The sequence below is a fragment of the Pinus tabuliformis genome, chromosome 6 (genome assembly GCF_031772625.1).
Source record: "Pinus tabuliformis cultivar Carrire ecotype Pingquan chromosome 6, CPIR1, whole genome shotgun sequence".
Taxonomy (NCBI): Eukaryota; Viridiplantae; Streptophyta; class Pinopsida; order Pinales; family Pinaceae; genus Pinus; species Pinus tabuliformis.
Genome location: NC_142292.1, coordinates 62,104,640 through 62,176,728, shown reverse-complemented (window position 1 = coordinate 62,176,728; position 72,089 = coordinate 62,104,640). Strand labels below are relative to the sequence as shown.

At 38.3% G+C, this 72,089-nt stretch overlaps 2 protein-coding genes and 2 pseudogenes across 14 annotated transcripts; 2 read left to right on the top strand and 2 right to left on the bottom strand.

Annotated features, from left to right (window-relative positions):
• Positions 1 to 29,068: 29,068 nt before the first annotated feature.
• On the top strand, positions 29,069 to 29,689 carry LOC149257230 (putative pentatricopeptide repeat-containing protein At3g23330 pseudogene; annotated as a pseudogene).
• Positions 29,690 to 30,492: 803 nt separating this feature from the next.
• Positions 30,493 to 31,164, top strand: LOC149257229 (pentatricopeptide repeat-containing protein At2g22070 pseudogene; annotated as a pseudogene).
• Positions 31,165 to 33,056: 1,892 nt separating this feature from the next.
• On the bottom strand, positions 33,057 to 44,240 carry LOC149257228 (cold-regulated 413 inner membrane protein 2, chloroplastic-like). Of its 13 annotated transcripts, none has more exons than XM_089413778.1 (15): positions 43,716 to 44,239; positions 43,496 to 43,631; positions 43,163 to 43,324; positions 42,314 to 43,004; positions 42,115 to 42,220; positions 41,471 to 41,974; positions 41,138 to 41,324; positions 40,115 to 40,210; positions 36,631 to 36,695; positions 36,436 to 36,505; positions 36,184 to 36,351; positions 34,060 to 34,155; positions 33,890 to 33,954; positions 33,695 to 33,764; positions 33,057 to 33,610 (listed from the first exon to the last, which is right to left on the bottom strand). In XM_089413778.1, exons 6-15 carry the CDS (start codon positions 41,502 to 41,504, stop codon positions 33,430 to 33,432), a joined length of 1,032 nt encoding a protein of 343 aa, XP_089269904.1. In that variant the 5' UTR covers positions 41,505 to 41,974; positions 42,115 to 42,220; positions 42,314 to 43,004; positions 43,163 to 43,324; positions 43,496 to 43,631; positions 43,716 to 44,239; the 3' UTR covers positions 33,057 to 33,429. The 13 variants fall into 13 exon arrangements, with proteins under 13 accessions (XP_089269904.1, XP_089269911.1, XP_089269908.1 ...); XM_089413785.1 differs by having other exon boundaries at positions 41,471 to 42,220; positions 42,314 to 42,555; positions 42,655 to 43,004; XM_089413782.1 differs by having other exon boundaries at positions 41,471 to 42,220; positions 42,314 to 42,519; positions 42,655 to 43,004; positions 43,716 to 44,238.
• Positions 44,241 to 61,172: 16,932 nt separating this feature from the next.
• On the bottom strand, positions 61,173 to 61,580 carry LOC149257227 (uncharacterized). Its single transcript, XM_089460959.1, has one exon. The coding sequence runs from the start codon at positions 61,578 to 61,580 to the stop codon at positions 61,173 to 61,175; it is 408 nt and encodes a 135-aa protein (XP_089317085.1).
• Positions 61,581 to 72,089: the final 10,509 nt, after the last annotated feature.

The following is a 72,089-nucleotide window of genomic DNA, read 5'->3' as shown; positions in this document are numbered from 1 at the left end:
AAAGAGTTCTATGGTCCATCCGTCCGGCCCAGGGCTTTTTTCTTTTGCCATAGATTTGATGACACTTTCAACTTCCTCCTTTGTTACTGGGCTTATCAATTCCTCCGCTTCTTCCTCCTCCACGTACCTTGGGAAACATTGCGCTGTTTTGATAACCTCGACGATGGTGACCTCTCCTTGATCTGCAAATAAGTTCTGGAAATGACTTTGCCCTAGCGCTGACAGAGATTCAAAAGTCTTTGCCTCCCTTCCTTCTTCATTTTTTAGGTTCCAGATAGTGTTTGCAGTCTTCCTCCCTTTTGCATAGTTGTGGAAAAAACTTGTGTTTTCATCCCCTGCTTTAAGCCAAATCGCTCTGCTCTTGAGCCGCCATTCCTCCTCTTTTGCCAGAAGAATTTGATTTTTGAGTTTCTCAAGGTGGAGGATCCTCTCTTTTGATTCCTGTGTTGCATATCCGTCCTCCTCTATACTTTCCAGCTTTTGAAGTTCCTCACTTATCCGGGTTATTTCCTCGTTCTGTTTTGCCTTTCTGTCCTTCGCCCATATAATTGTTGCTTTCTTCAGTCTTTTGAGGTTTTCCATGAACAGGAACCCTTTATCCTCTGAGGTGCTATTGTCAGGATGTCTCCATGTTTCTTTAAATAGTTTGGTGAAAGAAACTTCTTGCAACCAAGATGCATTGAACTTGAAGGGTGCTAGCGGCTTTGGAGGAGGTTTAGAGAGTTCTAAATAAACTGGGAAGTGATCTGAAGGCCCTCCCTCTTCAACCCATTGCCGAAACATTGGGATCGTGGAGGATAATTCTTCATTAATGAGGAACCGGTCCAGTCTTTTTGCCACTCTTGCTTCTCCTACTCTCCTGTTCCTCCAAGTCGGCTTTAACTTAATAAGATTAACATCAATTAGATTGTTGGCGTTTAAGAGATTTTGGAAGAAATCTGTCAGCGGATCTTCCCTAGCCGAGGGTCCCCAGGCCTCCGCTCTTCCTATTGAGAAGTTTAAGTCTCCGCCCAGCACCATGTATTTACTCTTCATTGTCGAATTGGACATCAGTTCGTTCCAAAAGGCCACCCTCCCCTGACAAGGCCCATAAATGTTTAAGATTGTTAATGGGAAGTCGAATTCAGGGGATTGAAATTCCATACCCATCACCTGCTTCATGCCCCATTGGTTCCTTATCTTGATTCTCCCTTCCCTATATCCTACCGCCAGTCCTCCTGAATGTCCTTCTGAGTCCATAGCCGAGAATTTCCAGCCTGGAAGGAGGGCATTTAGCACCAATTCTACTTCTGCTCCATTCCCCAAAGTCTCCTGAAGTAGAAGGATATCTGATTTTGAATTCATGACCATCTCCCTAAGAGCCAGTTTTTTGGGTTTACTGGCTAAACCCCTGCAGTTCCATGATGTAAGAATCATTTCAAAACATTCTCAGGGGCCTGCACCGCTCTAAGTGCCCCAGTGATTGACAGTTGCTTCCCATCTGCCACATCATGCTTTGCTTTAATCTGGGCCATGGAAAGATTTGATTTCCTTCCCCTTTTTTTCCTTTTCAGACTCAGAGGAGGGGACAAACCTATGCCACCCACAGTATCTAAGGGATCAGATTTATTGTCCAGGGATCTAAGATTATATGGGCATATGGGATGATGGACCGGGGGGATTGGTTCAGAAGAAACACCTTCACAATTCAGATCTAAGGAGGGGATTGCGGTCGAGATGATTTCAATACAGGTTTCCACAGTGTTTCCTTCATGACTTTCAATAAATTCATTGATATCAGAAATGAAATTTTTTGAAAGAGATTCAGGGACCAGACAATCTTCTTTTATTTCTGAATTAAGAATAGGGGAAATTTTTGGATCTAAGCACATACCCTTTGCGCCCTCGCTCTCGATGGGATTTTGTGTTGCTGTCGTTTCCACAATGGTCTCCATAATTGCTTTTTCGCTCCCGAGCTCGAGATCTTTGTCTGCCCTTCTGATCAGAGGATCTTGGTTTGCTACATACGGGGTCTGCCCCCCTGTTGAAAATCCATCTCCATTTCTTCTTCTATCTGATGTACTGAGGCCTCTTTTCTCTGGAAAGTCTGATTGTGATGGGTTGCCTTCTCCAATTGAGCTGATGTCCTCTGGAATCGTCTCCGTCGCCTACCTAAGGGGCATTCCTTGGCCAAATGACCATAGACGTGGCATCTATGGCACCTGAAGGGCAAATATTCATAGTCCAAGATCTGTTCGAAGACGAAATCTTTGTACTGGAGATTGATCTTCTCTGCTAGTCCTCCGCTTGGGTTTAGGCTGACTAGAATCCGCGCCATATCCTTATTCTGGGTTTGCAGGAAAGACATATCCTCTTCCAGAACTGTAACCAGCCTATTCCCTATTGCCTTGAAAACTGATTCGACCCACAGGATGGAAGGCAGCCCTGGTGCCCTTACCCAAACCGGAAAGACATCTGTTTTCTCATGAACAACGTCAAACAGAGGACTCCATTTTTTTAAAAGAACAGGGATGTTCCCGAAAGCCCAATTCTTTTCGACCACCCAATCTGCCGCCTCTTTGTGCTCAAAACGCACCATAAACCAGCCTTTTGCTAGAGTCGAAACCTCAAATCCTCTAATGAGATCAGACTGCCAATTTTGTTCCCCCCATGATTTGATGAAGTTGGAAGTGAATTTTTTCCCTCTCGCCCTGCCGACCAAGGTGCATTCAGCCACCTCCAGGGCCTCTTCAATCTGCACGTCCATTCCCAAAACCAAATTCCCTTCCAAATCCTGCGAGTTGATTGGTCTCTGCTTTTTCCTTTTCTCCCCTTTTTTCCTTGTCCCGACGTCCTCCTCCCTTATTTCCTTGTTTGTCTCGTTCCTTTCTTGCTGTTCCAGGCCGGGATTCAAAGGGGAAAGCCTTGGCTCGAATGGGGCTAGAAACGAATTGCTTATGGAGTAATTGAAAGGCTCTGCTAGGGATTGATTTAGTACCTGAGTCCCCAATGCTGATCCTGTAGGGTTCTTTCGTGGATCTGGAAGTCCTTCAGACTCGGCTTCCTTCCGTCCTTCAATCCTTTTGGGGCTGCCCTGACCTTTGGCTATGGATGCTCTGGTAACAGCCGAAACCCTTCCAAAACCCCCTTCAGTCCTTTGCCCTATGCTTGAACCAAAATTTACGATATCCTCTAAACCTCCAGAGAGAACCAGACCGATGGAAGGGGGTTTCCCTTTGCTGCCTTGGAGGGATTGTCGAGGGCCTGCATGCAACTCATCTCCGCCCGCCCTGCTTGACTGCTGCAGATCCTTGGAGTCCTGATGAAAATAGACGTTCCCCTCCAACTTCTTTGTCGACTGAAGAAAGGGATGGTTAATCCTTAGCGATTCCGGTGAAAGAGGGTCGGAACTTAAGTTTTCTGGCGCTCCAAAATATCGTTCAATGTTCTGGGCTGTTGGGTCTTTCCCCTAGACCGATAGGATATCCTCCATTACAGGGTCTAGGTCAACGAGTTCGCTAGGGTTAACCATGGTTACTGTGAGGGTTCACAGATTACTCGCTGATCGTTTTCGTTGCCAGCACCCATTGCCATCTTTATTGAGCACGATGTTGTCCTTAGGGCACCCCCCAAGGTATATTGGTCTAGGAAAGCAAAATTTCTAAGGTGGATGCACATAATGGCAATGGTATAGGTAGTTCCCAATGCCCGCTAGCACCTCAACAATGCAATCTCGTTTTATGGTTGATGCATTTCTAGCCCTAGGGAGTACCACTGATTGATCTTGGATTGTTTTTGTTGAAGGCCTTGTACCATGAATTTTGCAATAGAACACAAGGAATTGTTTGTTGGAATTAGAAGGGTGAAACACCAAACTTTGGGAATCTATTCATTATGCATCGTAGTTGCAACCATTGGTTTTGAGTCAAGGTATCTAGTAACTAGAGGTTAAAATGGGGAATGAAGAAATTTAACAAAATAATGAGATTTAATGTATTTTTTTGTTATGCAACCAACTCACAAAATAGAAAAAAGATAGATCACTGACTTCAAAATCAGCTTCTTCGAGGGGGCAACCTCCTTGTTGTGGAGGTAAATCCTCTCTGCGGACAGAGACGATCCCTACTAGCCCAGATCGGGTCTAGCAACAATCAACCAATGCTATCACGCAAGTTCCTAATTGCAAGTAAAAAGTGGATAGTGAGAACCCACTTGGATTCCAACGCTAATGTTCGTAGAAGAAACGTCGCTCTCGTTCCTTTACCTCGGCCGGTCACGATCCCCACGATCTCCGTGATTGGACACCTACACATGCAAAGAACAACACGAATACAAGCATAAAATCTAATAGATGCAATTATATATCAGTCAGAAAAGATATAACTCAACATCAATCATCGGACAATGAGAGTGGAACCATAATGATAGTCATCTATTATTAATAAATAACAAAGAAGAATACAACCATTGTTCTGACGTCAAATCCTCCTTTGGCTGGGTAGTCAGCTACACAAGTCTTGCAAAGCTTGTTGGGATGGGAAACAAGCCTCTCTCTCTTTGGGTGACAAGAATCTCCTCACTTAGATTTGGCCTTATGGGTGCAAAGAAGGCTCTTGCAGCTTCAAACTCTTGAACTCCTGGAATTCTCTATCACTATGCTAGAACTGGAACTAGCTTGCTCAAGGCATAGAGACAAGCTTTTATAGATAGAGAGGAAAGAGATAGGATCAACCACATTATTCATGGGATTGGCTTTATCACTTAGAAACTTCCATGAAAGGTGGCAAACCACTTCCCTTCTCAGGAGATTCGAAGCCAAACCATCCTAGATCAACATAGATTCAGTTGGTGAATGGGTTAAGGAGAACCTTCGGAAGCTTGTTGGTTAAAAACTTTACTCAATTCGGTTGGCGCGAGTGCGACTTTGAAACATAGCGCCAATGGCGCGCCCTCTTTAGAGGATTTCCCCCATTGGCGCGGGCAGTACATTGTAGACCCGTGCTAATGCAAAAAGAGCTGTTTTCATGGGTATTCTGCAGGAGATGTCTTCAGGGCATATGAAGCTCATACTTAGAGGAATATGATGCAAGTGGTTTCAGGTCATGTCACTTCTCACAGGTCCCGGAATGAGTCCTCCAGTGTGCAGGAGAGGGGTAACAGGGACGGTGACAAACGGTGACAAATTACTGTGTAACAGATGCCCCCTAAAGCATGAGGCCCGAGGGAGAGAGAGGGGTGAAATGCTTTACAAGACCATGCGTAACTGAAAACACTGCCGCCGGAGAACCTGCGTAAAGAAGTACAACTGATATCTCAAGTACATGATATATGTGGTATGGGCGCAGCCATCCATAACAGAGCACATAATAATCTAGATCCAAGGTATGGACGCAGCCATCCAGTGAGGATCGATAAATAGACTCAAGCATGGTCGTAGCCATCCAGTGAATGAGTCATGTAATGATCATAATAAGCCACAAATCGCAGCCTGGATTCTAATAGACACAATCCAGGGTCTTGCGGTCCATCTCGACCCGAACGGAGTACAAGTCCAAGCATGTGAATACATGGGTTGAAGTTGAACATGCATGAACATCGTCTGATTACCAGTCAATAGTGAAAACTGTTAACAGACGCGAGAGGTACCACCAATAATGACAATGGCCCTCAAGGTACTACAGGTACAATCTACGGCGTGCGAATGAGTGAGCTGACGTCGAACACCCGTAGAATCATTCGATCGGAGGCCAATGATGAAAACCTCTCGTCGAATACGAAGAACCTGCCATTGAGGCATGCAGGCTCCAAGGCACCGAAAGGGAGTCTCTAGATCAACTTCCTGGATAATGAGCTGAAGTCGACAGGAAGTGACCTTGATCAAAGGTGGGCCATAATGTTTCCCACATCATTGACACGAGACAGAGGAAGAATGTTGTGGTGAATCAGAATTATGTGAGGTATCAGAGGGAGGTTGAAATTCCGCAGAGGTCAACTTCTCTTGAACATATCGGTGGCACAACGGTGGACTTGGCAGTATTTGACATCAAATGAGCAGGGGTCATGGTGACAAGGCAATGAGCAGATGAGAGGTCAAATAGGATAACCCAAACCCACGGAGGTAGTGTAAAACAAGATGAGATGTCCCCACCCAGACACGAATGCAGACAAGTGCCATGTTCAAGAGCGACATACTGCCGACACGACAATAATTGTGGTTCCATTTTCCCCACCATTGCTGGCGAGTACCCCAATTATTTTTATCAACAAGCTTGACGGGGATAGCATATGCTTGTGAGCGTCATTTCGATGGAATCCGATGTCATTAGGTTTTAACGAGTCTGACAAAGGAAGAACTCGACGTCTTTTCATGTTTAGAGAGTTTGAAAAGACAGCAGAAAAGTGAACTCCAGGGGGGTCCTTTTTCGTAAAGTTGTGTCTCGCGAGCCCGAAAAAGTATAAAACAATGCTCGAAAGAACCGCTTGATCATTACGATCGAGGAGTACTTTTCATATGTAGTGACATCGACTTGAAATAGTAAAAAAGCAATCGATATCACGTCGTTTCGTAACCATTAACGAGCCTGAAACGACAAAGACTCGACGATATTTTCGTTTTTACGCGGTCGGAAAAGGGTTTAAAGACAACCGCCTCTTATTTATGTTTAATGAGGCAAGGGGAAAAACTCGGCAATATTTTCATCTTTAAACGGTCGGAAAAGAGCTCAAAGCAGACCTCCATTTTTATTCTCTTTAATGAGTCAAAAAGGGAAAATACTCGGCAATCTTTTCATATTTTACGAGTCAGAAAAGAGCTTAAAGGTGACTCATCCTAGAGGAACGAGTGGTATAAAGGGTAGCAACTGGTTCCGGCAATGGTGGAACTGCTCAAAACATGTAATGGTCAAGAGGCTGGCTAATAAAACCACTCATCGCTGCGGTTCCTCAGGAAAGGAAAAACAACCAAGTGAAAGCATATGATCGGCCAAAGAGATGGCGGCGATGGAATGAAAACAACCAAGGCTCATCTAGTAGAATTCAGCGAATAAAAATGGCAATCACGAGATGTAAATCGGGTATGGGTTCATTTTTACACAAGCTTGAACCATGGAGAACTTTGCTTGGATTCGGTTTCATGTTTACACAAGCTTGAAACGAAAAACTATGCTTGTTATGAGTTCGCATGCCCCCAGCATAATAACGCAAATCGAGGTACATGCCCCCCAAGCTTCATTGCATTCAACAAAGTGGATGGAATGAAGGTTCACTTTCGAGATCTTGGAAAGACTCGACTTGGATTTTATGAGATCTTAATCAAAGACTCGATTTGGAAAAGGGGTTGTTTCATTTTTTAATGAGGTTGACACAGTAAAAGAACTATCCTCATAACCCTTGTTTCATTTTTTAATGAGCTTGACACAAGATCAGGAACTATGCTCGACTCCTTGTTTCGTTTTTTAACGAGGTCGACACAAGATCAAAACTATCCTCGGGACACAAGCTTGAACCAGGAAGGACTCTGCTTGTTGGAAATGTGCATGCCCCCAGTGCAATGGCGCAGGATGAGGTACATGCCCCCCAAGCTTCATTGCATTCAACAAAGTGGATGGAATGAAGCTTTACGAGATCTTAATTGAAAGATGCGATTGGAAAGGGGAAATTGTTTCATTTTTTAACGAGCTTGACACAAGATCAAGAACTATGCTCGGGACACTTTGTTTCATTTTTTAACGAGCTTGACACAAGACAAGGAACTGTGCTTTGATGGAACTTCACCATAATGAATAGGAAGTTGAGGCTCCCAAGAGTGCCACTCCTGATGGATGGCCAACATCTTGGAAGTCAGGGTCCAATGCCTCCAGGACACTATGCACGACGGCGGCATCACTGGATCCAGGCACGGGATAGGTGGCCACGTAGTTGATCTGTGATGGGGCAGATGCAACTGGTGGATGAAAACCAGGAGGGGATGACAACTGCGCAGGAGGCACCCGGGGACAGACGAACGATAATTGATCTATCGTCACTATTCTTCCATCGTGTGGAAAGAAAACCACCCGGAAAAGTGAAAAGGCCAGGCCCCCCATGGCATAAACATAGTCACGGCTAAGGAGAAGACTGAAGTCTAAAGCACCTTGGGTAACCGATACGTCTATATAGACGGTCTTGCCTCCCAAAGTAACAGGGAACTGTGGAAGGATCCCTAATGGTTGACTAGTTCCTCCGTCAAAAGCTGTCAGATTCGGTGCGACTGGCACAAGTTGTGGGGAACCTAAGGCCTGCCAAGTAGTGGCAGGCATAAGACTAACCGATGCTCCCTCATCCAACACAGTGCCAGGTAGCGCCTTATTATAGGCATGTACCGTGACCCAGAAAGGCACATGGGATGGAAGGGGGGAGGTAGTCAAACGACTCCAGTCGAAGGAAACGACTGAACTACTTGGTGGGGGAATCATATGATTGCCCCCCTGCTCTAAAGGAACTGAAGCAGGACTCTCGGGAGCAGCTGGGATAGGAGAGTCATTTCTGGACTGAGGAGAATCTGAGGAGACAAGAAGAACATGGGAGTGATGCTCTTCCGAAACAGAATGATCGACGGGTAGTGAACTCGAATCGACACTCTTTCCGACCAATGGTTGGTCTGGAACAGGCTGGGCACAGCTAGGTTCGGGAAGAGGAGGCTGGACAAGAGAAGAATATGAATCAATCTCTTTGTCAGCAGGGGAACGATCTGCGGCTACAGAGAGACGTTGATAACCAACGGGAAGTTGGGGTGAAGGAGCTGTAAGACTTTCCAAGACAACGGAGGCTTTATCCATGAGTGGACAAAGGTGAAGGGGATGATTGCCTTCACAAAGTCTACAGGGGATTCGAATCTTCCCTTTTCCCTTACCATTCCCGACTGATAAGGTAGCATCGCCGTGAGCTTCAGAGGACGATGAGGGGCGGGCCGGATCGCGAGACCATACTTCTAGTACCCTGGGAATGCCAGGACAATCGCGAAGAAGATGGTCCTCCTTGCATAATCGACAAGGAAACTTGACCTTCCGCGGAGGAGCAGAAGGTGGCCCGACTTCAGGTGTACTCGGAGTAAGAGCTGTACTTCTAGCCTCTCCCTTGGGAGCCTTCTTCTTCTTCTTAGCCACCGGGTTACTCGAATCGAGACTTTCACCAGGCGAAGTAGAAGATGAGGACGTAGAAGTAGGCGTAGAAGGGGAGAGGTCCACCTTAGAATCAACATGATGTTGTTCAGGTGGAGGGACTGATTGATCAGACGGTGAGACGGCAGGGACCAAAGAGGTTGAGAACAACCAAACCGGCAACCCAACAGTTAACCCTGGGAGGGACAACGTTGCCATATAAGGAGCACCAACATTTCCAAAAGGAGCGAAATGACCAGGGTTCCCGTCAGAGGGGATCCCTGGGTTGGTGAACCCCAGAAAAGTTGCCATCGAGAACGAAAAGAAGCCTACTCAAGCTAACGCAAACAAGATCTAACCGGGTAAATGTGAACGCGGCCGAATAAATTTTAAGACAAAGGAACTGAACTTGACCTTTTCATGTTTTAAGAGTCGAGAAAAGGACAAAAAGGTGACTCTAGTCGCCTTCGAATGTTTTGTGAGCCCGAAGTGACAAGTGCTCAAGTGAGCCTTTTCTTTTAAGGAGTCCGAAAAGGATCAAAAGTGACTACTCTGGAGAAACTAGGCAAGGGTTTACCAAACAAATCCGTAAAACTGCATATACACCTTGGCAATCATATGAAAACCAAGGACTTTCCGTACGGCAATCAATCTTCCCGAATGCTGTGTTTGGTGCGTTACGGCTTGTAAGGCGGCAGACACGGCTTCCTGTGGATAAAGGATGATAACCTAGTAGGGTCTCCCCATATACTCGACGGTACGTGGGAGCTCAAGTCCGTGCTAGAACACTTGTTGCGTCACAGAAGGAGGAATCACCCAACCTTAAGTGAAACAAAAGTGACTAGGTTTAACGACGCCGGAGCACGTCTCTAGCCTAGACCTCTAAACAGTGAGCTTTATGTTCCAATGCGTTTTTAAGTTCATTTAGTTCATTTTACGGTTGATCTTTGATTAGGTTTCGATTTCCAGGTCCTACCGTATGTAATCTCTCACAATTCCTTAAATGCAAGCTATATGTCAAAAAGTATCATTTCATTCGAATGAACACTAACTACGAGAGAGTTGAGAACTTTTCAATCAAACAAAATGACTATAAACAATCAAGAACCACTCTAATGCAACTAATGGCAATAAACGAAACTTTTCTTTAAAGTCACTAATCAATGAAAAGCTCTAATTTCCATTAACTAATTCAACACAAAAGAGACTGTTCGTTTCCTTTTCAATGGCAAAGTGCACTAAACAAATTTTGATAGATAATAACACTGAGTAAAAGAGACAAACTTCACTCAATGAGAACGCAATCAAGTCCCCAAAACACCAAGGTAGTCCTTCAAACCAAAAAGAAAACACAAAGACCTCTATGAGTTATGTGATCTAAGCCCAAACGAAGCCAAGCGAAATCCAAGCAGAAAAGAAGCAAATCGCTTGAATAACAATAAAAAGCTTTGACAACCACTGAGAAAATGCAAAAGAGTAACCAAAAAGTCGACTGGAATGATAGAAGACCAAAAATTCGACACGCAAAGCCACTAGATGTCCTAGGGCTAAAACGTGAAATCGATAGAAAATGGCAAACACCCAAAGTATGCAAATGTAATCTATGCACACTTTTCATTCATATCCTGAAAATGAGAATTCTAATTGTGCAAGTGTGATCTATGCAAGAGAATTCTCAAACACAAGATGATTGTAATCTAAGAATCAATCAAGTGCAAATCAAGAAAAACGGGTGAGAGTTCCAAAGATCATAAAATAAAAACACTCAAAGGCGATTAACAAAAACAAAAGCAAAAAGATGCAAAATTGTGAAAAGACTGAGACAAACCTCCAAGTAATGATCAAAGGAAATCAAATTAATAATTTGCCAAAAAAACTCAAAACCAGTCAAACAAGACTCTGACACACTCAAGTGATTGAAAAAGGTGTAGCTAGACACAAAACCCAAGCTTGGAAGGCTGCAAACAAGAAAATTGGAAAAGTTCACAGGCCTGGCGCGGCTATCAGGCGGAAAACTAGCGCCAATTGAGGATTGGCGGCTGTACACTGGCAAGTGGCGCCAATTGGCGCGACTGTCATGCAAAAAGAGCGCCAATCAAGTTTTCTAGCTTAAAAATAAAAACAAGCAGTCCAAGGCTTGGTCGACAGTATCCAGACAGACCAGGAAGCAAGAGACGGCAAAAAATCCAACCCAGAAAGCTACCTAAGCAATCAAACAAGAGAACCCAAGAGACAAGACAACTCCAAGTTGTTTACAAATCAAACAACAAGCTAACTCCCCAGTGGAGTCGCCAAATTGTTGTGGAGGTAAATCCTCTCTGCGGACAGAGACGATCCCTACTAGCCCAGACCGAGTCTAGCAACAATCAACCAATGCTATCACGCAAGTTCCTAATTGCAAGTAAAAAGTGGATAGTGAGAACCTACTTGGATTCCAACGCTAATGTTCGTAGAAGAAATGTCGCTCGTTCCTTTACCTCAGCCGGTCACGATCCCCACGCTCTCCGTGATTGGACACCTGCACATGCAAAGAACAACACAAATACAAGCATAAAATCCAATAGATGCAATTATATATCAGTCAGAAAAGATATAACTCAACATCAATCATAGGACAATGAGAGTGGAACCATAATGATAGTCATCTATTATTAATAAATAACAAAGAAGAATACAACCATTGTTCTGACGTCAAATCGTCCTTTGGCTGGGTAGTCAGCTACACAAGTCTTGCAAAGCTTGTTGGGATGGGAAACAAGCCTCTCTCTCTTTGGGTGACAAGAATCTCCTCACTTAGATTTGGCCTTATGGGTGCAAAGAAGGCTCTTGCAGCTTCAAACTCTTGAACTCCGGGAATTCTCTATCACTATGCTAGAAATGGAACTAGCTTGCTCAAGGCATAGAGACAAGCTTTTATAGATAGAGAGGAAAGAGATAAGATCAACCACATTATTCATGGGATTGGCTTTATCACTTAGAAACTTCCATGAAAGGTGGCAAACCACTTCCCTTCTCAGGAGATTCGAAGCCAAACCATCCTAGCTCAACATAGATTCAGTTGGTGAATGGGTTAAGGAGAACCTTCGGAAGCTTGTTGGTTAAAAACTTTACTCAATTCGGTTGGCGCGAGTGCGACTCTGAGACAGAGCGCCAATGGCGCGCCCTCTTTAGAGGATTTCCCCCATTGGCGTGGGCAGTACACTGTGGACCCGCGCTAATGCAAAAAGAGCTGTTTTCATGGGTATTCTGCAGGAGATGTCTTCAGGGCATATGAAGCTCATACTTAGAGGAATATGATGCAAGTGGTTTCAGGTCATGTCACTTCTCACAGGTCCCGGAATGAGTCCTCCGTTGTGCAGGAGAGGGGTAACTGGGACGGTGACAAACGGTGACAAATTACTGTGTAACACTCCTTTACATTACACAAATGAACAATTCTTCGATGATACAAATAACAATACCTCCTTTTTATATATAGGAGTCTAAAGGGTCACAATATAATCAGAGTCGACATAACAATATTAATATAAGGGCACAACAACAACAATAGCGGGTTTCTATGGGACACAATAATAACAATATGGGGACTACATGGGCACAATAATACAATAAAGGGGTTGCACTAATAACAATAAGGGCCCACACTAGTAGTATAAGGACCTAACATGCCCCTCCTTTAAAAAGTGTTGTCCTCAACGCTTGAGTAGTTATGAATGCTTCTATATAAAATTCTCGTCCTCCCATGTGGAATATTCAGCATGTAAGTTCTTCCACTTGATGAGATACTCTGAAATTGGTCAATTTTGTAGTTTTCGGGTTCTTGTTTCCATGACTGCTTCAGGTTCTAATATGATTTTTCTTTCCTCGTCAAGTTCCGACAATATTGTTTGAACTAGGAGCTTGTCACCTATAACCTTCTTTAAGCATGGAACATGTAAAACTGGGGGCACTCAAGAAGATGCGGAAAGCTCCAATTTGTATGCCATAGTACCAATATTTTTCAACACCTTGTAATGACCATAGTACTTTGGTGATAATTTATTATCCTTCTTAGCTTGCTTGAGGGACATTTTTTTGTATGCTTGTAGTCATAAAAATACCCATTCACCTACATCAAAATTTCTTTCGTTGCAATGTTGATTGCATGTTGTTTCATTCGATTCTGCACCAAAGTGAGGTTATCCTTTAAGAGTTGGAGAACTTGTTGTTGATGCTCGATGTGATCTTCCGCTGCTTGAACCTTATAATTTTTTCTTAAAGATAATGTGATGGATGGTAGATGATATCCATAACGTGCCAATGCGTTACAAGATATGGTTGGATTCATTTCTTCTTTCTTTGGGGTTGGTTCGTGGTGTATATCCTCTTCTTTTGACATTTCTTGATCATTTTCTTTCTCCTCTTCACAATTTATGTAAATTAATTTCTTCTCAGCACACTTATGACCTTTAGTGTATTTTCTATCACAACTGTAACAAAGCCCTTTTTCTCTTTTTTCTTCTAATTGTTTTGGTGTCAACCTTGTAGGTTGTGGAAGGCTAGGAGCAACTACATTTCCATGTTTATAGTTGTGAGTGGTAGGATTCTTTGTTGACATAATTTTGCTTTCAATTTTTTTTGCCAACCTGAATGTCTTTTCCAATGAATCAGGTTCCAAAAGACAAACCTCATGTTGAATGTTATCTTACAAAGTCCCTATGAGGACATCAATCCTCTGCTTCTCTAGAATATCACTTACCTTTATATTCAATTTTTGGAAGTCCTCAATGTGCTCTGCCATTGAACCCTTTTGTTTGAGATTTATCAATTGGCTAAATAAGGTGTTTCTCTTTGTATCCTCATAATGTGATATCATTTCCTCCGTGAAAATTGACCAGGTGACAAGTGGTTTACGAGAACAAAGCCCTCTATACCATACACACTGATTTGAATATAAATCTAAAGATGCAATACGTACTTTTTGTACTAGTTGCACATCATTTAGATCAAAATATTGCTCCATTTGTAGTATCCAAGTTACCAGATCTGTAGTAGTCCTCTGAGTCCTCTTTCCAACCCCACAGGTCTGATCGAGATTGGATTCTTCAAGAAAGAGTTATGCCTAATCTCCCATGATCACCTGATTATAGACTTGTTTAGTAAAACGAACTTGTACGAAGTGCCACGTGTCACTGTGTCGACCTTCAACCTTGACAAAAATATATAACAAACTATAGTCCGTCTTCTTTCTGTCAATTTTTACAAAATCTGAATCCGATGCATAGAGAGAAAGTTATGACGATTTTCCCAAGGTCACCTGTTTGAGATGGAATTCAGGAACTTGCAAAAATCTTAACTTCCTTGGATCATATCTCCGAAAATATAGCGAGACAAGATCTGAAATTCAGACACGAGGTTCATCAAGATTTCAGCTCAAATGGGTTTTAATTTCAACTTTTGAAACTTTGTAGAAAAAAAGTTATAGTGAAAATTCCACATTGACATGTTTGAAGCAGCGAAACCCTAGAATCCAAAGCTCTGATACCAAATGTTATGCAACCAGCTCACAAAATAGAAGAAAGATAGATCAACGATTTTAAAATCAGCCTCTTCGAGGGGGCAACCTCCTTTACATTACACAAATGAACAATTCTTCAATGATACAAATGACAAGGCCTCCTTTCTATATATAGGAGCCTAAGAGGTCACAATATAATCAGATATAACAATAATAATGTAAGGGCGCAACAATAACAATAGTGGGTTTCTATGGGGCATAATAATAACAATATGGGGACTACGTGGGCACAACGATACAATAATGGGTTGCACTAATAACAATAAGGGGCTGCACTAGTAGTATAGGGACCTAACATTTTTTTTGGTGTCAAATCGTGCTAGTGTAATTGGATTTTGAGGGTTTCATTTTGCGTTTTTGACTCCCTAACCCAATAAAAAATGTGTCTCATTTTTTTGTTTGATGGAAATCTGTGAATTTCAACAATTGTAAACTACAAACTTAGACTAATTCCAAGGCTTTTTAAATACCCATATGCTCAAATTTCCAATTTGAATAATGAAAACTATCATTTGAGAAATTCCTCATCTATTTCCTTTCAGTGCATATGGGGCAATTTGAGTACCCCATACTAAACCCCATATTGTGTGCAAACCCCTTATATGGGGAACGATAACATGCCAATCATGATTAGTTTTAAAAGCTAGAAAAGTCAACCATTTCTTTAACGAATAAATATTCATGCATGCTTCCCTTCATGTTCAAATCCCATCCCCATGCAATGCTCTCTAAATTCACACGAAATTCCAACTTCCTAATGTTGGAATCCTTAATCAAATGTGGCATCCATACTTGCAAACATGGAATCCCACAATAGATGTTGGCAAAGTGATGCAAGATCGCCAAAGCTTCTAAACCATCAAGCCTTTGGAGGAAAAAGTTCCAAAGAGGGGTTTTAACATTTCGAGAAGAATTCATATTCTTCCATATAACTTTTATATTGAGTTGATTTATTCTAGGAAATCTAAATGAATGAGTTTGGAAGTTGTTTGGATAGGTAAGATTTTCTTGATAAGCTAAAAGCCAATCTCCCTTGTAAAACATGAGACATGTAAGGGCGATTTAGGGAAAGATTCAAGGGATAGATTGAGTGATTTTAGGATTTAGAAAAATCTTATTTATGGAGTGATTTATGGGTGATTTTAGGACCTAGGGAAATATGTGATGTTTCTAAATTCTATCTATTGTAAGCCTACAAGAAATAAAAAAAGATAGTAAGTGTGAGGGAGAGGAGGATGGTCAAATGAATGTGAAATCAGGCCATAGAGAGAAACAATTTTTTTGAGTATTTTGTATGTACAAGTTCAATGAAATGAAATTTTAAGTGCCTATGTGTGTGAATTAGGCAAAGAAATCTTATTGAAGATTTAGTGAAATTAAATTCACTGCATGTGTTGAATGGTGGATACCAAGAATCGTTGGTCAAGCTCTGATGGGAGATGTTGCATTGAGGTACAAAAAGCTCAACTAGAGGAAATCATGTTTCTATGTGTAGTGTTGATGCAGGAAGAGTGACAACGCTACCCACAAATGCTTGATTGAAGAAGCAACATGCATTGTTGATTGCAGATCAGGAAGACTTGTTGGAGAAATTGTGGTTCAAGCATTAAAGAGAAGAAGATATTGGTTGTGTGTTGAAGGATTTTGAGCTCTTGATTGTTTAATGTTGGTGATAATAGTTGCATTGAAATCTTTTTCTTTTTAAGGTTGAAATTGCCATAAGACCTTGTAGATGTGTGGAACACTGGCACGAAGGATTTGAGTTGGGTTTAGACTATAATGTGCAAAGATTTGTTGAGGAGATGTTAGCTACTGAAGGCTATTCATGTAAGTGTTGCAAGAACTTTAATGGAGAAGTTGAAGACGTAGGAAAAATAGGATTTTCCTGCATTAAGTGGTATCAGAGCTAGCAAGCTTTGTGGGAAAAGAAATCAGGGTAGGTTTTCCCTTTGGAAGAGAAACTTAAAGATTGCGACATCAAAGGTTTGAGAAATCTAATTGAGGTAAATTGTTTTGTTTGCAAATAATATTAATCACTGTATGAATTGAAGTTTTTTGCAGAAAACATTGAAGTTCTTTGGAAGGATATCTATTTAGATAGAAGTAGAACAAGTTGGGCCTTATAAGAAAATATGAAAGAAGAATGTTTTGAAGATGTGAAAGGACATTGCAAGAAATTGTAGTAGCATTATGCATATTCACATGAAGTTGAAAATTGAGGTAAAATTGGCCTTTTATGATTCAGGATGGATCTTGACTGAGTCTAGTCATGTTGACTATGTAATGTTTGAGACCAGTATGGTCATGAATGGCCACAGTTCCTGACATGCACAGAAATTTACAGTCTCAGATGCTCATGAAATTAGCACCAAGTCGAAGAACTCGTCGTATTAATTCCTGCAGTATAATTTACAGTCTCAGATGCTCATGAAATTAGCACCAAGTCGAAGAACTCGTCGTATTAATTCCTGCAGTATATTCGGTTTCGAAAATGATCTGTGTATGAAGGAGAAAACACACTAAAGTTTGTGGCAAACTGATTGATTCTTGCAATGTATTTGGTTTTGAAAATGATCTCTGTTTGAAGGAGAAAACACACTCTGAAGTTTGTGGCAAACTGTCTCAGTATGAGACATGACAGTGAAAGTCAACGCAGCTACAAGTCAAAGCCAACGCAAAGGTCGGATGGGCAGGGTCTGGGTTGAACCCGCAACCTCTGTTGTGTTACTACAGAAGTTTACCATAGCACCATCGGCGTACTTTTGCATTACATTGGCGAAGAATAAATAATTGTTTTATAGAGTTTGAATGGTGGGGGTAAGGGCTCGCTGAGCCCCCCAGCCTGGCAGCCCCACCAACCCCGTGGACAATATATCGACGTCCCAACGAAGCCCACATAGCACAGTTGGCGAAGGGGGCCAGCCCCAAGGGCCTAGCTCCAGGGCATATGAGAGCCAAGTGACCACAATTGCAAGGAAGCGCTAAGCTGGCGCGTAACTGGAATGGTATTATGCCACGAGCCAGGTTTGGTTAGCGCGGAATTTGTTTGAACCATGCCACACCGTTAGGAAGGATGCAATTGCCATGTCATATGCCATGGGGTTGTGCCAACTATTTGCCACACCACCGCGAGGAGTAGACACACCACCAGAGTTATGTGAACTGTTCTGCCACGAATTCACATACGACAACACCGGTATTAGTTATAACCCATGCCACAAAGATCCAACATGTATCACTGTCGGATAATGTTTGAACCAAAGTTCGGATGCCACGCATCGGATGTGGTGGAGTATTATCTTATGGTTAGACTTTGGTTATAACCAAAGTACCACAGGTCGAAGAAATATATATCACCGCTGAGTCTTGGTCACAAACTATGGTTAAGGTTTTATGTCGCATATCCGTCGGTTGATTATATTGCTATGTTTAGAACCTGTGCCGAACCTTTGGAGCGGAGTCACATTGGATAAGGGACACATGCCATGAATTTTATACATTGCATGTGCCGAGGTATGGAGATAAGGTTGTGGGCTATAATCCAAACCCAACGAGAGTGATTATATGTGGTTACAACAAAGATCCGCCACGTGGATTTCATATTTATTAATGTCGATTCAAAAGTTTCAACCACATATGATATGGTATGAGTATTGTTAAAACCATATTTAAATATGGTGCGGATTTATTAATCCGATGGATATATCTTGATATGTTATTAAAAACTTTGTATATGCTCCATGGCACTGATGCATTCCAACAATTACTAAGCTTGCAATATTGTTGCAATGAACTCTAAAGTTAGAGTTTCGAAACACTATAAGAAATTGGCCAATGCACCAAGTAGAGGCAGAGTGGTGTTGGTGTTGTGAGCTAGCTTTTGAGTAAAGTTGGTATTTGGCATTCCGGAGTCATACGAAAGCCAAATTGAGCGTTTGAAGAACCAAAATAGGGGTTTTAGTGTGCTCTAGACACAATGGAAGAGTTCGTTTGATAGTTGCAGCGATCGATACTTTAGAATTCAGTACATGGACAGTTGTCTCTCGAAGTCAAGTGAACGCAAGCAGTTGAATTATGTACTTGTTGATGCATGCTTGCTCATTTTCAGTTGAGGTCTAGAGTCCTTGCAGGAGACTCTTTATATTGTTCTATTTGACACGGTGATTGCAGGTTTTCATATTGTTTTATGAGAGTTCTCTGTAGGAGAACATTTCCTCTGAGGGGAAATAGGCACATTGTAAACAACAAATTGATGTACCTCATTTTTAAACACTGAAATATGAGCGACCTAGCCTTTTGAGTAGGGCCCAGAGACGTAGTCCAAGAGGGTTGAACTTTGTCATCAACTTTGTGTTGTTCTTCTTGATGTCATGCTTGAATTAAATGTGTTATGTTTGTTATGATTAATTTGCACATGTGAACTAATTCGTGCTTGAAGGAACCCCAAATTAACATGTTGTTCTAAAGATTCATTTTCAAACTTGCAAAGTGTCAGAGAACGATCTTCATCTTCCGCATTTTCGGATCATTTTGGTATCAGAGCAGGTAGACTGCAAGGATGAGTAGACGCACAAAGCAAATTCAGATGCAAGAATTGGAAGAATCCAATCAGCAATATCGACAAGAGAACGTTGCGTTGCGACGCATGGTGAAAGCATTGCAGGAAGAAAAACAAAGACTGCAAGCAAAGATTGGAACCATGTAGAGAAATCGACAGAGCTCAAATCGAAGTCCATTTATAATTGGAGACAATGAAGCATATCCAATTCATCTGTCGAATGAAGAAATCTCATGTCCATCTGCTTCTCTAAAAGCACAGTAAGTGGAAGAAGAAATTGGTACTTTTTCCTCACCTTCAGAGGAATTTCCTTATGTACCAGCATCTCAGAAAACTGTTTCAGAAACAGAGGCTTCAAGCGATCCTGAGATTGGAGCTTTCGAGAAACATACCAAAGGAATTGGTATGAAGCTGATGAACAGGATGGGATATCAACAAGGTAAAGGCCTCAACAAGCATGGCCAAGGCAGGCTCCAGCCAATAACTGTTCAGGAAAGACCCCAACACAAAGGATTGGGATTTGACCAATCAACATGTGACTACTGCGGGAAGAAAGGTCACATCACAGATCGATGTTGGTCATTACATCCTCATCAAATGCTGAAAAAGCTACAGGATCATAAAGGCAAGTAGGCGAGTCATTCTAGCAGTGATTCAGAAGGTGAGTCTTTCAATCAAAATTTTATTACGAAGATTGTTAAACAGACTTATCCATGTACTTTCTGTGGGAGTAACAACCATTGTGTAGTTGAATGCTGGAAGCAAAAGGTTTACAACAAGAAGGTGCATGCTACAAGGAGTCGTCCGCGGAAGGATGACGCGACCCTGCAGGTAAAGAAAAGTTTGGGAAAGACTTTGATACAATGAGGCAAAATCTCGGCATCGTCAAAACAGAGTTCCAAGAAATCAAGCAAGAAGACGACCGTTGCAAACTCAGGAGAGAGAGTTTGTTCACAGTGTAAGCTGAAAGGACATTCAGAAAACATATGTCCAATGCTACCACATGAATTGACAACAACACAATCAGGCCAAGGGAAAGCAACGAGAACTGGAAAGGAAGGAAATAAGTCTCCAGAGAAGTCGCTTACTTGGAACTGGGCATATTTCATGCCTTATGTGTAAAATTGTCAATTGTGTGTTTGTGATTTGTCATCACATCAGTAAGTTTTAGTCGAGTCTATAAATAGGGTCAATATTGTTTTTGTACTGATGAATGATGTAATAAATTCATGATTGTAATAAACTTTTTGAGGTACAAAAGTCCTTTTGTTGGGAGGAATGATCCAGGATGGATCTTGACTGAGTCTAGTCATGTTGACTATGTAATGTTTGAGACCAGTATGGTCATGAATGGCTATAGTTCCTGACATTTCGGCTGGGCCAAGTGGCAGTGTCTCAGTGTAACATGTGGCAATCAAAGTCAACACAAGTACAGGTCAAAGTCAACACAGAGGTCGGATGGGCAGAGTCAGGGGTCAAACCCGCGACCTCCGTTGTGTTATTACAAAATTTTACCATTGCACCATCGGCATGCCTTTGTGTAGCATTGGCGGAGAAATATTATTTATGTTGTATGGAGTTTGAATGGTGGGGGTAAGGGATGGCGAAGCCCAACAACCCTGTGGACAATATATCAGTGTCCCAACGAAGCCCACATAACACAGTTGGCGAAGAGGGCCAGCGCCAAGGGCCTAGCTCCAGGGCATATGAGAGCCACATGACCACAGATATAGGGAAGCGTTAAACTGGAGTGGAGGTGGAATGGTGTTATTCCACGAGCCAAGTTCAGATAGCGCGGAATTTGTTTGAACCATGCCACACCGTCAGGGAGGATGTAACTGCCATGTCATATGCCACGGGGTTGTGCCAACTATTTGCCCCACCGCCGCGAGGAGTAGCCACACCCCCGGAGTTATGTGAACTATTCTGCCACGGATTCGCATACGACAACACCGGTATTAGTTATAACCCATGCCACAGAGATCCAACATATATCACCGCCAGATAATGTTTCAACCAAAGTTCGGATGCCACGAAGCGGATATGGCAGAGTATTATCTTATGGTTAGACTTTGCTTATAACCAAAGTACCACAGATCGAAGAAATATATATCACCGTTGAGTCTTGGTCATAAACTATGGTTAAGGTTTTATGTCACATATCCGTCGGTGTGATTATATTGCTATGTTTAGAACCTATGATTTATCCATATGCCGAACCTTTGGAGCAGAGTCACATTGGATAAGGGACATAGGCCATGAATTTTATACATTGCATGCATCGAGGTATGGAGATAAGGTTGCGTGCTATAAGCCAAACTTAACGGCAAATACATTTGAGTGGTTATATCTGGTTACAACGAAGATCCGCCACGTGGGTTTCATATTTATCAATGTCGATTCAAAAGTTTCAACCGTATATGATATGGTATGAGTATTGTTAAAACCATATTTAAATATGGTGCAGATTTGTTAATCCGATGGATATATCTTGCTATGTTGTTACAAACTTTGGATGTACCCCCTGGCGCGGATGCATTCCAACAATTACTAAGTTTGCAATATTGTTGCAACAAACTCTAAAGTTAGATTTTTGAAACATTATAAAAGATTGGCCAATGCACCAAGTAGACGCAGAGTGGTGTTGTGAGCTAGCTAGGTTTTGAGTAAACTTGGTACTTGGCATTTCGGAGTCATACGGAAGCCAAATTGAGTGTTTGAAGAACTGAAATAGGGGTTTTGGTGTGCTTTGGATGCGCTGGCAGAGTCCGTTCGACAATTGTAGCAGCCGATACTTCAGAATTCAGTACATGGACAATTGTCTCTCGAAGTCAAGTGGAGGAAAGTAGTTGAATTATGTACTTGTTGATGCATGATTTCTCATTTTCAGTTGAGGTCTAGAGTCCTTGCAGGAGACTCTTTATATTGTTGTAGTTGACACGGTGATTGCAGGTTGTCATATTGTTTTGTGAGAGTTCTTTGTAGGAGAACATTTCCTCTGAGGGGAAATAGCCACATTGTAAACATCAAAATCATGTACCTCATTTTTAAACATTGAAATATGAGCGACCTAGACTTTTGAGCAGGGCCTGGAGACGTAGCCCAAGAGGGGTCAACTCCGTCATCAACTTTGTGTTGTTCTTCTTGATGTCATGCTTGAATTAAATGTGTTATGGTCGTTATGATTAATTTTCACATGTGAACTAATAACATGGTGTTTTAAAGACTCATTTTCAAACTTGCAAAGTGTTAGAGGACGATCTTCATCTTTCGCATTTTCAGATCATTTTATGTTTTCAACTGAATTGAGAAAGAATTTGTTGATTACAGGTAACTGTGATAAAAATGGTTACAGAGGAGAACCGTAACAGAAATTAGAGGAAGTTCTTAGAGATAGTGGCAAAGAACCTTTACAAGTTCTAGGTGAGGTTGGAAGGAGGAGGACAACATGATGCTCTAAGAGGAAGCGTAGATTTACAGAATCCTAAAAGGAGCTGAGAATCTCAAGAAGTTCTAGAGCATATATCCAGGGATACCAAAAGGTCGGGCTCAAAGATAGCTTGGTGAGGTATTGTAACAAGTTAAGAAGATACTTGTTATTGCAAAGGCTTGAATGTGGTCTACAAGTGAACAAGGTAAATTTCATAAAGGAAAGAAGAATATGACTATTGATGTCCATAACAAAGGTTTTGAGAGAATCCATAGGAAATGAAGTCATGATAAACTTGATAGAGAAATAGTTGTCTTCAAAGCACAACTAGATGTGATGATGGAACTGCTAAAGGAGGGTAAGAGAGACCAAACATATAGATCGACTCTACATAAGAGAGTTAAGTGAAATTTGTTGCAGGTGAAACTAAGGCAAAGGAAACATTCTCATTTGAGGGATGAAAAGCTCAGAGGAGTTGATTTGAAGCATAAACTAACTGTTGAAGGAGAAGTTCACTAATGTGAACCTGAACAAGGCCCTACCTTGGATAGAGTGATGATGATGTTGATAGGATACCGATTCAGAGTCTCATAGAGTGTTTGGAGAGTGAAGAGCAACATGAGGAATTGATGTCTAAAACATCAAATGAGGCCAGTGAGCCTTATGATTTTAAATATGACAAATTTTGTATGGTTGTAGTTTTTGTTGCAGATAATGAACAATCTTCTAAAGTTGTCACGAAGATGGAAGAAGATGAAGAAGGACGAAACCCAAATTCAGTTATAACTGAAGATGAAAAGGAGCACTCAAATGCAATGCTCGTGAAAGGAGATGCAGAATCACAATTGTTAAAAGAACCAGAGGAAGAAGTAAGAGATTTCAAATAATGATAGGAAGTGTTCATGAGAACTAAATGGAGAAGAGATGTTCATAGCAAGACATAGATAATTTTTTCCTATCAAACTAATAATATGTGTTTGTAGATGTTGATGATGGAGAGTTTCCACATGTAAGAAATACCAAGGAAACTCCAATTAATGGAATTACAAATGAAATTATATTACTTGGAGAAAAGAATGTGGACTTCGAGGAGGAAGTAAAGCTCTTGGAGGAATGGTTTGCAAAGGACACTGGTATTGAATATGGCATGGAGTTTATGATGCAGAGACGACTCTTCTTTTCTGAGAACACGAGACAACAACTTCGTTGAATGGCAGGTGCATACATTAAAAGTTGGACACAAACTCATAGTCTTTGGGAGCCATTTATCAACAACCACATTTCACCTATAGACTATTCCCAAGTATACGTATCTCTCATCCAAGAGGTGGGCATTGTCCACAAATATCAACACATACCAATGAATCAACCAAGTTACAAAGGAAACACAAGTATATCCCTGACCATCACCCCATTACGTGATTAAAACATAAACACCTCTAACATTTGGTTCCTCTAAACTTTAGAGATTTAAACTCTATCTGCTGGACATTCATTAGGTGATCAATTACAACCTGAATCACTCATCTTCCCACACATGTAATAAGTTCAATTTGCATAATTATAGACTCATTGATTTCCTCAAAGTGTACAATACAATGTTATAGTGCCATGGCTCACGACCTATACTCCACTCTTATGGCCACTTAGGCCTTAGCCTGATGCATAATATAGCTTATGGCGCTTGCCTTTTTCCCACACAAGCTCTCTATGCATGGACCCTCTGCAAGAAAATTATGAGACTAATAGGATATCCCTATAATGAAATAAAATTATGAAAATAATAGAGGCTAATTTTAAGTTATCGGAAAATAACACACAATCCACACGCTCTTGCTCTGCTCTGTGTAGGAAATCCTTTATTAGTGTGGCCACGGTTTGTTACAACAATATTTGGGTTCGATCCATAATAATAGGATCTAACTCTTCAAAAATAGAAAATAAATCCTAACTAATAATTAGCTCTCAATCTCCGGATTATTGGAGCTACATTTGGCTAATAAGCCATTTATTAAAATAAAACACTTCATCATTCACTCATCTAACCTAGGCTTCAAGAAATTACATAGCATAAAAATTATATGGAATAGAAATTCTACGATGCTCCTGCATCATACACCCAAACTTCAAATTGTTCATGGACTCTTGTTCATGAAGCTCTCTTCTACTGCTTTTCTGTAATAATGTAGTAGATACCCAAGGCTTCTTCTTTGGGTGGTTCCCCCATTTAAGTAATCCCCTCATCCATTCCTTCCTACATAAGTTCACTAACTGCTTCAAATTGTTCATGGACTCTTGTTCATGAAGCTCTCTTCTATTGCTTTTCTGTAATAATGTAGTAGATACCCAAGGCTTCTTCTTTGGGTGGTTCCCCCATTTAAGTAATCCCCTCATCCATTCCTTCCTACATAAGTTCACTAACTGCAGTTGAAATTTCCACTGTTGACATGGAACATGATGTTCTTGTAATCGTTTCTCCTTGATTGGGCATATCCTTCCTTTCATTATCCAAGCAATTAAAATCCATAAAACTGCAAGGATCAATTGAGACCATGCATGCTGGTTTTTTTGTTCCACATTGTCTTTCTGTTCAAGACTCCCTCCTCCCTTCTCATTTGTAGCATTCTTTTCAAGCTTTTCCTGTCCATAGTTCTCCAATATTACTAACTATTGTTTATTAAGTTGGATCTCCTCTGTCATGACTATTTCCACGGTGGAAAGTACTATTGGTTTTACATGTTCTGATTCATGAAACATTTCATCTTCGAAATTAGATGAATTGTGATTTGTTGAAGGTATATTGGTCACCTCTACTTCCGTTCGCTGCTCTTGATTTCTAATTTTTGCACTGCTGGTAACCAATTGTTTCTCGCTCATTAATAATATATTTGGATCCGCTGCCTCTCTGGTACCTTTAGTTTTTATAGGTAGTAACACATGATTTTTTCCATCCTTCTCAAAACTGTAAGTGTTCATCCTACCATCATAGTTCACCCTTCTATCGTACTGCCAAGGTCTTCCAAGCAAGACATGGCAAGTATCCATCTGCATAATATCACAGAGAACTCGTTCTTTGTATTGGTCATTTTTGGAACTCCACCTAACATTGTTCATTCACCAACATTTGTTGTCCCTTTTGTAGCCATGAAACTTTGTATGGTGCAGAATGTGGCATTCTATCCAGCTGCAACTTCTCCACCATCTCTGTAGAAACCAAATTATCAGTACTTCCATTATCAATAATTAATTTGCAACATTTACCTTTTTCCTTGCATGTCGTCCTGAATAAGCTTCTTCTTTGCACAAGTTCATCTACATCCAACACTTGTTTCAACAAAAAAGATTCTCCTTCTTCTGGTGGGTTGACACATTCTTCCACTGCCTTTGGAGGTTTAGGTTCTGGCTCGGTTTGTGCTAATTGTATCCCTTTTTGTTTTCCAACTTTTTCTGGACATTCAGATGAATAATGTCCCAATTGTTCACAAGTGAAACATCTCACCTGATCTCTGCTTTTGCCTCCACCCCTCGAAGGAGTCCTCCTTCCTCTAGCATCGCTAGTTTTCTTGAGTTGTGACTGCTGGTTTGAGCTGCTAGCTTCTCCCTTTTGCTACTGCTCTTTTGTTCCGACACTTCTTGTTCTCGTTTTCTGACCTTGCTTTCTCATAAACTTTTCTTCAACCTTCAATGCAACCTGATATGCTTCCTCAACAGATCTCAAAGACATTAAACTTAATTCATCTTGAATATCAAACCTTAATCCATTGATATACCTGAAAACTCTCTCAAGTGTATCTTTTATGTATCCTGATCTAATATTCACTTTGTAAAATTCCTCTGTATACTCCCTAATAGTCATCATCTTTTGCTTAAGATTCTGCATCTTTCTAAACAAAATTAATTGATAATATTTAGGAAGGAACTTACTTTTCAGTTTAGCATTCATCCTACTCCAACTCTTGATCTTGGCTTTGTTTTTCAAGGCCCTTTCTTCTTGCACTCCATCCCACCATAAAGTTGTATGTCCTCTCAACTTCGTAACAACAAATTTGACTCGTTTTCTTCCCACACCTCTGCATACTCAAAATGCTTATTCATGGCATTAATCCAATCTGTTAATTCTTTTGGATCTAAACTACCACTGTATATAGGTACTTATGCCTTCGACCCAAAACCTGGACCAAAAATTGACTTTAGAAATCTGATTTTTGGGGGTTCTTCAACTCTCTCTTCTTCTTCTTTTGGAAGTTCTTCTTCCTCACTGGTATCCCCTGTGTGATTATGATGCCTGGTAGCCTCCATGGCTTCTAGCCTTCGTCGAAGAGTTCTTACTTCATCTCTCAATTCCGCATTTGCAGTCGGTTGACCTCTTCCTCGACCTCTACCTCTTCCAATTCTAAGTGCCATTTCTCAATAAACAATCAATTTCAAAATTCAATAAAATCAATTTCCTTTTCCCCCTTTCCAGAGAGCAGCTTACTGCTCTGATACCAAAATGCTGACTCTTCTTTTCTGAGAACACGAGACAACAACTTCGTTGAATGACAGGTGCATACATTAAAAGTTGGACACAAACTCGTAGTCTCTAGGATCCTTATCAACAACCACATTTCACCTAGAGACTAATTCCAAGTATACGTATCTCTCATCCAAGAGGTGGGCATTGTCCACAAATATCAATGCATCGCCAAGAATCAACCAAGTTACTAAGGCAACACAAGTATATATTTGATCCATCACTCCATTATGTCATTAAAATCATAAACACCATTGACATTTGGAGCCTCTAAACTTCAAATATTTAAACTCTATCCGCTGGACATTCACTCGGTGATCAATTACAACCTGAATCGCTCATCTCCACACATGTAATAAGTTCGATTTGCATAATTACATAACTAGCATTTGCACCTGATGTTGCAAAGGAAACGCCGTAAGGCATAAAGTGTGGAAGAATAGGAACATGTGAATGGGCATTGTTGAAAGCAAGGGTGGATGATAAAGAGTTGCAATTGAGATTGTTAGTTATGTGTACGCTGAATATAAATATTTTATAAATAATAGTGTGTAGAAAAATAGTGACATGTGAATGGACATTGTTGAACGCAAAGGTGGATGATATTGAGTTACACTTGAAACTATTAGTTATGTGTGTTTTGAATATGGATAAGTAATAGTAGTGTGTGGAAGAATAGAAACATGTGAATGGACATTCTTGAAAGCAAGGGTGGATGATAATGAGTTATAGTTAATGTTATATAGAGGTTATCCATTATTCATGTAACAGTTGTTGTTTATGTGAACATATTTTTGTACATTATTTTAAGTTTCTTTTTGTATTTGGAGATTTTGTTTTTCCATATGTTACATATTTAAGAACGAATTGTCACTTTTAAAGAGGGCACACAAGGTTGCTAGCTGTCACAAACCATCATGAAAGTAAAAATTAAATGTCCTTTTCCTACTACATGGTTCTGTCAACTAGGTGTTTCGAAAAATACAAGTGAAAGCCATCAAACTCCTTGCTGAAATCAAACTCTCTGGTGAAATTTTCGTAAATATAGGGATGCACAAATTCCTTAACTTGCCAGAACTCTATTAAAATGACATTTTTCACTACTAACTTCATATGAGATGTTATGAACTTTCTTTTGGATAAAACCTCAAATGTGAAATTTTCGTAAATATAGGGATGCACAAATTCCTTAACTTGCCAGAACTCTATTAAAATGACATTTTTCACTACTAACTTCATATGAGATGTCATGAACTTTCTTTTGGATAAAACCTCGAATGTGTTTTTAATATCCCAATTCAACTCTCAGTGACATTTTCGTAGATATAGGGATGCACAAATTCCTTAACTTGCCAGAACTCTATTAAAATGACATTTTTCACTACTAAGTTCATATGAGATGTCAATTAAACTGTTTTATTATTATTATTTTAGTTTAATGTTTCATTATGCATACTAAATCTTTTTTCATATAAAACTAAATTTGAATGTTTACTCATTTACAAATACTACAACACATACTCCTTTTTTGGATTGATGTTTATGAGTAGTAGGCCAAAACTTGCCAAATGCTTAAATTTCTTTTCCAAAATTTTAGAGATGCCCATTTGAAAACCCTGGATATATTAGTGTCTGATATGAACAAGTTTCGAGCTTACTAGTTGTTGGGGTACAGAGTTTTCTGTAAATTGCTACCAAGCAAGGAAGAAGTCAAAAGTGGATTGGTATTAAAACCATGGCCGCAGCTCAAGGACCTGTGTTCTTGTCCCCAAATAAGGATGCATGCCAAGTGTTTGACACAATCCCTGAATGAGATGTCTGTTCATGGACTACGGTTCTTACAGGCTATGCAAAATGTGGGTATGTGGAAAATGCACGATGTCTGTTTGACAAAATGCATGAACGTAGCATAGTTTCCTGGAATGCAATGATTGCGGCATATGCCCGATGTGGTGATCAGGTTGAAGCCATGGATTTATATGGCCAGATGCAATGGATGGGCACAAAACCTGATGAGTTCACCTTAGCCAGCGTTGTAAGTGCATGTGCAAGCATGGTGGATTTGGGATATGGGAGGAAAATTCATGGACAGGTTGTTAAGCTCGGATTTGAGTCAAATGTATTTGTTGGGACTGCTCTTGTTGATATGTATGCCAAATGTGGGAGAGTAGATGGTGCACGCCAAATGTTTTATTTAATGCCGGTTCGAAACAATGTTTCTTGGACTACCATGGTTGCAGGATATGCCCAAAATGGGCAAGCGGACGAGGCCACAAGGTTTTTTAATGAAATTCACCAGACCGGTATGAAGCCAAATGAGTTGACATTTGTCAGTGTCGTCAATGCGTGTGCTATTCTCATTGATTTGAGGTTTGGCAGACAGGTCCATGCGTACATTATCAAAAGTGGATTCCAGTCCCAAGTTTCCGTGTGCAATGCTATTGTTACAATGTATGCCAAAACTCAAACCATAGAAGATGCACTATGTGTGTTTGATAAAATGCAGGAGACTTAATCTCATGGAATGCAATTATTGCAGGATATGCACATAATGACCATTATCAAGAGGCCTTAAAGGTTAGTTTCCAAATGAAACAGATAGGTGTGAAACTGAATCAATTCACTTATGCAAGCATTCTCAGTGTAAGTTGCAGCTTACCTACTTTTGAAGAAGGTAAACAACTTCACGGCCACATTATCCAGACTGGTTTTGACTCAAATATGTTTGTTGGAAGTGCTCTTGTAGACATGTATGCTAAATCTGGCAGCCTACAATATGCCCGTCAAGTGTTAGACAAAATTCCTGAACAAGATGTGATCTCTTGCAATGCAATGATTGCAGGGTATGTGGGCTCTAAAACTCTTTTGTCAAATGCAACACACTGGTTTGAAGCCAAATGAGGCAACTTTTGCTAGCATTGTTAGTGCGTGTACCAACCTAGCAGTGCTTGAGCATGGAAGACACATCCATGCCCACATTCTCTGTATGGGGTTTGAGTCACCCATGTCTAGATGTCTATGGTCAACGCCCTAGTTACTATGTATGCCAAATGTGGAGGCATAAAAGATGCACGGAAAGTTTTCGAGAAGATGATTGAGTGTGATGTTGTCTCATGGAATGAAATGATTGTTGGTCATGCTCAGCATGGGGATGGGGTGGAAACCTTGAAACTTTTTGAGCAAAATGCTACTGACAGGCATTAGTCCAGATGCCATAACCTTCCTTGGTTTCTCTCTACTTGCAGCCATATAGGTCTAGTAGATTGAGGACATTATTACTTTCATTCCATGAGGCATGAACATAACATCACACCAAGAATGGATCATCATGCTTGCATGATTGACCTTCTTAGTCGTGCTGGTCGTCTAGACGAGGCAGAAGATTTCATCAATAAGATGCCATTTGAACCTTATGTCAGTATCTGGGTGGTACTACTCAGTGCTTGCAGAGTTCACGGCAATATGGAAATAGGAAAGCGTGTCGCACAATTTCTTTTCGATTTGGAGCCGAAAAATACTTCGGAATATGTGCTGCTTTCAAATATCTATTCTGCAGCTGGCAGGTGGGATGATGCAGCCAAGGTTAGAAAAATGATGAAAGACAGAGACGCTAAAAAGAAGCCAGGGTTCAGCGGGATTGAGGTCAAGAATAGAGTACATGCATTCATGTCAGCAGATAGATCACACCCACAAATAGAGGAAGTTCATGCAATGTTGAATACATTGGCCGGGCCAATGGACGAGGCGGGTTATGTACCGAACAAAAACTTTGTCCTCCATCACAGTGAGAAGCTAGCCATTGCATTTGGGCTTATGAGCACACCTCCGGGGGCCCCTATTCGAATAATAAAGAACCTTCGTGTATGTGGTGACTGTCATAATGCTGTCAAGTTTATTTCTAAGATTGTTGGACGTGAAATTGTAGTAAGGGACGCTATACGTTTTCACCATTTTAGGAATGGAACGTGCTCTTGTCAGGATTATTGGTAATACAAGATGAAGTTTGAGCACTATTTGGGAGTGGGTTGAATGCTTCTCTATACTATCCTCTATTGGTCTAGAAGTTGCTTCTTGTGACACGTGGAAATAAGGAGAAACATGCTGAGAATATGTCAATTGTCTCGTAGCTTCTTCATGTGGAGCAAGCTCACCTCTGGTAAGTTTCATACAAGATTCTGCATTGCTTTGATAGCATGAATGGATGCGTTAAAAATTTAGTATGTTAAGCTTGATTATTGACAAGACGGTTCTGATCTTGTTGCATGACACATAAGACACTTTCTTTTATAGTACTCATTTCTAACATTTTTGGTTGTCTTTATAGCTGCACCAGTTTGGCAAATTGTCAAAATTTCCCTTTGGATAAATGTTAGGAACATCACTTTCTAAAGAGAACAAAAGCATGGGTGAGAAGCAACATTACAAAACATATGTTTTTTCACAATTCTGCTTTTTATATGTTGAAGTGTTAATTCAGTCATTTATCATTATTGAGTTGCTAAGAAGGAGGGATGCAATCGATATTTCTTGATCAGGAAACCAAGTTGAACTTTTAAATGGAAGGGAACAAATGGCATGTTGATTAATGTCAAACATTGATAAATCCCAACTTTGGAACGGCGCGACATTGTTTATGTAAGCCCCCATCATTGTAAGTCAGGTTTATACTAATTTTATATTATTTCAGAATCAAGTTTTGATTTAATTTAATTATAATTTTAAGCTAGTAAAATATCAAGTACCCTAGAAGAATAAGACCTTTAAATTATGGTCCAATTAAATGTTTAAAAATTATTATTATTTTTAATAATATTGAAATATAAATATTTGTTTTTCAAAGTTAAACATTATAAATTACATTGGTCAATAAATCAATAAACAAAAAAAATACTCGAATCTTATCTCAGTAAAAACTAATAATAATTATTTGTTTTTCAAAATTAAACATTGCATAATTACATTGTTCAATAAGTCAATAAGCTTTTTATATTGTAAAGTCACTTTTTATATTGCAAAGTCTTACCTCAGTAAAAACTAATAATAATCCAATTACTATAAGAAAATAGATCCTTATATCATAAACAAATTATCTTTATACTAATTCAATATTTACTTAACATATGTTCTTTCTCAATAAAGAAAGAAAAAATTACTTGTTTTATATGGAAACTCATTTAGAATTGAAGTCACAGAGGCTTAGAAACAAAAATGGGATATTGCCTAAAACAGCCTGCATATCTTGACAATTGTGAGTTATATTTGCCTAAAACAGCCTGCATATCTTGACAATTGTGAGTTATATAATCCGTGGTATTATCTTGTTCTAAGAAGACAGAAGGCTCGGAAAAAAAAATGGGATATTGCCTTAAACAGCCTGCATATCTCGACTTATTGCGAGTTATATAATCCGTGGTATTATCTTGTTTTAAGAAGACAGAAGGTGCACTGGAGCAACAATATCATATAATGGATTGAAAATAGAATGTGTTGTAATCGGATCGAATAACGGATTGAAAATATCAAAATTAGCAGACTGAAAGTAGATTCTGTATCCAGTAACAAATTTGGCATCAAAATAGTAAGGATGCCAGATTAAGCGACATAAAAAAATTGACAGAAAACAGATAGAAAATATCAAAAAATTGAAAATAAATACTGTGCACAGGAGCTCCACAATATTTCAGAACTGTGAATAATGGATAACTTTGTGTGATCATGCCTCGCATGCATAAAAGGCAAAGAAATAAGTTATTTAACCTGAATTTTAAAACCCTCCAACTCAGTATACTCTCATAATATAGAGGATCCTTTATTTTTTAAAAGCAAAGGAATATCAATGCATGTATGGTATCTGCAACTTTGAATAAAAGGCATGGTTTGACCACTGAAAAAACCTTGTGTTCTTTAAAATATTATTCATACAGTTTTTGTCTCCATGGACAAAAATAGTGCTTTCAACAAGTCAGCCAACCAGCTACCCTTGCAAAGGACAGAGGAGGTTCAAACATATCTAGAAAGAGCAGATCTAATTTTCTCAACCAATCTCTCATGCAATCCAAATTGACATGATTTGCCAAGAAGACAAGGCTCCCAAGGAATCAATCATGCAGCTTGTTGGACTTATTTATATACTAGATCTTTATTACACAACACCTTACATGTACTATTTTCCACAATAATAATTTGAAAATTTTAAGTAGGGAGTCAAGATGGCTTTACAAATATGGCACTGTTTAGGCCTGACACCTGGTTAAATTAAAATATATACCCTTTAACGAGGAATATGAACGGCACACAGATAAGGCACGCAGCAGCAATGGTGGGGACAACAACTCCCTGATCAAAAGCCTTTTTAATACCCCCTGTCCTGGTGACATGTTGATAGATCAAGTATGCAGAAGCCGCTATGGAAATGACCATTCCAGCTTGAGTTCCTCTGCAAACCAACAACATCCCATAAACTACCATCCACATTTCCAAACACCAATCCAATCATTTGTTAAGGAAAACAACAACTTGCCTCAGGTTCATGGCTTGATAAGGAGCAATAATCACCAGTAACACAAATAAAAATGGCAGTTCCAATTCCCCTGTTCCCAACAAATTAAGTTTGTCAAACACTACAGTTATGTCATGCAATTCAACTCAATATACTGTGCAGGAAAGAACGACCAAGTAAGTAAAATAGGATGGCATTTGAGTTCTTGTGACTCACCAAGAATGTAGTAAAATAGTCTAACAAGGAAGACCAAAAAGGCAGTCCACAAACCATAATCACCTCTGTAATAATGTAGACAAACAAATCCAAATGTGGGGCGAAGTTTAAACTCTCAGTTCACTTCAATGGAATTTGTCTAATTTTGCAACTGGGAAGAACCTGGTCACCTGATCCAAGAAATGACATCTCCAGGTGCCTCTAGGGCCAACAGTGGAGCAAGGAAAGATTTGTCGATGGCTGTGTGCTTTGATAACATCAAAACCCTGCAACACCATAATTGAATCATTTTTTGCCTCAACAACTACTTGAGTCCCAAAAATAAAAGTTGAATTATGACTCAAAAAAGCCTAATGCCTTTTTTAGAGTACTGACCTTTGGATACATTCTTGGATATGTGGGCACATTGTAATATTTTCCTACTGCTATTTGGATTTGAATCCATGAATACATTCTAGGATATGTTGGAATTTCTGTACACCCTACAACTGTTAAGAATGTTTTTTCTTGTCCCATTTAATGACAACAAGGAACCCACCTGTTTTTGAGGAATTAAGTAAGCTAATGTGGGTGTCCTAGCAAATAAAAATGTATAGCTTGTTATAGTTAAGTGTTTCTTGTAATGGATTTTGTTAATCTCAAGGTAATGGACTGAATGTTTATATGATGTGCATAGTTGACTATTTCCAAATAAAGGTATGCAAAGAGTGAACAATGCAGAAATATTTTTAAATGAAAACTATCAACTGATTTTTGATGGACATGAGCAAAGTCAACTGTTTGACTTTGATCATATCAATCATATCGGGTATTCCACTATAATAAGATAGCTTGCCATCACATATATGACAACTACAAGTTAAATTGTCTAAGAGGATTTGAAATCTTTTGCATCCCTGTTGATGAAAATTGTTTCACCATTGATTGCCTTTAGGTTCAAGGATTATATCAGAGGACACGTTGATAACATTTGTGGATTATATCTTCTACTTGCTGCATGTTGTAATCTATGTACTGAAGGAATTTTTCATAAGCTAATGGTTCATCTGAGGATCTAAATGTGTAGATTACAGAGGGCTTGTTTAGGCCTGTCTCTGAGGGAAGTCTGAGGATCTGCCAGTTTTGTTGAAACAGGAAGGGTATATGGAAGAATCATTTATAGCAGGAGTGCTAACAGGAGAGTGGTGATACAAGTTAAATTTTCTAAGAGGATTTGAAATCTTTTGCATCCCTGTTGATGAAAATTGTTTCACCATTGATTGCCTTTAGCTTCAAGGATTATATCAGAGGACACGCAGATAACATTTGTGGATTATATCTTCTACTTGCTGCATGTTGTAATCTATGTACTGAAGGAATTTTTCATAAGCTAATGGTTCATCTGAGGATCTAAATGTGTAGATTACAGAGGGCTTGTTTAGGCCTGCCTCTGAGGGAAGTCTGAGGATCTCTTATGATACTTGGAGAAAAGACCTACAATTGACACAAAGTCAAACTCTTGTTCACTATCTATGCAACAAATTCCAGGTGATCAATGAGAGGTTTGAAATGATATGATGGCATCCAATATTGACTACAGTAGGATAAATTTGCACATGTCAAGTCTGATGAAATTTTGGGCTTCGGGTTTGTAAGCCCTAGAAGACCTGTAGCAAATCCTGAGTTAATTCTAAATTCTGTGGCATTATTGAAGCCGTGGCATAAAATCGAATATTTTGAAACAAAACCTGAGCCCCATTCTAAATTGATCTTTAGACTTTTGTTGTAGCGAGTTTGTGCTCGTTGCTGTTCAAGGGTTCATTAATAAACTCATGTTTAACTTGCCATGGCTATGTTGAGCTCATAATGATGCCATTGACTATAGTGAGACTGTTGGTTGTGTCATGATTAATGTACTTAAGTATGCTGAGTGAAAAAAACCTTGTGTTCTTTAAAATATTATTCATACAGTTTTTGTCTCCATGGACAAAAATAGTGCTTTCAACAAGTCAGCCAACCAGCTACCCTTGCAAAGGACAGAGGAGGTTGAAACATATCCATAAAGAGTAGATCTAATTTTCTCAACCAATCTCTCATGCAATCCAAATTGACATGATTTGCCAAGAAGACAAGGCTCCCAAGGAGTCAATCATGTAGCTTGTTGGACTTATTTATATACTCGATCTTTATTACACACCACCTTACATGTACTAGTTTCCACAATAATAATTTGAAAATTTTAAGTAGGGAGTCCAGATGGCTTTACAAATATGGCACTTTTTAGGCCTGACACCTGGTTAAATTAAAATATATACCCTTTAACGAGGAATATGAACGGCACACAGATAAGGCACGCAACAGCAATGGTGGGTACAACAACTCCCTGATAAAAAGCCTTTTTAATACCCCCTGTCCTGGTAACGTGTTGATAGATCAAGTATGCAGAAGCCGCTATGGAAAAGACCATTCCAGCTTGGGTTCCTCTGCAAACCAACAACATCCCATAAACTACCATCCACATTTCCAAACACCAATTTAATCATTTGTTAAGGAAAACAACAACTTGCCTCAGGTTCATGGCTTGATAAGGAGCAATATTCACTAGTAACACAAATAAAAATGGCAGTTCCAATTCCCCTGTTACCAACAAATTAAGTTTGTCAAACACTACAGTTATGTCATGCAATTCAACTCAATATACTGTGCAGGAAAGAATGAGCAAGTAAGTAAAATAGGATGGCATTTGAGTTCTTGTGACTCACCATGAATGTAGTAAAATAGTCTAACAAGGAAGACCAAAAAGGCAGTCCACAAACCATAATCACCTCTGTTATAATGTAGACAAACAAATCCAAATGTGGGGTGAAGTTTAAACTCTCAGTTCACTTCACTGGAATTTGTCCAATTTTGCAACTGGGAAGAACCTGGTCACCTGATCCAAGAAATGACATCTCCAGGTGCCTCTAGGGCCAACAGTGGAGCAAGGAAAGATTTGTCGATGGTTGTGTGCTTTGATAACATCAAAACCCTGCAACACCATAATTGAATAATTTTTTGCCTCAACAACTACTTGAGTCCCAAAAATGAAAGTTGAATTATGACTCAAAAAAGCCTAATGCCTTTTTTAGAGTACTGACCTTTGGATACATTCTTGGATATGTGGGCACATTGTAATATTTTCCTAATGCTATTTGGATTCGAATCCATGAATACATTCTAGGATATGTTGGAATTTCTGTACACCCTACAATTGTTAAGAATGTTTTTTCTTGTCCCATTTAATGACAACAAGAAACCCACCTGTTTTTGAGGAATAAAGTAAGCTAATGTGGGTGTCCTAGCAAATAAAAATGTATAGCTTGTTATAGTTAAGTGTTTCTTGTAATGGATTTTGTTAATCTCAAGGTAATGGACTGAATGTTTATATGATGTGCATAGTTGACTATTTCCAAATAAAGGCATGCAAAGAGTGAACAATGCAGAAATATTTTTAAATGAAAACTATCAACTGATTTTTGATGGACATGAGCAAAGTCAACTGTTTGACTTTGATCATATCAATCATATCATGTATTCCACTATAATAAGATAGCTTGCCATCACATATATAACAACTACAAGTTAAATTGTCTAAGAGGATTTGAAATCTTTTGCATCTCTGTTGATGAAAATTGTTTCACCATTGATTGCCTTTAGCTTCAAGGATTATATCAGAGGACACGCAGATAACATTTGTGGATTATATCTTCTACTTGCTGCATGTTGTAATCTATGTACTGCAGGAATTTTTCATAAGCTAATGGTTCATCTGAGGATCTAAATGTGTAGATTACAGAGGGCTTGTTTAGGCCTGCCTCTGAGGGAGGTTTGAGGATCTCTTATGATACGTGGAGAAAAGACCTACAATTGACACAAAGTCAAACTCTTGTTCACTATCTATGCAACAAATTCCAGGTGATCAATGAGAGGTTTGAAATGATATGATGGCATCCAATATTGACTACAGCAGGATAAATTTGCACATGTCAAGTCTGATGAAATTTTGGGCTTCGGGTTTGTAAGCCCTAGAAGACCTGAAGCAAATCCTGAGTTAATTCTAAATTCTGTGGCATTATTGAAGCCGTGGCATAAAATCGAATATTTTGAAACAAAACCCGAGCCCCATTCTAAATTGATCTTTAGACTTGTGTTGTAGCGAGTTTGTGCTTGTTGCTGTTCAAGGGTTCATTAATAAACTTATGTTTAACTTGCCATGGCTATGTTGAGCTCATAATGATGCCATTGACTATAGTAAGATTGTTGGTTGTGTCATGATTAATGTATTTAAGTATGCTGAGTGAAAGGCTGCCTGAGCTAAGATGGCAATTGTTGCCTTGATGACCAGGAAGAGGTTTTATACTGCGATGTGTATTGCTCTATCCAAGAATCTTTTTCACTAAAGCCTGCTACTGCCAGTTTTGTTAAAACAGGAAGGGTATATGGAAGAATCATTTATAGCAGGAGTGCTAACAGGAGAGTGGTGATACAAGTTAAATTGTCTAAGAGGATTTGAAATCTTTTGCATCCCTGTTGATGAAAATTGTTTCACCATTGATTGCCTTTAGCTTCAAGGATTATATCAGAGGACACGCAGATAACATTTGTGGATTATATCTTCTACTTGCTGCATGTTGTAATCTATGTACTGAAGGAATTTTTCATAAGCTAATGGTTCATCTGAGGATCTAAATGTGTAGATTACAGAGGGCTTGTTTAGGCCTGCCTCTGAGGGAAGTCTGAGGATCTCTTATGATACTTGGAGAAAAGACCTACAATTGACACAAAGTCAAACTCTTGTTCACTATCTATGCAACAAATTCCAGGTGATCAATGAGAGGTTTGAAATGATATGATGGCATCCAATATTGACTACAGCAGGATAAATTTGCACATGTCAAGTCTGATGAAATTTTGGGCTTCGGGTTTGTAAGCCCTAGAAGATCTGAAGCAAATCTTGAGTTAATTCTAAATTCTGTGGCATTATTGAAGCCGTGGCATAAAATCGAATATTTTGAACCAAAACCTGAGCCCCATTCTAAATTGATCTTTAGACTTTTGTTGTAGCGAGTTTGTGCTCATTGCTGTTCAAGGGTTCATTAACAAACTCATGTTTAACTTGCCATGGCTATGTTGAGCTCATAATGATGCCATTGACTATAGTAAGATTGTTGGTTGTGTCACGATTAATGCACTTAAGTATGCTGAGTGAAAAAAACCTTGTGTTCTTTAAAATATTATTCATACAGTTTTTGTCTCCATGGACAAAAATAGTGCTTTCAACAAGTCAGCCAACCAGCTACCCTTGCAAAGGACAGAGGAGGTTCAAACATATCCAGAAAGAGCAGATCTAATTTTCTCAACCAATCTCTCATGCAGTCCAAATTGACATGATTGTCCAAGAAGACAAGGCTCCCAAGGAGTCAATCATGCAGCTTGTTGGACTTATTTATATACTAGATCTTTATTACACACCACCTTACATGTACTATTTTCCACAATAATAATTTGAAAATTTTAAGTAGGGAGTCAAGATGGCTTTACAAATATGGCACTGTTTAGGCCTGACACCTGGTTAAATTAAAATATATACCCTTTAACGAGGAATATGAACGGCACACAGATAAGGCACGCAGCAGCAATGGTGGGTACAACAACTCCCTGATCAAAAGCCTTTTTAATACCCCCTGTCCTGGTGACGTGTTGATAGATCAAGTATGCAGAAGCCGCTATGGAAATGACCATTCCAGCTTGGGTTCCTCTGCAAACCAACAACATCCCATAAACTACCATCCACATTTCCAAACACCAATTCAATCATTTGTTAAGGAAAACAACAACTTGCCTCAGGTTCATGGCTTGATAAGAAGCAATAATCACCAGTAACACAAATAAAAATGGCAGTTCCAATTCCCCTGTTCCCAACAAATTAAGTTTGTCAAACACTACAGTTATGTCATGCAATTCAACTCAATATACTGTGCAGGAAAGAACGACCAAGTAAGTAAAATAGGATGGCATTTGAGCTCTTGTGACTCACTAGGAATGTAGTAAAATAGTCTAACAAGGAATACCAAAAAGGCAGTCCACAAACCATAATCACCTATGTAATAATGTAGACAAACAAATCCAAATGTGGGGTGAAGTTTAAACTCTCAGTTCACTTCACTGGAATTTGTCCAATTTTGCAACTGGGAAGAACCTGGTCACCTGATCCAAGAAATGACATCTCCAGGTGCCTCTAGGGCCAACAGTGGAGCTAGGAAAGATTTGTCGATGGTTGTGTGCTTTGATAACATCAAAACCCTGCAACACCATAATTGAATCATTTTTTGCCTCAACAACTACTTGAGTCCCAAAAATAAAAGTTGAATTATGACTCAAAAAAGCCTAATGCCTTTTTTAGAGTACTGACCTTTGGAAAAAGGAAAAAGAAAAAGCAAATAAAACTTGAGACATTTATGTATAAAGATCTAAAGCTGAAATAAAATTTAAATTATGAACCCCAAGAGAGCCTTTGAGGTATTCCATTTTCTGAGAGGAATATATTGACAATTGGAAATAGCCAGAAAGCAAAAGCTAAAAATCTCAACAGATTGCTGTAGTAGAAAAATCTAGTAAATTGAGGTTGCCTATCCCAAATTAGTTAGCATTCTGAAGGAGCCCCTTGTCTCAACAGTCGGCTTGAGAGAGATTGTCCTTAACAAAGTTATCCTTAGGAGAGTTTTGAACTTGAGAGAGATTGTCCTTAACAAAGTTATCCTTAGCAGAGTTTTGAGCTGATCTTTAGAGGGGGGGATTGTATAGCTGGAAAACCAATCCGAGATGCTCTAAGAGAGATTGTCATTAACAAATTTATCCTTAGCAGAGTTTTGAGCTGATCTTTAGAGAGGGGATTGTATAGCTGTAAAACCAATCCAGGATGCTCTAAGAAAGGCTTATCTAATCATTGTTTTACACAAATTCTGCACAAAACGAAAGATGACCGAGAAAGCAATCATACTCACTTAATTGATCAACCACTAAGTTAGTAGGAGACACCACTTCATTGAAAACACCACTCTGTTATCCATATCATTAGGTTAGTAAGAAACACCACTTCATTATAACTAAACTTTAAACTGTATCCGACCAATCCTCACAACCATTGTGTGACCAACCCTCACAACCAATGTGGATCAAAAAGATTTATGCAACTACAATACAACACAACATGAATGGAATCATACTCACACGGCCGCAACGCCAAACAGCCAACGGAAAGCTTTGGTTGAGAGCGCAACTGAGCATTCAGTGGAGAGCGCACCGCCACAGCTGCTTCTTGGTATACTGTGAATGAACTTATCCACTTCCAATCTCAACAAACCCGAGTTCATGAAGGACAAGGAAGTGGATTTGTCGATAAAACCCCCCATTGCTTCTTAATTCCACATTGCCCACTCATTATTTCAATTCAAGCAGCTCAAAATGAATTCAATTTGTTCAAGCAGCCCAGCATGGAAGAATCTTAAGGAAAAAACAAGAAAGCATGAATAAGTGAGTTTTATATGATAGAAAATTAAAAACCTGAGAGAGGTAGGAGGGGTTGTAAAACGGGCATTATTGATCATCTTCTGCTGCTGCTTTGGAGTCCTAATGGGATTAAGGGCAGAATTAACCTTGCAGAGCGAAACCCCAGATTCACCGCAGATGCGCTTCCTCCATACATTAATGCCATGCTCATAATCCTGATCAAAAAGATTTATGCAACTACAATACAACACAACATGAATGGAATCATACTCACACGGCCGCAACGCCGAAAAGCCAAAGCAAAGCTTCGGTTGAGAGCGCAACTGAGCATTCAGTGGAGAGCGCACCGCCACAGCTGCTTCTTGGTATACTGTGAATGAACTTGTCCACTTCGGATCTCAACAAAGCCGAGTTCATGAAGCGCACTGAGGCTAAGGTCGGTGAATTTCATATCGCCATTTTCGTCTCTCCGACTTCCGGTGATATGAACCCCGGCTATGGCAGAAATCGACCGCGCTAATCAACGGCTCAACCTCTCTCAATCGTCTAACATATAATCTGACGGTATTTGAGGGTGACAGATAGACAATAAGGGGAGTTCATTTCAGAGGGGAACGCCTTACGGCGTAATTAACAATACCCTTACGCAAAACATTAATTACAATCCTGTATTACAGAGTGTCTGAGTACAGATTTACCTTCCAACTTTGGGTCAGCTAAAGAAAACACTCGATCCAAATACTCGTTATTCTTTTCAATGCACAGAGCCGAAAGCCAGCTTGAGGCACGGGAATGATGAGGACCCTGCATAGAAACAATGAAACCCCTTATTCACTTTTCCATGAGGTGGCATCTATTTTTCAAGGCAATTGTTCAAACTCAAACACATGTTTTGACCTTTTGCAAAAAATCGGTTATTAGCTTCAGTACTGCAAATCTTCAACAGGAGAATCGATCAGTGGTTACGAGTCCTGAAGCACTAAGCGATTTATCTCCACTAAAACAATTCAAGCAGGCTCCAGGTTCCGATCCACAAGGCGCACTGCCATACTCGGACGTCTACTTTACTGTCTTGCAGGAATGCATCCGGACGAAAGATTTGGCTGGAGGCAGAGTAGTCCATGCCCACGTCATCAAAACTGGATTGCAGTCAGACCTCTTACTCGGCTCCAAGCTTGTGATTATGTATGTCAAATGCAGGAGTCTAGAAGATGCAGGTCAAGTGTTTGAAAAATTACCAGAACAGACTTTGGTTTCGTGGAATGCCATACTTGCAGGGTATGCACAGAATGGCAGGCTGGAAGATGCACGTCAAGTGTTTGACAAGATGCCCGAACGAAATGTAGTCTCATGGACTGCCATGATTGCGGGGTTTGTGCAGGAGGCAAGGCTCGAAGAAGCACACCGACTGTTTGACATAATGCCTGAACGAAATGTGGTTTCATGGACAGCGATGATTGTTGGGTATTCGCAGAGTGGTTATTGTGAGGAGTCTCTGAAGTTGTTTTATCAAATGCAGAATTCTGGAACGAAGCCGAATCCATTTACATTCAATAGCGTTCTCAGTACGTGTGCGAACCTGGGGAATCTGGAACAGAGCAATCATATTTATGGACAGATCATTAAAATGGGATTTGAGTCTGACCAATCCTCACAACCATTGTGTGACCAACCCTCACAACCAATGTGGATCAAAAAGATTTATGCAACTACAATACAACACAACATAAATGGAATCATACTCACACGGCCGCAACGCCAAACAGCCAACGGAAAGCTTTGGTTGAGAGCGCAACTGAGCATTCAGTGGAGAGCGCACCGCCACAGCTGCTTCTTGGTATACTGTGAATGAACTTATCCACTTCCGATCTCAACAAACCCGAGTTCATGAAGGACGAGGAAGTGGATCTGTCGATAAAACCCCCCATTGCTTCTTAATTCCACATTGCCCACTCATCATTTCAATTCAAGCAGCTCAAAATGAATTCAATTTGTTCAAGCAGCCCAGCATGGAAGAATCTTAAGGAAAAAACAAGAAAGCATGAATAAGTGAGTTTTATATGATAGAAAATTAAAAACCTGAGAGAGGTAGGAGGGGTTGTAAAACGGGCATTATTGATCATCTTCTGCTGCTGCTTTGGAGTCCTAATGGGATTAAGGGCAGAATTAACCTTGCAGAGCGAAACCCCAGATTCACCGCAGATGCGCTTCCTCCCTACATTAATGCCATGCTCATCATCCTGATCAAAAAGATTTATGCAACTACAATACAACACAACATGAATGGAATCATACTCACACGGCCGCAACGCCGAACAGCCAACACAAAGCTTCGGTTGAGAGCGCAACTGAGCATTCACACGGCCGCAACGCCGAACAGCCAACGCAAAGCTTCGGTTGAGAGCGCAACTGAGCATTCAGTGGAGAGCGCACCGCCACAGCTGCTTCTTGGTATACTGTGAATGAACTTGTTCACTTCGGATCTCAACAAAGCCGAGTTCATGAAGCGCACTGAGGCTAAGGTCGGTGAATTTCATATCGCCATTTTCGTCTCTCCGACTTCCCGTGATTCGGTGATATGAATCCCGGCTATGGCAAAAATCTACCGCGCTAATCAACGGCTCAACCTCTCAACCTCTCTCAATCGTCTAACATATGATCTGACGGTATTTGAGGGTGACAGATAGACAATAAGGGGAGTTCATTTCAGAGGGGAACGCGTTACGGCGTAATCATTGATTTCCTCATAGCGTACAATACAATGTTATAGTGCCATGGCTCATGACCTATACTCCACTCTTATGGCCACTTGGGCCTTAGCCTGATGCACAATATAGATTATGGCGCTTGCGTTTTCCCCACACACGCTCTCTGTGCATGGACCCTTTGTAAGAAAATTATAAGACTAATAGGATATCCTTGTAATGAAATAAAATTATGAAAATACTAGAGGTTAATTTTAAGATATTGGAATATAATGCACAATCCACACGCCCCCGCTCTGCTCTGCGTAGGCAATCCTTTATTAATGTGGCCATAATTTGTTACAACAATATTTAGGTTCGATCCATAATAATAGGATCTGACTCTACAGAAATATAAAATAAATCCTAACTAATAATTAGCTCTCAATATCCAGATGATTGGAGCTACATTTGGCCAATAAGCGATTTATTAAAAAAACACTTCATCATTCACTCAACTAATCTAGGCTTCTAGAAATTACATAGCATAAAAATTATATGGAATATATAATTTTACGATGCTCTTGCATCAGTGTACAAATTCAATTCAAGGTAATTTTACTTTTTTGTGTGAAGAATTGAAGGTTCTTGAGGATAGATTCATAAATCAAAGGATGCATATTTAGTATGTAAAATGGGAGCTAGAAGAAGAGGAAATTGTCTTGAAAGACAATAATGAGGAGATGCAACATTGAATAGACATCAATTAGAAAAAGGATGGAGTCATAATTGAAGGTTTTGAAGAGGACAATTGTAAACCTAGTGTAAAGAAACAATGGAGAAGGAATTCAAATATCTCGAGCATTTATGTGAAAATGTATGTTGAGGAGGAGCAAGTTAAGAATTCAGAAATTCTTATGCAAGAGGAAAAAAACAGCAATCAATTCAAGTTGAAAACTTGTTTAGATGTTGAAATTGAGAAGTTGGGGAAACCAATGATAAAAATGCCTAGCAAGAGGCATATTGATGTAAGAAATGCAATCAATAATAGGACACAAATGACTATACAAGAGAGCATCAATAAAGTCAATGGGAAGTTGCAAAACAAAGTGTGAAACTAGGAAAGTTGAAAGCTACAATGGCTGAAGAAATTGAACAACACCATAAATAAACATATGATTAACTACAACATAAGGTTTGGGACCCAGGTGTATTGTTACATCAAAGGCTTATCACTAGGAGGTCATATATTTTTCTACCATGGGAGTTTGATGCAGGATCATTAGAGCTTCTACACCATCAAATAATTGGAGAACAAAGTTCCAAAGAGGGGTTTTGACACTTCAAGAAGAATTCATATTCTTCTATGTAAATATTATATTGATTTGATTTATTCTGGGAAATATAAATGAATGAGTCATGACTCTAGAAGTTGTTTGGATAGGTAAGTTTTTGTTGATAAGTTAAAATAATTTTTTCCTTGTTAATCATGAGATATGTAAGGGTGATTTATGGAAAGATTCTAGGGATAGATTCAGTGATTTTAGGATTTAGAAAAATCTAATTTATGGAGTGATTATGGGATCTAGGAAAATCAGTGATGTTTCTAAATTCTATCTATTGTAATCCTATAGGCAATAAAAAAAGAGAGTAAGTGTGAGGAAGAGGAGGATGGCCAAAGAATGTGAAATCGAGACATAAAGAGAAACAAATATTTCTGAGCATTTTGTATGTACGAGTTTTGTTAATGAAATGAAGTTTCATATCTTCTATGCATGGAGTGTCTATGTGCACGATCATTGGAGAATTCCTAAAATTTGGAATTGGTAGAATTAAGTGCCTATGTTTGTGAATAGGGTAGAGAAATGTTATTGAATATTTGGTGAAATTAAATTCATTGCATTTGTTGAATGGTGGAGACCAAGAATCATTGGTCAATTTCTGATGGGAGATGTTGCGTTGAGGTACAAAACACTCTACTGAAGGAAATCATGTTTGTGTTTGTAGTGTTGGTGAAAGAAGTGAGAACGCTCCCCACGAAAGCTTGATTGAAGAAGAAGCATGTATTGTTGATTGCAGATATGGAAGACTCGTTAGAGGAGTTGTGATTCAAGTGTTGAAGAGAATATGTTATTGGGTGCATGCTGAAGGATTTTGAGCTCGTGATCGTTTAACACTGGAGATAACAATTGCGTTGAAAGATTTTTCTTTTGAAGGTTGAAATTGCTATCATAGCTTGTGGGCATGTGGAAGACTAGCACAAAGGATTTGAGTGGGGGTTAGACTATAATGTGCAAATATTTGTTGAGGAGATGTTAGTGAATGAAGGCATGCATGGTAATTATTCATGCAAGCGCTAAAAGAAATTTAATGGAGAAGTTGAAGACAGAAGAAAAATATAATTTCCGTGCATTATAAATCTTGCATCCACCCTTGCAGATCCAAAATCATAGGACATTTCTATTAGAGATAATGGAGAATATCTTAGAATAGTGAGTTGGTTCAGGAGACCTCAGGATAGGAATTAATTCCTATTTTTTAGGTTATGGTTCTAACTTCCCTAAATATGTGATTACTATATAATGTGTGATGTACATGGACAATGTAGAGCGTTCTGCAGAGCCAGACTCTCCTAGTTCAGACTCTCTTTCGTAGAGTTGCCCAGTGGGTTTCATTTTCTTTAATACAGAACATTGCATTTTTAACATGGTATCAGAGCGTCAGGGCTAAGGAATTTGTACACTATGTGGAGGGCGCGAATGAGCTGAAATCGTTGAAATTTTTAGGTGCACAAACATGACGATCCCACTGTAGACCTTCTGAGCATTTTTATTTTGCTAGCGATCGCCGATCTGAGGTGTACAGTCGCGAAGACCTTCGCGAGTCCGTGGTGCTAACTCGCGCCGACTGTGCAAACAAGTGAGGGGTTGCATGGAGGCTGAGAGAAGGTTGCGTCCTGGCAGAGGCTGACAACAGAAGGTTGCATGGAGGCCGAGGAGGTCGTGAAGGAAGCCACGGTGATCTGCGTGTGTGCTGCGAGATCAAACAATATTGGAGATCAATGATCTCTGTCTTTGACACAGATTTGGGGTAAATCTAACATTTTTTTTTTACCTGTCAAATTTTTTAAATCGCCAAGATGAATAATCAAATGTTTGAAGCATGCTTGAATGAGCATAACAAGCTCGATGGCTCCAATTATGCGAATTGGAAATTCAAGATGCAGACTCTGCTAGAAGTGCAGAGTGCTTGGACGATTGCAAATGGGGATGAGCAGAAGCCAGCAACTGGATCAGCATCAACCCCAAACTAGGAGAAGCAAGAAGGTAAACCAAGGACACTACTGAAGATGTCATTGAAAGACTGTATCATACCACACATCAGAGAATGCAAATCAGCAAGCGAAATTTGGGGAATATTGAAGGATTTGTATGAGATTAGGAATACAAATCATCTTTTGTTTCTGAAGAGCAAGATCTTATCCCTGAAGATGGAGGAGAATGAAATAGTTGCTTCCTCCATAGCAAGGATCAAGGATCTGAAGAACAAATTGTTAGACATTGGCGATACAATTGTAGATATAGATCTTGTAACAATTACCATGAATGGTGTGACTGATGACTACCAAATGTTCATCACTGGGATAAATGTGAGAGAGAAAATCCCAAAGTTTGAAGAATTGACAGGAATACTGATGCAAGAAGAAGAAATAAGATTGACTCTGAAGCCCCAGAGTGTCGATCTTGCATTGATGGTGAAAAAGAACTTCTTCAGAGGAAAAGTAAATCTGCAACAACAAAACATAGGAAGCTCACAGAAAAGACAAAATCTGACCCAAGGTATGAATCCGAATAGAAACAACTTTGTAATTAAATGTTTTTATTGCGGAAAACTTGGTCATATAGCTAGGGACTGTAGGAAGAAGAAATATCATGAAGAACAACAAAGGAAGAAACGACATGCAGGTCATCTCCCCTATGATAATCATGATTAGAACTTCAGATTGTTCATGGCAGACTTTGATGAGAATGTTGATGTAGACATCTGGTATGTATATTCGAAAGCATCAACACATATAACAGGGAACAAGAAATGGTTCAAATATTTTAAAGAAATCAACGACGGAGCAAAAATCTACCTAGGTGATGATAGAAGTCATCAGATCAAAGGGTGTGGGAAAAGTTCTGTCATTTTACCTAATGGTAATGTAAGACAAATTCATAATGTTATGTATGTGCCCGGTGTAACAAAGAATTTGATTTCTGTATCCATGATTACATGTCAAGATCTTAAAGTTAAATTTTTTAAATATAACTGTTATATTAAAGATCTGCTAGATAGCATGAAAACTATTGCTATAGGAATTCGAACAGGAGGTCTGTACAAATTGGATGTAAGACCAACATGAGTTCGAGCTTTAACAACAGTGGATTTGACTACAGAAGAGTTGTGGCATCAAAAATTTGGTCATATCAACTACAATGATTTGTTGTTACTTCAGAAAAAGGAAATGGTAAGAGATCTTCCTATGTTAAAACAAGTTCATAATGATTGTGATGCCTGTACATTAGGAAAGATGCATAGAGAAGAATTCCATGTTCGAGTAGAGAAGAAACAAAGAGATATACTTGAATTAGTGCACACAGATCTTTGTGGACCCATGCAAACAAAGTCATTAGGAGTTGCACTGTATTTTTTATTGTTTATTGATGATTGCACAAAGTTTTCTTGGGTATATTTTTTGAGTAAGAAGAGTCACACATTTGAATACTTTAAGCAGTTCAGAAACATGATTGAAAAGCAAATAGGGAAGCAGATAAAAATTCTCCGCTCCGATCAAGGGGGAGAATACAGGAAGGATGAGCTTATCAAGTATTGTAAAGACCATGGGATATTACAACAATTCACAGTACCTCATACTCCTCAGCAGAATGGAGTAATGGAAAGAAAAAACAGAACATTGGTGGAATGCACTAGAAGCATGTTGAAAGGTAAGAATATTTCGAATGGGCTAAAGCATTGTATACTGCGGTTTATTTAAAAAATAAGAGTCCTACAAAGAGTCTTGAGTTTAAAACTCCTTATGAAGCATTATATGGATTTAAGCCTGGAGTAAAACATTTAAGAGTATTTGGGTCTAAATCATTTGCCCATATTCTAAAGGAAGACAAAAGAAAACTAGATTCAAAAGCCATCAGATGTACTTTTATAGGGTATTGTTCACAATATAAAGCTTATAGATTATTTAATCCCTCTACTCACAATATTTTTGTTAGTAGAGATGTCATATTCCATGAGCAGGATCATGAAGAATCTGATAAGCACAATGAGGAATGGGATATTTTATTCTTGGTGGAAGAAGAAAGTGAAGAAACAGGAAACAATCAGGATCGACAGACAAAGGCAGAAGATGAACATCAACTGATACAACAGCAAAAGCAGCAGATACAATAGCAACAACAACAAATACAACAGTGACAACAACAGCGGGAAGAAAAAGAAAATGATGATTAGACAAGGTTTGAAGCTACTCCACCACTTAGGAGATCAGGTAGGAAAGCTCAATTGCCTACGAGATATAGGGAAAATGCTTCTATAACTAGTATGATGAATGTTGTTGAACCTTCTAGTTATAAGGAAGTAAATGAATGTAGTGAATGGAAAAAAGCTATGGAACAGGAATATGAATCTATAATCAGGAACAACACTTGGGAGCTGGTTGAACTTCCTAGAGGGAAATAAACCATAGGTTGTAAATGGTTGTATAAACCCAAGATTAATGCAGATGGAACCGTAGATAAATTAAAAGCTAGATTGGTAGCAAATGGGTATTCACAAAAAGAAGGCATTGACTATGAAAAAACCTTTGCCCCTGTAGCTAAACTAAATACCATCATAATGTTGATTGCTTTAGCTACTAAGAAACATTGGATGATTCACCAACTAGATGTAAAGTCTTCATTTGGGAATCTCTATATTCGGGATCATACAAGCTATGGAATTATGGTCTGTACAAGTCTTTTATTGTTTGGTAAATTAATTATAGTAGAACTATTGTTGTAATGAGTTGGTAAACATTCTCTTAGTTCACTGTGTAAATTTTAGAACTGCAAATTAGAAATTTAACCAAGAGACCATAGAACAGAAAGAAAGATTATCAGAAAAAAAATAATACAGATAACGCTAGAACCAAAAATGAGGAAAGAAGTTATTTCCATGGGTAACCCGGGGTTAGACCCCACAGAGCCAAAGCATGATGCAATTAAGAAGGGCCGATGTAACAAGGAGTTATAAGGGTATTTACCCTAGAGTCACTCTGGGCTAGAATACTAAAGGAGTTGACTGATAAATAAATTTAAAACTCTGTAAGATCTTTTAAACCCTACACGGGAATGAAACCCCATAGGGTTAACACCGATAAAATGATCCTCGAACAATTTAACTAAGACTACCAGATATTAAATAAAAAAAAGAAGAACTGTAGACATTCCAATTTCGCAAAAGGGAAAATGCTAAATTGATTTTAACATAGAGCCGCATAATTTTTGGAAAGCAATAAAATAAGTGGAACCCTAACTCGTGGTTTCCACAGCAAGTTTTACCCACATCAAATTGTACAGAAACCGTGAACAAGAATATCATGCATAATGTAAAGGATAGCAAGCTTAAATCATTCACACTTCGAAACAAGAATTCAAATTACATTTCATGTGGAACCAATACCATAGGACATGAAGAAAAACCCAAACGACTTCAAATCCCAAGAAGTCTGTCAAATTAGATTAGCAGGTCTTAACCAGAGAAAATGTAAACCTTTCACAATAACTTAAACATGGAAAATTACGCCGGCGTGACCATGGCCTCAAGACCCGCAGCCGGATAAGCAAATCCTCGAAGGGACAGAGGAAATGTTCATGCATACAATTCATAAACTACTATGGGCATTCGCCTGAAAAACTATTAACAAATAACTGGGCAATAAGATCTCGTTTTAACTTCAAATCCGAAAAAAGAAACCAGTAAAACTCTTGAGAGTTGAAACTCTAACCCCAAAACAACCAGAGGATTCCTTCTCTATCGAACAAGCACCAAGCCGGAGATAATTCTTACCTGGAAACCCTTGGGCGTTGGTGACATGCAAGGAAACCACCATACAATAACAGCTTGTAGACCCCGGACCCGTAGTTGTGACTCCTACAGATAGAGTGCACCGTGAACATTGTTAGCAACAAAGCTAGTATGACAAGAAACAGTTAATCAACTGTAAAAAAAAACATATCAGAGCGCATTTGCAAGCACACTTACCCGGGATACACTCTACAGAGGGAAAGCCATATCCCTACTCCTGAAAATCTTCCATCCTGATTGAAGCTCTGGATCGATAGACAGAGCAAGTCCGCGAGAGGAGAAGAGGAACCGGAACAGGCACCAAAGAAAGGAAGAGTAAAATGAGGCGTAGCACCCGAGAGCAGGGTTGTGCAAATCTCCATAAAGAACTCAGTCGTAGGATCGTGAACTCAGGTCCTCCACCATCGATGCGATGAGGGACCCGAGATGTGTAGCTGTGGAGGGAGAGGCCTGCTCATGCCACGTACCAGAGCGGAGCAAGAATTTATTGCCATAACCAAAATCAACACCATGGTTAAGTTCAGCAAGTTGTAAGTTGGGATGAACTTGACAGATTGAATGCATAAGCACTGAGACTGACAGCAAGTGGGGTGGTTGGAATTCCCAACGCACGGTTAATATTAATGAAGCCATTAAACGATGACACTTAAATCTAAAATCGATAACCCATAATTTAAACAGAGATCATATCATTTATTTGATTGTACTTACACCTTGAATATTATTGTTATATTGCTATGGAATTTGAAACCTTGTTGTATATATTTAAAAAAAAAAATTGTTATGATTATTTTTACCATATGTATGTGTTAGAGTCGGTCTGGTCATCTCTCCGTCAGAGATCAAAACTCTTTTTGCATTTCATGTTTAGGTGTCCCATCGCTTTCGATCAGTTGCATTTCGTTAGGAGCATGCCATAAATCTGACGGAATGGCTTTTGTCATTCATCCCCCTCATGCTTTGCACTGCTGGCTCAGGTCTATCCATCAAAATCGAATATTAAAAGTCATTTGCAGTCCTGTTGCAGTTTCTAGGTCATAACAGTGATTTTAGTCATTAGGTGTAGGGTTAGTCAATTTGGTCTTCGACAAAGTCTAATAAAGCCAACAGGCCAGAGGGAGGTCCTTGATAGGTTGCTATCTCAAGAGATTCTTATCGTCATATGGATGGATTATGACTTCTCTTCAAAACTTTGTTTTGAAGATAAGTCGACATTTCGTTTTTTGTAATAATTTTCCAAAATTTTCAGTTCTTGAATTCTCCAGGCGCAGCCCTGGTCTCCTTCGCCAAATTCCATGTCAACTATCCCTGCAAAAAATTACCAAGAAATTCATCATTTCAACCAAAAAATCAAGGAGGAAACAAAAAGGTCACAGTTCTATTAATTGTGAAAAAGTGTTAATTGCAAAACATTACAAAATGGGTTTTGGAGAGACAAAAATCAAATTGATGTCTATATAAAGGTTTTTCCATGAAGATGAAGGTCATTTTGCATGTCAAGGTTGGAGAAAAACGTTTCAAGGCGAATTTGTGAGAGCAGTCTTGGGAGATTGAGGTTTTGGAGGGGCAAACGGACACCAAATTCAGAAATTCCACTTGGGTTGGAAAGTAGACAGGCAGGGCTTTCCAAAAAGCACACTTGGACTCAATTTGGACTTCAACAAGTGTCTCAAAATCAGCTCCAAAGTGGCGCGACGCATACAGATTTTGGCGCGGCGCACAAAGGTTTTTTGCCCAATTTTTCACCTTCCAGCTCAGAAATTCGGCCAGTTTGACTAGTTTTGCTTTGTGATGTAATTTTTGACTTATCTTGATGTAATTGAGTGAACATGATGTAGTTTTGACATTTAGTTACTTGTTCTAGAGGATTCATTCACCAAAGAGTGAAAATTTAATGAATGAATCAGTTTCCTACCTTATAGAGGCAAGTTGTTTTGATTGCCTAGATTTTAGTGCTTTGTTTAGAATTGGTTGAAACAGCTCCTAGAAGGATGAGCTCGACCCCTAGAGGTAAGGGAAGAGGTTGACTTGTCTATATTATGTAATTTCTAAGTCATTTTCAGGGTTGGACTCTTGGGAAAAGCTTGGCACTCTATTGTACATTCACTTCTGCATTTTTGGCTAAGGAAAGACCAGGGTTTTGCAGCACTGTTTGGGATCCATGTGGCTTTATGTTTTGATGGTGTGCTTCTCTGAGTAATTTTAAGTTTATCTAGTGTTATGTGTATCATTTTCATGCTTCTTCTTCTAAATTTGAAACAAATGAGTGATTAAGGTGGAATCCATAACTGTTATGCTCTGCCTTTGAATTTGTTTAAATTTTCATGTTTTCTTCAGTTTAAGGAGAATTCTTGAGACTCTCTTGCTCTCCTTAGCTCCTCACCTGTCTGATCTATCCATCTCACTTGCTTTAAAGCATCAAAACGATTGCCTTCCTTGCCCCAATCAGACCTCTGCAGAAACTGTGCCTCATCCCCGAGCCCAAATTTGCCTTTCCCATTTTTTCAACAAAACCCTCAAAAAACCAAATCAAATCCCTGCACTTAATACCTAGCCTAAAATCAGTTGCTAAATCAATCATCTTGAGCCCCACCACTTGTATTTTGCTGAGATTGACCTGGAGAGAGCCCTCTCCTGTCCTCGTAGGGCTAGCTATGAGGCTGAGCGTGGTTTGATGTGGACCTAGAACCTTGTCTTTTCAGCCTGAGACAAATCTAGGCTCTAACAGTATGTATGACGTGGAGTTAATAAACAAAATAAAACTCTATTCAAATATATGAATATCAAATTTTCAACAATAATGATCTATTCAACATGTTATGAACTATTTCTTCAACACTTTGGTAATTACGAAAAAAAAGCATTGAACTTTTTTTTTTACGTGTTCAACATAATATTTGTGAAATTGAAATTATAATAGTATACCTGTCTAGGAGGCATGGTATTACGCATTCAATTTTCCTTTGACTTGCGTATTAGTTTGTCTTTGACCAAAAAATTGCTACTTATCCATAGTTTAACATTAGGAATTCATTTTTTGTTATTTCTTATTATTATTTAAATTTATTTATTTGTAAAGTGACTAGTTGAGGCCTTACTATGGGCATTTTAGTAACTTCTTTTGTTTTTAGATTGATTTTTTTTTTTTTTAATTTTTAATTTTATTATTTTATTATTTATTTTTTCATGAATTATAGTTTTTTCTCCATATTTTCAATTTAAGATAACTTATTTATATATATATATATATATATATATAAAGCACATAAATAGATATAAAAAATAAACATATATATTAAAATGTATATATGTTAATACAAACAATATTAATTAATCGTATTTCTTATTTTTTGGTGATGATATTCAACAATACAACATTTTTAGATTTATTTCATTTTTATGTAACTTTTTCTTTTTCTTTTTCTTCTTCTTCTTTTTTTTCATGAATTATAGTTTTTTTCTCCATATTTTCAATTTAAAATAGCCTATTTTTATATTAAAAATATATTTTAATATATATATGTATGTTAATATAAACAATATTATTTAATCATATTTTTTATTATTTTTTGGTGATGACATTCAACAATACAACATTTTATTAGTTGTTTTATTTTTGTGATGATTTATATCTTTATTATATTTTAGTTTAATTGAGTTATATTTAGGCCACGCTAGAAATACTAGATACTATGTAGTCCTTGTTTTAAATTTATTTCATTTTAAATTAGTAAAAAACTCACATCATTTTAATTTTAATTTTATTTTAAAATAAAAAAATTTGACTTTTTTAAACTTCAGCCATTTTTAAATTCATTTTAACATCCCATCAAAAAAGTACAAATCTCATTTAAAATTTATTTACCTTAAGAAAAATTTAACACATCTCTCATTTTGATTCTTCTCAATTTATAAAATTTATGAACACATGTGAGTATAATATACTATAACAATATTTAAGACATTGTTAACCTCAATTATATCTATTAATAAATAGATATATACATTTGTTAGAGTGTTTTGTTTAAACTTGAAATTATTTAAATTTTAATTAATTTTTGAACATATTGAGCTAATTTATTAACACAAATTAACACACGTATTCCTTATCAATCCAGGTTTGTAAAACTTGGAGGCATGTCCACAATGTATGGATATCAGATGTAACCAAGCTTAGAAAATAAAATATGAAGAATTAAGGAAGTGCATATTATAAATATAAATCTATTTAAACAATTTCTCATTCACTTTTACAATGTATGAGAGATGAAGTGGCTCTTAACTTAAGAGATCATTTTTTGTCTTTTTTCTATAATATTGTTTGATGAATAAAAATCAAAATTCATTAATTAACAACAACTTAAGATGCATAAATAAACAATGAAGGAGACTCCTAACTTAAGAGATCTTTGGTATTCCTCATCATAATTCACTCATCATTATGCTATTGTTAGAAAATTGAAATTGCATAAAATTGTTTGAACACAATAAAGATGAATTCTAGTTTTGATCCATTAATTCAATAGAAGGAGGATTCAACTTGAACACTTTGTTGTCCCTTCTTATCAAAATGATAAACAAACTAAGATTCATCAACAACATAAATCATTACACATCAATTCAAGTAAGCAGATATGAAACAAAACAAGTAAACAAATCTAAAGCAACTAGTTCATGAAAATTAAGCTAGTTTAACAATAAAGTGTACTTAACTTGGAGTGGGGGCCCTCCACCCTTGCCTTGCACACTTGAAAAAATTATCAACTACTGCAACTTCAGTCTCTCATCCACGCCAATGAACAATAAAAATGGAAGTAGAACAAGTTCTTCAAATTAATTTCAAATATTCAAATATTTCAACATAAAATTATACAAAAAACTACATGTCATAAGCCTTCAAAGTTTTGGCTTTAAATAGAAGATCATGAAATAAACTAATCTAAAGTCTCTCTAACAACTATATCTTATCATATCCATCAATCCAATTCGAATCCATCCAATATATCACTAGAAATATGAACAATCCCATGAAATCATAAAACGGCCCTATTTATTAGGGATTTTCTAAATGACTGGTCATGTTTGACCAGCTTTGACAAGGTATGATTTAGCTTGTTTTGACTGAACCAATTGTAATTAGTTCAGTCCTAGTTCCCAAGATTTTCATACATGTATCCAACTCGAGCCCAGGTATCCTGCAAATATGACATCCATATAGCTATTACGAGAATTTCTAATGTCCAAAAATTGCACTTGAGATTCAATTTTAATAAAAACTTCTAGAAATTTCAAAATTAACATTAAATACCTGAATATGCATAAAATACATCAAAATGAGGTGGATGTGATGGAAAATAGATGGATAATATAAGAATTAAGTAAGTTTCCTTAAGCAAAAATGGACAAAAAATGAGAGCCAACATCTCCCCCTCGCTGATTCTCAAGCATGTCCTCATGCTTGTTTCTTTCTCTTGGATCTCCTGACCCCTGTTGTGAATCCTGTTCCTGACCCTGATGCCTCTTCTTGTGCTACCTCTAATAGATAATCTATCCCCATGCTGTGTTCTTCTTTATACATAGTAGCCTTGACCTTCTATTTTTCATATTTGTTTTTCCACATGTTCTTTTCTTTAAGCCACTTGAATGCCTGTTTGCAAAGTATGTCATTCTTTCTCTTTAGTTTGCCTATTTCTTCAGTTAATTTTTCATTCTCCTTAACTAACTTTGCATTACTTTTCTTGCATGCCTTATTTTCCTTCTTCAAGTGCTTTTCCAAAATCTTATTTATTTCTAGCTGGTCTGTTAATTCTTTGATTTTGCTCAAGTGTAACTCTTTTTCGAGTTCTTGTGTGTCTTTTGCAAATGATGTGGTTGCTACATAATCAAAATAAGAGTCTTTCTCTAGAGATTATTTCTCTAATCTTTCAATTATATCCTCTACCTATTTCTCTGTAGAACATGTTTCTACAATTTGTACTTCTTGGTCCCTGCTACTTGTTTCTATTGGGCTCTTCCTCCTAGGCCTCCTAGGAGTGGATATGATGGATGTTTCCTTTTCAACCATAACAGTGTTGGTTTGCTTCTTAGACCTGGTTCTGGGATAAAGTGGTGAATTCATAATGCCCCTGGTTTCCTACTCTATTTTGTTCTATTCCTCAATGACCTGTTCTTCATACTGGTTTTGGATTAAAAACTCTCTCCAAATTATGCCCTGAGTTTTTACTTGATGCTCTACCAGAATTTTTATTAGCCCTTGATGATATACTTGAGCTTCTCTCAGTTTGTTCTCATTTCTTACTGATTCTATCATCTTAATGAGACTTTGGGAGAAGAAATATGGCAAGTTTATTTTGGCCTCTCCCTTAATGTGTTGGAGGAGCCTGATATGATACAAATGTGCCACACTATGTCCCCTATCACAAGTGAAGAATTTTTGAATAATCAAGACTAGTTCTCCCCATGGCTCATTGAACCACTCCCTGGGTATGCCTTTGGCTCTGTCAAAGGCTCCCTTCCTGTTTTTCTCCAAGAAGAAAGTCCATGCTTTCTCCTTGAAATGTAGACCTTTGTGATAATTTTCCCTTGTCAGTGGAAGGTCTAGTGCTTGGGAAATGTATTCCTGAGTCACTAGAATGATTAGGTTCCCTACCCTTGTTTGCTCCTGAGTATAGTTATTCACAAATTCTCTTGTTATACCCTCACTGTGACCATTAAACCTCTGTAGAAACCCTATGAGCCCTACTTGATACAATTTTTCTATTGTTTCCTTCTTCCATTGCTCTATTTGAAATTTTGGCTCTATTCTGGTGATCATGTTTTCTGAAAACCAGTGGATATACCTTTCTACTATCATTAACTTCATTTTTAACAATGAAAAATAATCAATCGTTCATGCATAAAAATAATTTTTGCTTTAGTTTGTAGGAGGGCTTACCTTTCTCCTTATGTTTTTTAGAATGATAAAACCATGTTTGTTTTAGTCTCTATCTCTCTACAACATTGAATCACTGTTTTAAAAAAAAACATTAACCTTTGTGAAATGAAAAACAAACACACACTGCTTATTCTGATGTAAAACCCATTTTCGGCTCTATTCCTCTTTCATCAAAACTATGCTATGTCCATACAAATGAAGTATTCCTCTTTATACATATCACTGTTTATAAGAAGGAAATTGAAAATCAAACTCTTGTTTTTTTTTTAATCATATCATGACTTCTTCTTTCGACTTTCATTCCTCTTATCACTCTCTTATGGTTGTAAAACTCATTCCTATGTCAGACTGGAGTCATTTCTTCGTTCACTGGTTGTTTAATTAAGGCCATTGTGTATGCAATTATACCTACTGTCCATGCAATCAAACATGCAATCTGAACTCACTGTTTATGCAATTGAACTCACTGTTTATACAATTTGAACTCACTGTTTATACAATCAACCATACTGTATATTCAACGAATTCATTTGTTTTATGCATTCAAATACAAGTTCAATACTCTATTTTCGTTGACCAATTTGATATGGACATTTATTTATGCAGCTAGACTTTAACTTGTTGTTCTGTCTCACTACCCAATCTTTACTGAAAACACATGTTTATGTAATCAAAATTACAACTAAACACTCTGTTTTAACTTGGCGCAACCATGTGTTTTCAAAACTACACTAAAACACTTTGTTTCATTACTCAATCTCAGCGAAAACATGTAATCAAAACTTCACTTAAACACTTTGTTTCGTTATTCAATCTGGCAATTTTGTGGAGGTTCTGAGTTAAGTTACCTGTCTACAATGATTTATCTTGATTTTCTCTTTGTCGTGACTCAACTAACCTGGATTTCATTATGGTTGCCACTTGTTAAAATTCGTTTCAAAACCTTTACTGATGGCAGAGATAGCTAATGACAAATGAAAAATGGAGGTTGGAGTGCTTTCCTTATCCCAGAGTTTAACTTCTTTTTTATAAAAAGAATCCCGAGATTTTCTCATAAACATCTGTTGCATTCATTAAGGGAGATCAAGTTTCGATCTTACCTTGCTTCTCATGAGATCTTCTCCAACTAACTTCGCCTTCTCTGCTAGTCTCCTTGGCTTATCTCTTGATTTTCTCTGGGTTTCCTTCTTATCACTCCGCTTTCCAACCACTATATCTCCTGCCTTCTCCTTCTGATTCACTTTCCTCTATTTCCATGTTTCTTTTCTCAAATCACTCATCTCAGGCTCACAATGTGTGCTAATGGCTTCTGCAATACTTCGTTGCTCTCCCCGAGCCTTCAAAATGGCTGTGATGGTGGAGAGGGAACGATATTCACCACGCTCTGTGTATACAATGGTGGAGTATGTGTGAAGCTCTGTTGAATGCAAACTCTCGGCGTTATTCTAAAACATTTTTTGTTGTTTTTTTAAATTTTGTTTGACCGTTTCACTTGTTGCGTTGTCTGATTCCTTCAATCGTGGTTGTCCTTCATTCCATTGTGGCTGTCCTCCATACCAACCCACAATACCATCGCAGCGTTCATTGCTTGACCTTGACTGATATATCACTCATGCCATCGTATTGTTTGCATACCATATGTTTTATTACAACTGGCTTGTATTTGTTATGCATTGTGTTTTGATCGCCGTGTTAAATAGTTTTGATTGCATGGTTTATGGTCTTGTCTCCATTCAACTGTCATCGTACTTCTCCCTTATATCCATTACCTCCATTACCTATGGCTTATTCCCCCGAGGCACTCATAACATGTATTTACATTGTAGTGTCATTACATGGTTATTATAATAACCCTTGCACTTCAATAGTATCATTCTTATGCGCTATTATAACTTATCACAATAAATCATTTTGATTTCTTCCACTTCATATTACTTTATAATGCGCATGTTTCCATATGTATTTATTTCAATATATATCTTTTATTTTTAAAATGACCATATTTAGGTCATGTTTAAAATTAATTCCATGATATTAATGTTGTGTATGTTTGTGCAGGTTCTAGGGTTTCAACTATTGAACCATTTATTTTGATAATTTTTTCTTTAAAAGAAAAATACTTAGGGTTATGAAATGAAATGAATATGGAATATGTAAATGGAATGTGAAATATAAGTATAGAATATGAAATGAATATCTAGAGGATATTTATAGGATTAAATGTAGGATAATGGGTATGAATATATAAATAGGATGAGGGTAATGAAATGAATATGTAAGTAAAAATAATAGGATGAGGGTAGTGAAATGAATATGTAAGTAAAATATGCATTCAGGTACTAACTTAATTTTAACAAGCTCTAAAAATTTCTAAAAATTTCGAATTTTCAAGAGCAAAATTTTGTACTCACAGTACTTTTACTCCCTGACAGTATTGGATGATGTCCTCTTGGTCAAATGTCTTTGATGAAATGTCTTGGATAGATTGAAATATATACTTTATTTCTGCTTTCTGTTCTTGCATTCTTCATTGATTCAGGTTCATTGATTGTTGATGTCGTTCAGGTCCCTCCTGCAATTGGTACTTGAAGATTCAGGTCCCTACTGTCATGTATTTTTTTATGTAGTATATACATGTTTTTTTCTAACATTTCAGGTCCCTTCTACAAAATGTTTCCAATAATTCTTCAAGTCCCTTCTGCGATACAATTCAAGTTCCTTCTTCAATTCAGTTGCTCAAACTTCCAGCTACTCAACTGAGTTCCTTTTGCAACTTCCCCCTTGCTTATCTAAAGACTTGTCCTCAAGTCTTGTTTTGGTTTGGAAGTTCATTCTGCAAAATCAAACTATTGTGAGAATAAAACAAAAATTATGAATTCATATAGGCCGAACTAGTTGGTTTTCCTCTATGAATTCTTGTTTTCTTTGTGCCAGTTGCCTGGTTTTCACTAGCAAACTTCTTGTTCTTTTTTTTCTTGTTTATATATATATTTTATGTTTTTATTTTTTTTTACTCTTCTTCTTCTGGAGTTCTGGAAGGCATATTGCTATGTTGTTCCATCACTTCCAGATCTGTCTCTCTTGTCATTTGTTTCATAAAATCTTCTTTATTGATAGGCTTATTGTAAACTTTAAGCCTATGTCCATTAACTAGAAATGAAGTAGACTCTTGATCAATTGTTTTTATCTGAACAACTCTATTGTCAAAGATTTCTTCTATCTCATATGGCCCCAGCCAATGAGTTGTAAATTTTGCCTTGAAATCCTTGAATTTTGAGTCAAATAGTAATGCCCAGTCTTCCTTGTTGAATGTCTTGTTCTTAATGAATCGATCATGCCATTTCATTCTTTTCTGCTGCACCAGTGTTGTGTGTTCCACTGCTTGATGTTTCTGTTCATCCAGTTGATTCAATTGCATTATCCGATGTTGTGCTTCAGACAATTCTAGTCATTACTTTGCTGCTAACTTGAATGTGTATATCTGAAATTCTATAGGCAGTAAGACTTTTTTTCCATACACTAACTGCTATGGACTAAACTCGGTTGTGTTTTTCCATGTTATTATGTATGCCCATAGTGCATCTCTTAACTTTTCTGACCAATCCTTCATGTTCATCTGTACTGTCTTCGTCATTATATTTTCTATGACTTTATTTGTCGCCTCCACTTGTCCGTTTGCTTGAGGATGGTACGATGTTGATTTTTTGTGTTTGATCTTGTACTTTTCTGTAAGATCCTGAAAAAGTTTTGAAGTGAACTGAGTGCCTTGGTCAGTCACTATCTGTCTTGGTACCCCAAATCTGACAAATATTTCCTCAAAGAGGAATGTGACCACTGTATTTTCTGTTTCTCTTGCTACTGCCTTTGCCTCAACCCACTTAGTTACATAGTCTATACATACCAAGATGTACTTCTTTCCATTTGATAGTGGATTTATTGGTCCCACAAAATCCAGAGCCCATTACTCGAATGGTTCTATGAGCACTTGTGGCTTAAGTGGCATTACATCTGATATTATTGGTCTTCCTATTCTTTGGCAACTGTCACACCTCTTGACATAGGCTTTGGAGTCTTTGAAGATTGCTGACCAGTAGTAGCCGAGTTGCAGCACCTTATAAGTTGTCTGTTTGTCTGCAAAATGACCACCACATGGCTCATCATGACATGATTTCAAAATTTCTAGTATTTCGTCTTCTCTAACACATTTTCTTATTATCAAATCAGAGCTAGTATAAAACAGATCACCATTCACCCAACTATACCTAGAGCTTTCTCTAATAATCTTTCGTTTTTGTTTCTTTGTGAACTGGGCTGGTAATTTCCCAGAGGATAAATAGTTTGCTATATCTGAAAACCATGGTGTTTTTACAGTTATTGCAAACAAATGTTCATCTGGAAAATTATCTGAAACAGGATTTGGATCACCAGGTGTATGAAGCCTTGAAAGGAAATCAGTTACTTGATTGTCTTTCCCTGGTCGATCTTGAATTGTAATGTTAAATTCTTGCATTAATAGTAACTATATTGTTATTCTACTGTATGTGATTACTTTGTTCATTAAGTATTTGACTATTAAATGGTCTGTGTGAATGAACACTTGGTAGCCTATTATGTAATGCTTGAATTTGTTTACTACATGTACTAAAACTAACATTTCTTTCACTGTGACTGTGTAGTTCATTTATGCTGGTGTTAATTTTTTGCTTATGAAGTATATAGCATAATTGAACATGTTTTCTTTCTGTCCAAGTGATGCACCTATAGCAGTATCAGATGCATCCATGGAAATATGAAATGGAAAAGACCAATTCGGTCCTCGAAGAATGGGGGAAATTGATAGTTTTTCTTTCAATATTTGAAATGCATTTTGACAATGATTTGTCCATTGGAATTCAACATCCTTTGCAAGTAACTTGAATAGAGGCTGTGCTATTTTACTGAAATTTTCAATAAATCGTCTATAATAGCCTGCATAACCCAAGAAACTTCTTACCTCCTTTTGTGTTGTAGGTGGCATTAAATTCACAATGACTTGTATTTTGGCTGGGTCCACCTTAATTCCTGATGAGGAAATATGGTGTCCTAACACTATCCCTTCTGTTAACATCATGTAGCATTTTTCATTACTCAGGGACAGATTTGTCTCTATGCATCGTTTCAGAACTTTTTCAAGCTTTTTCAAACAATCGTCATATGTGTTTCCATATACAGTGAAGTCGTCCATGTAGACTTCTACACATTCATGGATCAGATCAACAAATATTGCCAGAACTGCTCTTTGGAAAGTTGCAGGTGCATTACATAGCCCAAATGGCAAAACATTGTATGCATATGTTCCCCATGGGCAGGTAAATGTTGTTTTGTCCTGGTCTTCCATTGCTATTCTAATCTGATTATACCCACTAAACCCATCTAGGAAAGAAAATAATTTCTTCCCAGCTAATGAATCTAGGACTTGGTCAATAAATGGTAGCGAGAAATGGTCTTTTAATGTTTCCTTATTCAATTCCCGGTAATCTACACATCTTCCACTTCCCGTTTTTCTTTGGTACTACCACTAAGGGAGAAACCCATTGACTGTCAGAAATAGGATAGATGAACCCAACTTGCAATACTTTATGTAGTTCTTCTTTCACTATTTCCTTCATCATGGGGTTCATCCACCTTTGGGGTTGCCTTATTGGTTTAATCTGGTCATTAGTATAGATGTGGTGGATACATGTGCTAGGATGAATTCCCTGCATATCTATGTAATCCCAGGCAAAATATTTTGAGTACTTCTGTAATAATGCTATTACCTCTTGCTCTTGTGACGATTGTAAGTTGTTACCAATGTTCAAATGTTTTCCAGGATAAATTTCAATTGTTTTAGTTGTTGTATTGGTAATTGTGTTTACAGGAAAAATATTTGTGAATGATTCTTGTAATGATTGGATTGTGCAGGTTTCCTGAAAACAATGGTTCAAAAGATTACTTGCAGCTTCATACTGTGCTACTCTAAGCTGCTCTGAAATATTTGGTTCTGAGATGAAAAGATCCAATAGATCTTCGTTCTCCTCTTCTTCTCTAAGATCAAAGACTTGGTTAATACTTAGAACTGATTTAGTTTGTTGTTGTTCTTGTCCTTCAAGCATTGATACTAAAGAAGGTGCTTGTGTTAGAGAATAAAGTGTGATGTGTTTTCTCTCATCTCCATGTGCAATAATCATACTTCTAGATCTGCATCCTATAAAGGCATCAACATTGGCTAACCATGGTTTGCCTAAGATTAGAGGATGTCCTCCCAAGTTTGTTTTTGGCTGCAAAATGAGGAAGTCTACAGGATACTCCCATGAATCCAAAGAGACTATGATATCTTCTAATATTCCTTCTGGTATAACTTTATATCTGTTTGCTAACTCTAAAATTGTAGTAGTAGATCTAATGTTGTTTAAATCTGTTTCATTGTCTATGTAATCATTACATTTATAGTTTCTCCCAAATCTATCAATGTGTTTGGAACTGAAAAATTGTTTGTTGAAATAGTAACCATAGGGATACCAGGGTCTATTTTTCTACTGTTGTCTTTGTAGACATGAGGCTTGCTAGTTTTCCAATGACTTGGATTGTAGTAGGATCTTTCTTCTTTTTACTAGTTTTCTTGATGCATAATTCCTTCACTGTTTTAGCATAAATTGATATTTCTTTGATTGCTTGTAATAAAGGAATTTTTACATAAACATTTTTTAATTCATCCAAAATATCAAATTCGGGAATGGTCATTTGAATTTTCTACGTTATTAACCTCTCTGGATAGGGTGGTGTTTGAGTTAAGACAGTTTGATTTCCTGTCTGTGATGTTTCAGGTTGTTCTCCTTGTTCAATTGGTTCTTCTATGATCGGAGGAGAATTCTTATGTTGTATTTTCCCGGACCTTAAATGGACATCATTTATGGGAAGAATGGAGTATGTTGGAAAATGTGTTGCTTCTTCCACATTGTATGCAGGTTTATTCATTTTATTGCTCGGATTTTCCACCGGCTACGCTGGTAGTTGAGTTGATCTGGTCTGGTTTGAAGGCAGTTGTAGCTGTTGTGGTTGTGTTAGTAATGGTGCGGGATTCTGTTGTGAAAATGGCATGGATTGTGGATATTGTTGGAACTATTGGTATGGGAATGGTTGTTGATATTGTTGCTGGTATTGTTGTTGGTATTGTTGAGGATACATTTGTTGAGGTGGCTGGTTTCCATAACCATATCCTCTCCAACCTTGTGCAGGTTGGTTTTGATATTGTTGTGGAGGCTAAGCTTGCCATGGCATTGGGGTATTCCAAGAGTTTTGAGGAGGATACTGATATTTTTTTTGAGGGAATTGCTGAGGGAATCGTTGAGGAATTCTTGGCTGTGAAGGCCTTCTTGGTGCCACATAATAGAAACCTTCTGTTCCTTGTACTTCTTCCATTGGATTCATTTGCAATTCTTTCAACTTTAGACAATTTTCTGTTGAATGGTTTTTTGTGCAAAGGCCACATACTTGTACACTATCTAAAGGACATTATCTTAATGCATGCTTCTTTCTACATTTAGGACAAAAGATTTCTAAGATTTGTTCTTGTTCTTCTTTCTTTTTGTTTGCTTTTAGAACATCTACTTGTGTCCCTAATATACTTAGAAGATCAGTTTTAAATTTTTCCAACAAGCTTCCTATCTCTGCTCTTGTTACCCCTCCTACTGTTGATTTTGCTGCTTTTGAACTAACATGTATTCTTCTAGCTTTTGATCTTCCTCTAGAATACTTTTGACATAATTATGCAATTTCTTAAAATGGAAAGTTTGAAATGTCACCTTTTCCCATTACATTTAGAATGTCAAGGTATTCATCTCTTATACCTTTGAGAAAGATTGTTCGAATGGTTTCTTGGTTTAGCGAGTGTTTTTTAGACTTTTGTAGATTGTAAGCAAATTTTTCTAAGTATTCTTCTAAACTTTCGTTTTCTTGTTGTGTCATTATGAAAACATCATATTTCGAGTCCCTAGGCCTACAATAGGCTTGGTACTTTTTAAGAAATATTTTCTTCATGTCATCCCAAGAAGTTATTGTTCACTCTCCTAAACCCATGAACCATTTTAAGGTTGTTGCTTTTAAAGTAGCAGGAAAGAGACGAAGTTTGTGTGTGTCATTTGTGTATCTGTAAGTTCTACACAAAATGTCGAATTCAAACATAAATGAGTCAGGATCTTCTATTGACATTCCATAAAAGTTAGGAAATACAGAAGGTCAAATGTTTTTCATTTTCACATCTTCTCCTAATATTGTGCTTATATCTAATATTGGAAAGCCAAAAGTAGCTTCCTGATCATAAATATTTTCCTGTTCATTATCATTTTGTCTTTTCATATCCTCTTCTATCTTTCTATCATTTTCTCTTTTTGCTTCTTCCTCTCTTTGTCTTCTCCATTCTCTTTGTTGTCTTTCATATTCAAGTCTTTGTTCAGGAGTAAGAATAACAGATCCTTGCCTTTCTTCTGTCATAGCTTCAACTATTTTGGTGACAACTTGAGATTCAGCTTGTTGTTTGTCTTCGAAAATAGGTTGACCTATGGATTAAAAAATGGGCTGATTTACTTTAACAATTTCTTTTTGTTTTCTTGAAGTAGGTGTTGCTTTTGGAGCTTGTTTTCTTTTCACCTCCCAGGCTAAAAAGTTTTGCCTTTCAATTAAAGTTAATCTTTGTCATGTACTTTGTTTTTCTTCTAATTCCTCTATTGTTGGTTTACTAGCAACCGGTGTGGTTAGTTTTGATGGTCCTATTTATATTGATGGGGGGTTTTGTTTAATAAACCTACCTTTAGGATCTCTATTTCTAAGCATAAAGAAACATAACTAAGAAAAATGTAACATAACTGAATTTTTATTGTTTTTGTTTTATCAATTTTTTTTAGAGTTTTTTTATTTTATTTTCTATTTGACTATGTTGATGAATGCCTCCCTGACAACGACACTAAAATGTTGAGCTAATTTATGAACACAAATTAACACAAGTATTCATTATCAATCCAGGTTTGTAAAACTTAGAGGCATGTCCACAATGTATGGATATCAAACGAACGTAGCCAAGCTTAGAAGATAAAATATGAAGAATTAAGGAAGTGCATATTACAAATATAAATCTATTTAAACAATTTCTAATTCACTTCTGCAATGTATGAGAGATGAAGTGGCTCTTAACTTAAGAGATCCATTTGTGTCCTTCTTCTACAATATCGCTTGATGAATAGAAATAAAAAATCATTAATTAACAACAGATTAAGAAGCACAAATAAACAATGAAGGAGAATCCTAACTTAAAAGATCTTTGGTATTCCTCATCATAATTCACTCGTAATTATGCTATTGTTAGAAAACTGAAATTGCATAAAACTACTTGAACACAATAAAGATGAATTCTAGTTTTGATCCAATAATTCAATAGAAAGAGGATTCAACTTGAACACTTTGTTGTCCCTTCTTATCAAAATGATAAACAAACTAAGATTCATCAACAACATAAATCATTACACATCAATTCAAGTAAGCAGATCTAAAACAAAACAAGTAAACAAATCTGAAGCAACTAGTTCATAAAAATTAAGCTAGTTTAACAATGAAGTGTATTTAGCTTGGAGTGGGGGCCCTCCACCCTTGCCTTGCACACTTGAAGAGGTTATCAACTACTGCAACTTCAAACACTCATCCACACCAATGAACAACAAAAATGGAAGTAGAACAAGCTCTTCAAATTAACTTCAAATATTCAAATGTCTGAGCATAAAATTATACAAAAAACTACATGTCATAAGCCTTCAAAATTTTGGCTTTAAATAGAAGATCATGAAACAAACTAATATAAAGTCTCTCTAACAACTATATCTACTCATATCCATCTATTCGAGTCGAATCCATCCAATCTATCACTAAAAATATGGACAATCCCATGAAATCATAAAACTGTTCTATTTCCTAGAGATTTTCTAGATGACTGGTTCTGTTTGACCAGCTTTGACCAGGCCTGATTTAGCTTGTTTTGACTGAACCAATTGGAGTTAGTTCAGCTTTAGCTCCAAAGCTTTCCATACATGTATCCAGTGCGAGCCCAGGTATCCTGCAAATATGACATACATATAGTTATTACGGGTGTTGGTAAGGTAAATCCCCTCTACGGACAGAGGCGATCCCACTAGCCTATGACAGAACTAGCCACAAACAAACCACGCTGCTACGCAAGTTCCTAGTTATGCCTCAAAGGTGAATCAAGAAGACTAACCTGGAGTCCAACACTATGATTAAAGCAGAGTTGATATCCTCGCTCCCTTGCTCCAACAGATCATAATGAATACCTGCACATGCAAAGGAAGAGACAGATGCCAACATAAAAACTACCAAGGCACAACTATATTTCAGTCAGAAAGGAAATAAATCAACATATCACCATGATAGATAATGAGATTGGAACTATAATAGCAGTCGCTCATCAATTAATAAACAGGAAAAGTTACAACCATTGTTCTGACGTCGACCCTTCTCCTGGCTGGGCGAGTAACTATATGTGTCTTGACATGCATCTCCTCTCCGGCAGCATAACCTCTCTAGCACTCGTTAGCATTCTCTCCATGACCAATAATCATCACTACTATAACTCAATCACCAAATCACTAGCATAACACTAACACCAACACTCTCGCACTAGCACTAGCTTGTCTAATGCATAATGACAAGCTTATATAGATGGAGAAGGGAGGAGGATGCGATGAACCGGGACACCTTTTGTGGAATTAGCAAAAGCCATAAAGATGGATAAAGCTCGACAAAAAACTGATTTTCTATCCTCAGAAAAGCTCCATGTAATGAAGGAAACAACAGTCGGACGTGCATTAAGGCAAAAAGCACGACTAAATTTGGTTGGCGCGACTGTTGCTCTAAGATAGAGCGCCAATGGTCGCGCCCCCTTTTGAGGATCTCCATCATTGGCGCGGGTAGGATACTGTGGACTTGCGCCAATGGAAAAAGAGCATTTTTTAGGGATGATCTGCAGAAGGTGTCTTCAGGGAACATGGAGTACATACTCAGGGGAACATAATGCAAGTGTTTTTAGACTTTGTCACTTCTTATAACTCCCGGGATGGGTCCTCCAAGGTACGACAAGAGGAGTAACAGGGATGGTGAAAAATTACTGTGTAACAGATGCCCCCTAAAGCATGAAGTCCGAGAGGTGGAGAGGGGTGAAATGCTTTACAAGAACACACACATAAGAGCACACAAGAGCACATATAGTTACTGCCGCCGAGGAGCTGTATTAAGAGACATGACTGATAGTTCAATTACAAGATGTACGTGGTATGGTCGCAGCCATCCATAAGAGAGTACATAAATAATCTAGATCCATAGTATGGACGCAACCATCTGGTTAGGATCAATGATTTGACTCAGGTATGGTCGCAACCATCCAGTGAATGAGTCAAGTATCAAGAATCACGCCTGGATTACAACAGACACAATCCAGGGTCTTGCGCTCCATCTCAACCCGAACAAGAGTACAAGTCCAAGCATGTGAATATATGAGCTGAAGTCGAACATGCATGAACATCGCCTGATTACCAGTCAATAATGGAAACTGTTAACAGACGCGAGAGGTACCACCAATAATGACAATGGCCCTCAAGGTACTATAGGTACAATCTACGGCGTGTGAATCAATGCGTTGAAGTCGAACACCCGTAGAATCATTCGATCGGAGGCCAATGATGAAAACCTCATGTCGAACACGAAGAACCTGCCATTGAGGCATGCAGGCTCCAAGGCACCGGAAGGGAGTCTCTAGGTCAACTTCCTGGATAGTGAGCTGAAGTCGACAGGGAGTGACCTTGATCGAAGGTGGGCCATAATGTTTCCCACATCATCGACACGAGACAGAGAGATAATGTCGTGAATCAAGATTGTGCGAACTATCAGAGGGAGGTTGTTTATTTGCAGAGGTCAACTTCTCTTGAACATATCGGCGGCACATTAACGGAATTGGTAGTATTTGACATCAATGTATCAAAGGTCATTATGACGAGGCAATGAGTGAATGAGAGGTCAAATAGGGTACCCAAATCCATGGAAGCAAGTGAAAGATATGAGATGAAATATCCCCACCCTGGACACGAAAGCAAAAAGTGCCATGTTCAAGAGCGACATACTGCCGTTACGGTAATAATTATGGTTCAAAAAATTTTATTTTCCCCCACCATTTCTGGCGAGTACCCCAGTTATTTTTAACAAGCTTGATGGGGATAGCATATGCTTGTGTTGTGACAAAATCCGATGTCATTAAGTTTTAACGAGTCTGACAAAGGAAGAACTCGACGTCTTTTCTTGTTTAGAGAGTTTGAAAAGACAGCGGAAAAGGAAACTCCATGGATGTCCTTTTTCGTAAAGTTGTGTCTCTCGGGCCCGAAAAAGTATAAAATAATACCCGAAAGAACCGCCCGATCATTACGATCGAGGAGTACTTTTCATGATTAGTGACTTCGACCTGAAAAAGTAAAAAATTTGTCAAAACCACGTCGCTTCGTAACCACTAACGAGTTTGAAACGACAAAAACCCGGTAATCTTTTTATGTTTTAACGGTCGACAAAAAGAACTTAAAACGACCGCCCCTTATCACCATTTAACGAGTCAAGAGGAGCGACTCGGCAATCTTTTCCTCTTTAAATGGTCAGAAAAGAGCTGAAAGCGGACCTCCATTTTATTTTCTTTAACGAGTCAAAAAGGGAAAAATACTCAGCAATCTTTTCATATTTTACGAGTCAGAAAAGAGCGTAAAGGCGACTCGTCCTAAAGGAACGAGTGGTATAAAGGATAGCAACTGGTTCCGGTAATGGTGGAACTTTACTTGAAACACATAAAGGTTAAGAGGCTGGCTAACAAGACCACTCATCGCTGCGGTTCCTCAGGAAAGGAGAAACAACCAAGTGAAAGCATATGATCGGCCAAAAAGATGGTGGCGATGGAATGAAACAACCAAGGCTCATCTAGTAGAATTTTAGCGGATAAAAGGCAATCACGGGATGTAACTGGGTTCATTTTTACACAAGCTTGAACCATGAAGAACTTTGCTTGGATTCGGTTTCATTTTTACACAAGTTTGAAACGAAAAACTATGCTTGGGTTCGGTTTCATGTTTACACAAGCTTGAAACGAAAAACTATGCTTGGGTTCGGTTTCATGTTTACACAAGCTTGAAACGAAAAACTATGCTTGGGTTCGGTTTCATGTTTACACAAGCTTGAAACGAAAAACTATGCTTGGGTTCGGTTTCATGTTTACACAAGCTTGAAACGAAAAACTATGCTTGTTAAAAAAAAAAATTGTTGCATGCCCCCAGCATGATTATACCAATCGAGATACATGCCCCCCAAGCTTCATGGCATTCACAGAGTGGATGGAATGAAGGTTTACTTGGAAAGACTCGATTGGAGGATGCCCCCCGGGCTTCAGTCACGCGCCCGGGTGAGCTGCCGTCATCAGAATGACGGGGTGGGTGCTGGGGCATTTCCTGTGGAAATAAGACCATTTAGGAATGGCAAATGGCTATATGTGAAGTGTGAACCGGGGAATGAAAGTTGGTCTACGAATTTGATCGTTCTTCCTTCATGTGGAAAACACATCACTCTGAAGAGTGAGGACACAATAGCACGTATGCGATAAATATAATCTCGTCCAAGGAGTAAATTGTAATCTAACGGACCTTGGACTACCATGAGACCCATTTGGATAGTCTTCCCTTCTAACGTGATAGGTACATTGGGAAGAATTCCTAAAGGTCGAGTGATTTCTCGATGGAAACCTACAAGGCTTCTCATCTCAGGCAGAAGCAGTGGGGAACCAAGTGCTTCCCAAGCTGTTGAAGAAAGGATACTAACAGGA

Bases quoted from the DNA above. Each gene is read 5' to 3' on its own strand.
- LOC149257227 (XM_089460959.1), bottom strand. From the start codon at position 61,580: ATGCAATTGAATCAACTGGATGAACAGAAACATCAAGCAGTGGAACAC.
- LOC149257228 (XM_089413776.1), bottom strand. From the start codon at position 41,504: ATGCCCGTTTTACAACCCCTCCTACCTCTCTCAG. The intron at 41,325-41,470 runs GTTTTTAATTTT...TGTGGAATTAAG, and splicing joins ACCCCTCCTACCTCTCTCAG to AAGCAATGGGGGGTTTTATC. The intron at 40,211-41,137 runs GTGAGTATGATT...ATGGTGTTGCAG, and splicing joins CTGTTTGGCGTTGCGGCCGT to GGTTTTGATGTTATCAAAGC.